The 72,089-nt window shown below is 40.9% G+C and overlaps 4 protein-coding genes across 4 annotated transcripts; 1 reads left to right on the forward strand and 3 right to left on the reverse strand.

Moving 5' to 3' along the window:
• Positions 1 to 8,978: 8,978 nt before the first annotated feature.
• Positions 8,979 to 10,320, reverse strand: LOC122049534 (glycine-rich cell wall structural protein 1-like). The gene has a single exon (XM_042610902.1). It carries the CDS (start codon positions 10,228 to 10,230, stop codon positions 9,178 to 9,180), a length of 1,053 nt encoding a protein of 350 aa, XP_042466836.1. The 5' UTR covers positions 10,231 to 10,320; the 3' UTR covers positions 8,979 to 9,177.
• A 445-nt stretch (positions 10,321 to 10,765) lies between these two features.
• LOC122048688 (probable sodium/metabolite cotransporter BASS1, chloroplastic) lies at positions 10,766 to 11,314 on the reverse strand. Its single transcript, XM_042610223.1, has 3 exons — positions 11,162 to 11,314; positions 11,002 to 11,067; positions 10,766 to 10,900 (listed from the first exon to the last, which is right to left on the reverse strand). Exons 1-3 carry the CDS (start codon positions 11,312 to 11,314, stop codon positions 10,766 to 10,768), a joined length of 354 nt encoding a protein of 117 aa, XP_042466157.1.
• A 10,306-nt stretch (positions 11,315 to 21,620) lies between these two features.
• Positions 21,621 to 23,350, forward strand: LOC122047131 (organic cation/carnitine transporter 2-like). Its single transcript, XM_042608206.1, has one exon. It carries the CDS (start codon positions 21,662 to 21,664, stop codon positions 23,231 to 23,233), a length of 1,572 nt encoding a protein of 523 aa, XP_042464140.1. The 5' UTR covers positions 21,621 to 21,661; the 3' UTR covers positions 23,234 to 23,350.
• LOC122047132 lies at positions 23,309 to 23,906 on the reverse strand. The gene has a single exon (XM_042608207.1). The coding sequence runs from the start codon at positions 23,768 to 23,770 to the stop codon at positions 23,444 to 23,446; it is 327 nt and encodes a 108-aa protein (XP_042464141.1). The 5' UTR covers positions 23,771 to 23,906; the 3' UTR covers positions 23,309 to 23,443.
• Positions 23,907 to 72,089: the final 48,183 nt, after the last annotated feature.

Below are 72,089 nucleotides of genomic sequence, written 5' to 3' on the forward strand. Positions count from 1 at the left end.
GACGCCGTCTAATCTAACTACACGGTGTACTTCACTGGAAATCATTTAACGAGAACACTAGGGACTGACTACTATCAATGTCCAAGAAATATTTATTTGATCGTTGCGATCGGTTAGAAGAGAATTTGAATAGTTTGTCAAAAAAATATATATATAATTTTTTTTAAATTTTCTTAAACTAATATTTACATAAATTAAGAAAGTAATAAATTAAAAATTGAAAAGACGAGGTACACAAAGATTTATTTGATTACAACTGGGGAGGTTGTTAATCCAAGGAAAATGTCGCGCTAGAATATCTCCTTCAGGCGGAGAAGCCTCTTACAGTAATGACAGCGCATAAAGAAAGAAGCTAAACTACAACTGGAAGCGCACAAATATTGGAATTACAATTTCTGAGTTGATGAAAAGCTTCTGGACCAATGCTGTATTTATAGTCTTGGTCAGAGTACCCCGAAAGGGTTCCGGGCGCCCTGGGGGATAAAACTTTATCCCCCAACGTTCAGATCGCGATTGACGCGATCTGGTCAAAAAGTCAACTCTGGACGCCCAGAAGGGTTCCGGGTGCCCCGGTTGGGAAAGTCAACCCCATTGACTTTTTCAACTCGGGTCTTCTGCTCCAGCTCCGTTCGCCTCAGACCGAGTCTTCCGCTCGCTTGGGTGATCTCTGCCATCTGAAATAGGGCTCATCCGAACCCAACTTCCGGTCTTCTCGAGCAGGCTTCCGCTCCGGCTTCTCGTCCCTCAGAATCGCTACGTGATTCTTTCTCGTCCGCCAGCGTACTCATCCGCAGTCTTCGTCCCTCTGTCGCACCCCGTGCCGACCTTCTCGCTAGTTGCGTCTCTTGCTCCTCGAGCAGTCTTCCGCTCCGGCTTCTCATCCCTCAGAACCACCGCACGCTTCATTCTCGTCCGCCGATATACTCTTCCGCAGCGCCTCATCCTTCGGACTCACCGCGTGTCGTCCTTCTCCCTAGTTGCGTCTTCCGCTCGACTACATGTGCTCTTAAGCTCCTGTACACTTAGACACAAAATTAAAAACACACAGGACCTAACTTAACTTGTAGATCACACCAAAACAACCTTAGGGTTCCAACAATCTCTCACTTTTTGATGTGAGTAATCCAAGTTAAGATAGGGAAAATAGACATAAAAAAATAAACTAACTAATTTTGTAATAAAATGCAAAAAAGATAGAAAATTTAAATTTTATTCGACCTCCCCCTAGACTTATACTTTTCCTTCTCACCCTTTGATCACATACAAAATGGGGTTCAGAAAAAATCTAAGGATTAAAAAAAATTTCTAACTTTCTTAACAAAGATTCTAAATTGAATAAATTCTAAGTTAGAAAATTTACAATAATTTTCAGCAAAAATATTCTAAGTTAAAAAAAAAACTTTAAGTAAGAGATTTTTTTTAAAAAAAATTCAGACTTACGAAATTTTCGAAATTTTGTAAAAATATTTTTGAAAAATTTTCTAAGTAAAGATTTAAGCATAAATTTTTAATTTCAAAAAGACTTTTAACTTTTAAGTAAAAGTTTTACGCACAAAGAAAATTTCTAAAAAAATTTGTAAAATTTTAAAAAAAATGTTTAAAATTTTTTTAAAGCATTATTAAATTTCCACCTTAATGCTTTTATCAGAAAGTTAATTAAACATTTTTATTTCAATATTTTGGCTTCGAGGTCGTGGCGAGGCACTAGGCCTTCTTGGTTATTGGAACAACAACCACTTTCTTAGACAAAGTCTTATAAAGAAATTTTAATGTCTAATTTTCTCGCTAAAAACTCTAAATCTAATTAGTTCAAGTTCAAGTCAGACAGGACTTTAAAACCCAATATAGGTTCCAGTCTACTGAATTGACTAGGAATTTCTTAAGGGCATTTTTCTTTGAAATATTTCTAATATGTGCCTTATGATATCGAAAATACCAATTTAAATTGTTCTATTTGCTAAAATATGATTTATTTGAACATGCATGATTTTTTAGACTATCTATTTGCATTTTCAAATTATTATTTTTTGATTTCAATTTTCTATTTTCTAATTTTGATTTGTCTAAGCTTCTAGAGGGCAAGATTTAGCTAATATTACTTTTAAATTTTTATTTTCTTTTTCTAATTTACAACAATCTTTTGTTAATAATTTAACGAATTTAAAGAGTTTATCGGGAGGAAGAGATCGTACCTGACTTACATTATCGATCTCGTTGTCCGTGTCTCCCCCTGAACTACTGTTATCTTCCGACGTGGCTCCCCCTTCATCGATGCTCTCGATGCTCATTTCAGAAGAGCTTGACTCGCAGTCGACATCTTGATGACTCGCCATTAAAGCGAGCCCGGAGAACGCCTCGACTTCCGATTCGGATGATATATCGTCCCACGTCGCCTTTAGAGCCTTACGCTTTTGGATAGGCTTTTTACCTTTATATTTGTCCTTGTTCTTTAGCTTGGGGCAGTTGTCTTTGACGTGCCCTTCTTCATCGCAGTGGTAGTAGCGGATCATCCTTTTCTTTTTATCCTGCGGATGGTTAAAGGTTCTAGATTTACAAAGTTTTTTAAATCGTTTTACCATCATTACCATTTTCTCGTCGTCGAGAGAAGACTCTGACTCAGGTTCGTCTCTCGATGCTTTGAGGGCGACGTTGTTCTTGGGCTCCTTCGTACCTGCACATTTTGATTCGTGCACTTCAAATGTAGAAAAGAATTCTTCTAATGTAATTTTTTCTAAGTCTTTTGAAATATAAATGCATCTACTAGTGACGCACATTTTGAATTTCTAGGAAAGGAATTTAGTGCGTACCTTAGCGAATCTTGGTTACTTACCGTCTCTCCAAAATTTGAAAGTCCGGTGATGATTTCTTTTATCCTTGAGTGCAGATGCGCAACTGTCTCGTCTTCCCCAAGTCGCAGGCTGGTGAGCTGGTTGCGAAGTAAATCACGTTTTGCGAGCTTTGCTTCGGACATTCCTTCGTGCAGTTCAAGGAACTTCTCCCAAAGTTCCTTTGCATAGACGTAGTTGCCGATCCGGTTGACTTCTTATGGCGGAAGAATGCTTAACAGATGGTATTCTGCTTTACCGTTTGCCACATAGTCGGCTTGCTCCTTCTTCGTCCAATGGTATTTCTCCTTACCTTCCGGTGCTGTAAAACCGAACTCCATAATTAATATTAAATCAAAATCAGTTTTAAAGAATGCCTGCATTCGCTTTTTTCAGCTAGCGAATTCCCTTTCGAACTTCGGCGGGTAGATGCTTGGTCCGACCATTATATCGTTGCTTCGTTCGGCGGTTAGTCCTCCTGAAGTGCCTTGGCTCTGATACTACTTGTTGGACCGTTACAGCCGGCTAGAAGGGGGGTTGAATAGTCTGCCAAAAAAAAAGCACAACCTTTCTCGAACTTTCTTAAACTAACACTCGCATAAATTAAGAAAACAATAAATTAAAAACTGAAAAGACGAGGCACACAAAAATTTACTTGGTTACAACCGGGGAAGTTGTTAATCCAAGGAAGATGTCTTACTAGAATATCTCCTTCAGGCGGAGAAGTCTCTTACAGCAATGACAGCGCAAAAAGAAAGAAGCGAAACTACAACTGGAAGCGCACAAGTAGTGGAATTACAATTTCTGAGTTGATGAAAAGCTTCTGAACCAATGCGGTATTTATAGCCTTGGTCGGGGCGCCCCGAAGGGGTTCCGGGCGCCCTGGGGGGATAAAATTTTATCCCCCAACGTTTAGATCGCGATTGACACGATCTGATCAAAAAGTCAACTTCGGGCGCCCAGAAGGGTTCCGGGTGCCCCGGAGGGGTCCGGGCGCCCCGGATAGTTCCGAGTGCCCCGGTTGGGAAAGTCAACCCTGTTGACTTTTTCAGCCCGGGTCATCTTCTCCGGCTCCGTTCGCCTTAGACCGAGTCTTCCTCTCGTTTGGGTGGTCTCTGTCATCCAGAATAGGGCTCACCCGAACCCAACTTCCGGTCTTCTCGAACAGGCTTCCGCTCCGGCTTCTCGTCCCTCGGAATCGTCGCGTGCTTCCTTCTCATCCACCAATGTACTCATCTGTAGTCTTCGTCCCTCGGTCGCACCCCGTGCCGACCTTCTCGCTAGCTGCGTCTCTTGCTCCTCGAGCAGTCTTCCGCTCCAGCTTCTCGTCCCTTGGAACCACCGCACGCTTCCTTCTCATCCGCCGGTGTACTCTGTTGGTCCCTTTGGAGGTCGGCAAGAGGGGAGGGGTGAATTGCCCTACAAAATAAAACTCGAACTTTTCTCAGATTTCAACTATATAATGAACACTTGTAATAAATAAATAAAAGAGACTAAGTAAAGAAAAGCAGACACCAGAGTTTTACTTGGTTTGCAATCAGGGGATTGCTAATCCAAGGAATGTAAGCGCACTATCTGATTCTCCTCTGGGCGGAGTAGCCTCTTTACAACGTTGACAGCACAAATGAAAAGAATAGAATTGAAAGCACAGAAGGAATTGATTACAAGTGAAATTTAAAGATCTGTGCAAACCAGTGCTATATTTATAGCACTGGTCGGGGCACCCCGAAGGGGTTCCGGGCGCCTTGGGGGGATAAAACTTTATCCCCCAACGTTCAGATCGAGTTTGACTCGATCTGGTCAAAAACTTCGGTCCGGGCGCCCCGGACCCCAAAAGTCAACTCTGGTTGACTTTTTCCGTCCGGTCGCTCCGCTTCGGTTCAGCTCGTCTCGGTCCGAGTCTTCTGTTCCGGCTCCACTAGCTTGGGTGATCTCGGCCATCCGGAATAGGGCTCACCCGAACCCATGTTCCGGCCTTCTCCTCGAGCAGCCTTCCTTCCCGGTTTCTCGTCCCTCGAACGCCGCGCACGTTCTTCTCATCCACCGGTGTACTCTTCCGCGGTCACCTCGTCTCTCGGACGCACCGAGCCCGTCGGCTCTCTCCCGTGCCGTCCTTCTTGCTAGCCGCGTCTTCCGCTCGACTTCCTGTGTTCCTAAGCTCTTGCACACTTAGACACAAGGGTTAAACAAACGCAGGACCTAACTTAGCTTGTTTGATCACATCAAAACACCTTGGGGTTCCAACATACTCTTCCACAGCGCCTCGTCCCTCGGACGCACCGCGTGCCATCCTTCTCGCTAGCTGTAAAATACCGAAAAAGGACGAATAACCATAAGGGAATTTTTCAAAATTTTTAGAAATTTTTCGGAGCTCGTATGGCTTAGGTTACGAGGATAAATATTGGGTCACGGAAAGCCTATTTAGGCTACCCCGTTTTAACGAGGAAAAGTCAAATTTTTCCTTTTCTTTTATTTCTTTTTCTTTTTCTATTTTTTTTCTTTCCTCCGTTTTCTCCTCCCGTGTGCCTGTGCCCTAACCTCTTCCCTGCGCCTTCTCCTCTCACACCGATCTCTGCTCTAACCGCACACGGTGGTTTCTCCTTCCCGAGCATACAAAACTGTGCATGATCACTTCTCGCTTCTTATTCTTCTTCTTCTTCTTCTCCCAAACTCCTTCCCCTCTTCTAATCTGCGCGTCGACGCTGACCGCCGTGCCCTAATTTCCTCGTCCCCTTCTCCACACGACGACGCCGACGCCCACAGAAGCCTCGCTCCTCTACCCTAAGGCTCGAGCTACCGTCGGTCGAGATTTCCCTCAGCCGATCCCTTCCCTTCAGCAAGGGTGCCCTCGCGACCTCGAGCCTTTGAGTCGTGCCCTAGACTTGGTCCACCGCCATCCCCGCACGAGTTGGCCTTCAACCAGAGGAGAAGATCGAAGCCCTAGTTGCTTCACCCGTGCCCTAGACCTCACCAACGGGTCTTCCTTCTTCGCCACCAGCCGCCGACAGAGAGGAAACAAGGGGTATCGAGTAGTAAGACTTATTAAGTATTTGGATTTTTATCCTGTGTTGAATTGATGGGCTAATCGTTGTGGTACAGTCACTGTGTGTTCTCCGTAACAGCTATTCATAGTTTTCGGCAATATATTCCGGCAGCGGGTACCTCCGGCTAGCATATTCCGACGGCTGCCATATCTGCTGTGATCAACCGGAGAGGTTTGGCGTTGAGCTAAGATAAGAAATAGAGGAATTGTTTTATTTGTAATAGCCTACACAAGATTGAACTAGGAAAGGTTAAGAATAAATTGTACTTGAATTTAATTAAGTTAGGTTGATAATGCTAGTTGCAAATCTTAATTGGAAGGTGAAATAGTTAAAATTTGTTTAATTCAAGGATTTTAAAATATAAAGGAAGGATAAGATTATTGAATAGGTTTGGAGATTTTTATTTAGCTATATAGCTAAATACATTATGTTTGATATCACAGAACTTTGATTCGAGGCGGTGTCTCGACGAGGGATCTATTTCGGATGCGATCTTCTTATTGGAGGCGGGTACTTTGACTTATCTTTTTAGATATGTCATTTGATATGCATAGTAGTTTTTAACTAGTAGTAATAATTATGTTTCTTATCTGCATCGATTTGTCACTACCAGAGACCTGTTACATGCTTGTTTTGCTTACTTGTTATGCATTCCATGTTAGTACCCACCTGATTTTATATGCCTATAGAGGTAGTGACATAACCATACCTTATTATGTTCAGGACCTAGGTTTTTATACCTTATCTGACCTGTGTACCTAGACCATTGATTTGATCCATTTGTCTTAAATACACATTATGTATAGATGGATAGGTTCAGGATATTTTCATGTTTAGTGTCATGTACCATCTCGCATGATTACATGCTCTGCAATAGTCGGCTCCATTATTGTTAAGCACATAGCTAGTTACATGGATCTGCACACACAATCACTCATGAGTTAGTGGTTTTTATCAGGCAGGGTGTGTTGCAGCAGGTTGCTCTGTCAAGGGCTCCGTTGGTCCACTCATGGGTAGTGTGATGCAGCGTTGTAGCAGGACAGGGATCCCTCCTCTGGACTTGCTCAGGGAGATAAGAGCATTGAGCTCCCTCACTTATGATTTGGGGTAAGGAGGATAGAAGTACTCCGACAGCATCCCGTCCACTCGGCCACTCATCAGGTGCAGTGATGGCAGAGTGCACAGTTGTCATAGTCCTACCCACTCAGTCACACCATCATATGTGAGACGGCTGACTGGCAGTAGGGGTGACCAGGACATGTCATTGGCATCATACGCATTGATGCATTTATTGCTTGTGTTTGCTGCACTTATTTGCTGCATATTTGGTGGATGCATATGTTTGACATACATACAGGATTTATAATACTCTCAGTCTGATGACCTTGTTATCTTTATACTAGGTCCTGGTTAGTACAGTTCTTCTCCTATTTATTTTAGTTTGCATTTATCATTTCTATATCAAGAGACTGTACGCATAATTATTGCTATTGGTTATTTCTTACTATGTATGTCAATAGTTACCCGCTGAGGAGTTGACTCACCCCGTTGTTATTACTAGTTTCAGGTTGAGGTTGTCCGGAGAGTTCCAATCGCTAGTCCCCCTAAAAATCGCAAGGATGTGTGTTTCTATCTTTTGATTTTCTTATTATACTGTACTAGTCTATGTTTTCAGACTTGTTCTAGATTTGGCACTTGGATCTTGTGCGATCCCTTATTTGTCGATGGGTTTTCTTTTTATATATATTTGGATATGTTCTGCTACATGTCTGCTTAGGCGGCAGAAGATGTGAGTTGCTTTTATTTGCATCGATGTGATTTGTGTTTTATGGGTGTAGTTGAGTAGGACATAAGTTTTGAGCTTTATGGGTGTGGTTGAGTAGAATTTTTGATATGGTTTTCCTTATCGTTGCATTAGTTTAGTTTTTTACTATTAAACTGCATGGGTGTTTGCCTTATTTTTTTTATTGTTATTGTTCCGGTCGTGTTGACCGAGGTATATGTCGCCCTGAGGGTATTATAGAAAGTTTCAGATTGTCACCCGTACAGGGGAGATGCTGCCGAAATTTCTTCCGGTAGGGACTACCTGGGGCGTGACACTAGTTGCGTCTTCCGTTCGACTACCTGTACTCCTAAGCTCCTGCACACTTAGACACAAGGTTAAAAACACACAGGACCTAACTTAATTTGTTGATCACACCAAAACAACCTTGGAATTCCAACAGCATTCTATTGGCTATCTGCTATCAACTATCCAAATTCTATCACGGTAGTAAAATATAATTGGTTCATCTTCGACATCTTTGTCAACCTATCTCTAGACTAACACGTATCCAAATTTTATCACATCATTATTGTGGTTGTTTGTGGAGTCTTTATTTTCAAGGCGGAGCCAGATGGCAACATCAATCGACAAGGCCATCCGTCGCTTCAGCAATGACAAAAACGTCGTTGACTTCATCGGTACTAGGGCTATAAATGAACTAAACATTCATAAATAAACTTAGTGTTTGTATTGATAAAAGTTTGTTTATGCTTATTCAATACACATAAGATTGATTAAATAAACAACCTTGAACAATTCGTGAAACTAAACAAACAATATTTAACACATATGTATTCAATTTGTTAATATTCGTAAATAATGTTTACAAACCATATTCATTAATAAAACTCTTATCAATATATTAAATAAATAAATAAAATAAAATAAATAAGTTTGAATTATTAAATTTAATAATCAATTAAATAAGTAAAAAATTTTAAATAATAAAATAAAATAAATAAGTTTGAATTATTAAATTTAATAATCAATTAAATAAGTAAAAATTTTAAATAATCAAATAAATTTGAATTAAGAACTTGATAATATCTAAACAAATCAAGATCAAACTAAATTCCAAATAAATTCAAACTCATTAAAAAATAAATTAAATCAAACAATAATTATTTTAAAGACTTAATTCATCTTAAATTTAGCTGAGTAACTCAGATATCTTATTAAATAAATTAACTTTTATTTGATTGGTTTACCGCCCCTAATTCTACTGTGCATTTGCACTGGTATTAATTGTGAAGCTTTTATTTTATTTTATTTTATTTTATTTTATTTTAGCACAAATACTTATTTTATTGGTATGATAGGAAACGTATTACATGCACAAAACTAAAGAAAATTGAAAATAAATTCATTTTTTAACATCATTTGCGCTTCCATTATTACTTGCATACGTCACCCATTGTCTAACAGAGTGACAGATAGGAGCTGAAGTCGTATTAATTGCACTCTCGCACTGCAGCTTCGGTAGCTAATGGCCGCCGCCTCCGCCGCCGCCAGCTCCGCCGCCGACTCCAACACCAACGCCAACACCAACGCCTACTCCGAAGCCACCACCGATCCCGTGGCCTCCGCCAAGTCCGCCTCCACTTCCACCACCACCACCTAAGCCTCCGCCGCTGCCGAGGCCTCCACCAAGTCCGCCTCCACTTCCACCACCACCACCTAAGCCGCCTCCGCCGCCGAGGCCTCCGCCCTCACCGCCGCCGGCTCCGAACCCGCCCCCGCTGCCTGCTCCACCGCCTGCACCGCCGCCTCCACCGCCACCAAAGCCTCCTCCACCACCGACTCCGCCGGCGCCGCCGCCTCCTACACCCCCACCGGCGCCGAACCCTCCTCCTTGTCCCGAGCCACCGCCGACTCCACCTCCACCTCCGCCGCCGAATCCTCCGCCACCTCCGACGCCGCCTCCTGCGCCGCCGCCCACTCCACCACCGGCTCCGAATCCTCCGCCTTGACCACTCCCGCCGCCGGTGCCACCTCCGCCGCCGCCGCCGAAACCACCACCACCTCCAACTCCCCCACCGGCACCGCCGCCTACGCCGCCACCAGCGCCGAATCCTCCACCGTGGCCGCTCCCGCCTCCAAGACCACCCCCGCCACCTCCTCCGAGCCCTCCACCTCCTCCCACACCGCCGCCACCGCCAGCCCCACCTCCCACACCTCCGCCAGCCCCGAAACCTCCTCCGGAGCCGCTCCCACCGCCGGCACCTCCGCCGCCTCCACCTCCGAATCCTCCGCCACCTCCGACACCACCACCAGCTCCTCCACCGACACCACCCCCACCTCCGAACCCTCCTCCATGACCAGCGCCGCCACCTAGCCCGCCGCCACCTCCTCCGCCAAATCCGCCGCCGCCACCCAACCCTCCACCACGACAGCCACCGAAACGACACCCACGGCCGAAAGGCCCGCGACCGAACCTCCTGGGGCCTCCGAAATCAGCGAGAGTAGCGGAAACGCCGAGAAGAAGAAGAAGAAGCAAGAGCGTGAAGCATTTGGCGGAAAGAACCATGAGTGACATTTTTAACCTCCTACCAGAAACACCTGGACTCTGATCGAGATCGATCCCTGCCTCAAGTCACCACGGCCATTCCCATCCTTTTATAGGAAACCAAGGCAGAGCAGACCGATCGATATCTCATATCTATCCACTTGCGCAGTGCGTTAATGGCGGAAGGTGGAAGAAGCAGCAGCATTGCAATAATGGCGCGCGTAGTCGTAGCCGTGTTGCAGCAGTTGGTTGGGGAGCTGGGCGAAGCTTTAATTTGTCCTGTTGGTCAACTCGAACCATTTCCTTCGCCGACATTCTCGCAGCAGTGCAGAAGCTCGATACTTCTGTACTGTATTTTAAGGTCGAATCGAATAATCAATAAAATTCAAATAATATAAGCAAAGTTTTCGATAATTTTTTCTTATAGTTGCCTTGATATTAATCCATTGTTCTTCCAGTAGTTTACTTGTCCCACAGGAGACTTCAGTTTAGGAACATAATTATTCGAGTGAAATGCAAGTTTCAAGCATTGAGAAGAATCAATCCTTCTATTCGGTCCTGGGGGTCATGCATCGCCAGATCCCAGCCAAGTTACTACTGCCGCAGGCCGCTTGGCACAAACACTAGACACAGCACAAGGGACTGCTGTCAATGGATTGCCAAAATGCTGGCCTGCAAGAACTACTCCGAGCATAGAATTCTACAGATTGCGAAGAGATGTCATTATCTGCAGTTCAAACCTTGAGAAGTTTGCTGCTAAGAAACGGGTAATGATGTTTGAAAAATGAAGAGGTTTATTACCACAGCCGCAACGGTGCTTACTGCTGTCATCAACACAGAGAGGACAACATTTCCCCTGGAACACAACTAAATCGTTTTTCGAAACTATTTTCTACAATCTAAAGATGTAGAATGTGTTCGTGCTCCGTTATCTACCTTGCAAGATAGGTAACAATATTACTTGCGGTGCCTGCATCGATGCAGAGACAGAATTATATAAGCAATGTAAGTGCATGGGAAGATCTCCTGGGCAGCAACCGACTAATATCAAGCCGGCTGCATAATAAGCAGGCAACTCTAACAACTTGCTGACAAAAAAACTGGACAAAGGCATCACCTATAAAAGATCACAAGAAAATACTAGGTTTATAGAGAACAAAACTTAAAACTGAAAAACTCCTTAAAAAGTTTGTATATACAAATCAGGCATCAGAGAGTGGAGCACTTGGAAATCACAGAGTCCCCTGATTTAATTGTATGGAAATATAATTGGATTTTCACAGACACATCAACTATAAAATATATATATGGAAGAAGAAAATGTTGCACATTATAGAAACAAGATGGGCAAATTATCAATACAAAGTTCATCACTTGCGTTGCTTAAACACAAAAAGAAATGAACAAAGACATCCTTATGGGTTCATGGAAGGCATACTTAAGGTACAAAGATTTCAGTTAACTAGGATTAAGATGAAATATATATTTTTAGAGATTCTAAGAGAATGGACTAATTTTAACCTGCCATTACTATCTAATTAGAGTTTGGATCTAACAATGTGTGGCAAAAGAGCTGACCAAATTTTGACTCTGTAATTTACAAAAAAGGTTTTGGCACATCACAATCTTTAGTGTGTACTGATAATAATTAGATAATCCAAGCAAAGTACAGTTTATTCTTGCAAAATCTGAAAGAAAAAATAATCCTACTTATAGTGGGAAAGGATTGTCTCACTGCATGCACCGTGATACTTAGGAATGATCATCATAGACAAGCGCAGAAATTAAAGGAGAGTTTGATACTTATTGTATGGATCCCATATATGAAAAGTTAGAGGATGCCAAAATTACTTTGAAGAATATTAAGATCAAAGTAACATTAGGTTTATGGTATTAATCACAACTTTCCTACAGCCTCAGTATAATGTAATCAGAGACACTTGGTATAATTTGATGTTGATTTCAGGAGGAACCATATTTCTTGATAGTAAATCAACAAAACAATAAGATACATGACAAATTGTGATTTCCTTGTAAATAATTATTTTTAGTAAAAAAAATTCCATTTAGTAAACTTGATGAATATAAAGTTAACTATTGTGTCCGTTAGGAGTTCCTAAAATATGAGGTTCACTATAGAACTCAAATTATTTTCAACAGAAGTCCGATATAATGTTGATTTTTAAACTAAAAACTTCAAAGAGCTAAATGGTAATGGAACAAACGAAGATATGTGATACTCAATAATAATATATGCAATTATCATGGATGAGCCAGTCGGATTGGGACCATAAAAAAATAGAGAGATGAAGCTCGATACGTGGGTTTTGGAATTCGAAGGTGCTCGAGAGTCGGAGTATGAGGTGTCAGGAAATATATTCAGACCCCATCAGATGCTCGGAAAGCATGTTTAAACCTAGAGAATGTTCTGGAAACAGACACAGAGCCGAATAGTACTCTGTAAATGCTTCAGGGGTGATAAAATTAACTGATAATGGTCATTTTGGATGGAGATTTTAGGTGACCATTACTAAATATCAAGATAATAAGTGGTCGGAGACTATTACAAAAGGAGAATATTAATATCATAAAAGACGTTCTTACTTAGCCACAACTATAAAAGAAATATTGTAAATTAAGAGCAGGATATGCTCATTCTCATATAATCTCTTTTTCACTTCACTATTTTCAGTTCTCAAACTCAAAATCTTACTTAAGCTTCGGAGGACCTCGCCGGAGCAAATCTTGGCAATCTAACACGTATTATGATTGCCCAGTTAACTATGTCGTGACAAGAAGAAAGCATCATCGGCAACATCGTATGATGCGACTTATTTTTGCCGAATCAAATATTTAATGACAGGTCAATCTATATCTTATTTAAAACATTAATTGTCCAAATTGTTTTTAAAGAAAAATTGTATAAGACATCAATTAATTATTCTCTGAGAAGCTAACAGTGAGATCTGTTTCTCAATTTAGCGACCAAGCCTAACGTAATGAACTTTTGTATTTTTCAACTAAAGGTGCATTGTTCTAGAAGAGTATATTATATGTCCCAGGACGTAAGGGGTGGCATGGACTCTCTATGTAACAAGAGTTTGAATCAGACTTATGATATATTATATCTAATGAGTTTAAATTATTTGTGATATTAGGTTTTCCATAATGATCTATTTATTCTTCTGGATTTATTCTAGAGGACAGTGAAAAACAATAATATCTTAGTTTCCTTTATTCATGAAAATTGAATCTAATCAATTAAAAAAGGCAGTGGCAACAAAGATGTATGTTGAGGTTGTCAATATGTGTAACTTTTACTCAGGTTAATAGTGAAGAATTTTGCTCATGTAAAGGGTGTTGTACTAGGGTAAAATATTCCTCGTGATTATCTATCTATATCTAATCGGAGGTCAACGATTGAGCAATATCACTTTTTGCTCCAATAGTAAAGAATTTTGGAACAAATCATTGGACAAAGTTGTATGTTAGAGAATAGCATCCTCATTCGAATTGATCAAATGCAACCCTTTTTGGGGGATTGTGTTTAAGTTTAGTCCCCCTAAAAGGGCTTAAACCATGGAAGTGATTTATTCCCGCCATTGATTGAAGTTGCGGAGGGCATCTCATTTTTTTTTCCCATATTTTTTATGTGAGTGGTCAAATGATATTGGACAAATGTTAATCTATTGCATCACAAATAATTTAACAATAGATATTAGTAGAATTCATAGTAGTCACTTAGTCAAACCTTTGAATTAGAGCATCCATCATTGCATTCAGGGAAAACATGTCCTGAAAGATAATAATCAGAACATGATAGACAGGAAAAAAATAGAATTTATTTAACAAAAAGAAAAAATATCTAGAGTGACAAAATTGCTAGTCAACTAATGTTAATTGAAAACAGTCATCAGCAACGACGCCAAAAATTTATTGTCAATCTGTAAGTACACGGAATGTCATCAAGTAATAAAAATATCAACCTCACAAGGATTGTTGATTAAGCACTAGTTGATTTTGCAAAGTAAGTTATCTAGACGATTGAAAGTTGGTTTTGCGAGTGCAAGAGAACTAGAGAGAGGAAAAGAGAGTTGAGAGAGAGAGAGTTAGGAGAGAGAGAGAAAGTAAGCAAGGGTGAATGAATGGTATTGGGAATGAGTTTAGGATTTCAGTTTCACTATAATGCTAGTTAATGTCGGCATGAGTTGTTCATCACCTTACCTCCATGCTTACATTCTTGTAGAGAATCGAAGACCTTTTCCAGATTGACACATGGGCAGACTGTGCCTTGAGGCATAACTATGCCATGCTCTAGGCAAGATTCATGCCCCAGATGTGCCATCACCTCTAGCAAAAAACACAGTAGTGTCGTGCCCAGAGGCACAGTCGTGCCTCACTTCCAGAACCCCACACGACCAGGCTGTGCCTAAAAGGCAAGCCCATGTCTTACTGTTGGTCGTGCCCTGAGGTATGGTCGTGTGACGAGACAGGTAGGGGGCATACCCCTACCTATAAAAGGGGATTTCCTCTCCTTTTTGGGGGAGGAGAGTTTCCCTTTGGGGAGACCCAAGAACTCAAATCCAAGGTTTTTTCCCGTGATCTTCTGACGATCTGTGACAACATTCATCATCCATTCATCTCTGAAGCAAAGATTGGTTTCTAAAAATCATGATCTCCACTCGGCTAAGCTTTCTTTTCCATTCTCTTGGATTTGAGTTATAGCTTGCTTTCATTCATGTCTTTAGGTCTTAATTTTTTGTTTATGGAGTAGATCTTCATTGTTCTATTGAGGGAGTAATTGTGATGTATATTTATTCTAAAATCTATAAATATTTGCTAATCAACTAATGTTAATCGAAAAAGTAATTGTGATGTATATTTAATGTAAAATCTATAAATATTTGCTAATCAACTAATGTTAATCGAAAATAGTCCTCGACAATAGCGTAAAAAAACTTATTTTCAATATGTAAGTATATAGAATGTTAGAGGTTGTTGATTAAGTACTAGATGATTTCATAAAGTAAGTTATCTAGACGATCAAAAGTTGATTTTACGAGCGCAAGATAACTACAGAGAGGGAAAGAGAGTTAAGAGAGAGAGAGAAAGTGAGCAAGGGTGAATGAATGGAATTGGGGATGATTTTAGAATTTCAGTTTCACTATGATGCTAGCTAATATCCCTATGAGTTGTTCATTACCTTACCTTCATGCTTACATTCTTATAAGAAAACTAACCAAATACTAGTACAACCTTGTGCAGATTACACTAGAGAGTTTATACTAATTTCCAACGCCATTAAGTAAAGAAGGAACCATATAAAGTCCGATTAAAGGTATACCCTAGGGCCCCCTATCATACAATTTTTAAAGCTATCTCAATTACTTTCTAACGTTAGATTGATGCTACTAAATAAATAGATAACATAGAAAGTCCAGTTAAAAGAATATCCTTTGCCACTAAGGATCCCCTGGTCATACAATCTAGATTACATAGGTCACTTCCTAACATTAAGTTAGGGAAAATCTATTTAGTCAATCCCTTGTAAAAGGTTGACTTTAATATCAAGGTAATATCCTGGAAAGTCCAGTTAAAGGGATATCTTCTGTCACAGGACTACGGGAACTCCCCAAATTATACAATCTAAAGCATATCCTCTACATGATCATCAATCCTTTACATCTAAATGCATTTACCATACACGCATTTTGTCAAGCATAAATAAGACACATTACAATAGAACAAGTTATAAACATATCATAAAATAGGAAAATGACCAAATATATAGTTCATACATCATCATCATCATCACATCATAATTACTTCTTACATCCTAGATTGGGAGAATCTACTTTATGAAGAAGAGAGACACAACCAATAAATAAAGAAATAACATTCTACAACTCAATACATGAAATAAAGAGAAGAGACATGTTTATTCATGAATTTCGGCATTGTTGGAGGTGTTCTCTTACTCTGAAAGAGGATGGATAGTCAAGAGGATGAAGATATTGGCTCTAAGGTTTCCTCAAAATAAAGGGGAAGCCCCTTCTCTAAAGAAAGGGGAAGAGGCTCGAACCAAAGATATGTCAAAAAGGAAGAAAACCCCTTTTTATAGGCAGGGGACACGACCCCTGCCTGTCAGACTATACGATTATGTCTCAAGGTACGGTCATGGTGTATGTGTTGCAGCCAAGAACAAGCATAGGCATGCCTCATGGCACGACCTACACATGGGTCTCCCTAGAAGATGAGACACAATCGTGCTTTTGGGCACTGCCTAGCCATGGGAGACACTAAAAATAATGGCATGGTTATGCCTCAAGGCACAACCAGACCATGGGGTGTTCTTTAGATGAGGCTAGTCGTGCCTTGGGGTACAACCTACCCTGCTGATCCTTCGATTTTGAAGCACGGTCATGCCTCTTAGCATGACCCTAGCATATTTCTTGCTGGAGCGAGGCACGACCATGCCTCTGGGGCACAACCTACCTGTGTGAAATTCTAGCTCAATCTTTGAAAGACATGACCATGCCAAGGCGTATTGGCATAGCTGCACAACCCTGCTTGCTAATTTTCCTCCAAAGTTACTTTAATATTCGTTTTCACTCTGTTTTTGCTCCAAATCACTTCCTGTCAATGAAAACATATAAAAAGCAGTTCCCCGAACAAAACGAGTAATCATGCTAATAAAATGATAAAATAGAGTGTGAAAACATAAATTATAATCAATAAATACAAGTGAATGTGCATCAAATAATGCATAAATATATATATATATAATCTATGCACATCATGGTTGCAATTTGAGTTAGATCGGATGGTTTTTTTTAAAATGAACTCTGAAGCGATATTTTTGGATTCAGCCCGATCAAAAGAAAAAATAACTAGCATTCATAGTAAAATTACAATGGATCCTTTATGATGTGGAGGTTTTACGTGGTATGACCTTGACTAGGTCAACATAAACTCTATGTGATATATCCTTGACTGAGTCAGCATAGATTTAATGTGACATGGTCTTGACTGGGCCAATATAAATCCGAGTCACTTAGAGTCCCCACTACACCTGAGTTAAGTCGCGTTGGTTCATGTTGATATCAAAAGAGCTCGACAATGCTTATCGGGAGCTCAACAACGCTTATAGGGAGCTCAATAGTATTTGAATATCTTTACCAAGGTTAGCAAAGTTGGGGTCGAGTTGGTAGGGAACTTCACCCAGTAGATTAACTTTGTCGAGTTCAACAAGGTTGGGGTCGAGTCGATAGATGATCTCACCTAAGAGATTAACTCGATTAAATTAAAGTAAATTAAAGGAGGAGGCACATTAGTTGCGAAACATGCATTAGGTCAAGAGGCATGACGACTATCTTGTCAATAGTTATAAATGGCAAATGAAGAGATGCATCGGTTACAACCATAGGAAAGAAGTTGTCGATTACAAATATAGGGAAGAGAGTGTCAATTATAGATGTCGAAGTAATGCAACCACCTGAAATAAAGACGTTGAATAAAAAAGGGGTGCTTCCACTATTGGGAAAATGTCCTTTCTTCTTCTTTGATAATCATTTCAGCAAGCAAGGCATGCACAATTGACTTCAAAACTACTATTTTCGGTTCCTTTTCTTCATTTTTTTTTAAACTTTGGCTTGAGCGTTGAAGGAGCTATGCCAGGGGCTAAACGCTAAACCCTAAACCCTAAACCTTCATTTCAAAATAATATGAGCAAAACAAACATAAAAAAATAATATTCGCAAGTTACATCAATAAAATTATACATACTACTTTAGAAGCAATTTGTAGTTTTTCAAAAGATCAAACTAATCAATTATATATTCCAAATCAATATCACGAGCAATTTCTCTATCAATATACAAAATCATAGCATTATTAAGATATTTTTGCTCCATTTTGTTGTGAAGTTGGGTCTTGAGAAGTTTCATTCCTAGAAATGCCCTCTCTATTTTTGCTATAGAAATCAGAAGAGTTAAGACTAAACTAATCAACCTATCAAATATGAAATAAATCTTTGACTTCTTAGTTTCGATTAGTAATCAATATAATTTAGGAAGAGAATCAATATTTTTAAATTGTGGGTCCTCTAAAACATCAAGCTTGTAATATTCAATTGACTTCTCAGGTGTTCCATGTCATCTTCAAATAAATCATAGGGATAAAACTTCTTGGCCAAAGAACAAATAACACTCTTAGAGAATGACTTGAATCCATCGCTAGTATTCAAGGCATTACACAAAGTATGAAACAAAATCCATTGATTTCTCAGTAAATCTTTGTTCAATTCCATCAAATGTTTGTCAACCACAACATTGAATACATGAAAATAATAATACTCCTCCAATGTGAAATGATTTTTCTACTGACAAAAACGTTTAGTACTTTAGAGGTATGGATCAGAGAAATCAGACACTTCATCATTGTCTTTCCGAAAGAAATAATCGTTGATATTCCTTTTAGACATATCCTTTTTATAATTTTGCCTATCATTACAAACATAAAAAATAATAATTTAAATAATATTAAATAAAAAGTACATATGGTCTAAATCAAATCCTAAGTTCTCCTAATAATATCAAATCAACTATTTATCTTCCCTAATTGAACACAAATCAAAGCAAAACAATTTATCATCCTCAACAAAAAAAAAAAAACACATATACACAAACACACGAACAAAATATCAAGCATCTTGGTCCCTAAATGATAAAATATAAATTCACAATTACATACTTGAAAGATGAAGATTAATTTTCAAGTATAGAAGACCAAAAGCTATTATTGAAAGAAAGAAAAAGCAAAAAACAATATGAAAATATATATCAAAAGGAAAAAAGAAAAGAAAAAGGAAAAGAAATAGAAAAGTAAAAAGGAAAAAATGAAAAGTAGTAATTAAATATGCATAAGGAGTTAAGATTAATTATCTATGTTGATTGGCTTGTTGTATTGATGATGAGTATATCTATATCATGAATATTTACATCATGCTCATCATTGCACTGCATGCTGACAACCAAAGTCTCCCTTGTAGTCGAAAGAGTTGTCAATCATATTTGCTGCTCATTCAGCCACTCAGGATGAGTGGTAGCTTGGAGTTGGGTTCAACATATCCTAGTTATGCCCACTCGGCAACTCTAAGCAGTTGTAAGTGGAGTCGTTTAGATAGTGACTCTCCTTGTTATGTATCTGGATGACTACTTTGCATCATGTCTGTCTCAGCCACATTGATGTAATAGTAGCTTGGAGACACAAGCATTTGTCACAGTCCTGCACACTTGGCCACATTGATGTAGTGGTAGCTTGGAGTGGAGTCTAGGAGTGACGCATATATGTGCATATGCATATGATGTGCGGTGCATCTTTCAGAGATATATTTGTATTTGCTTGTGATTATTGTATTTATTTGAGATATGATTGTTGCATATGGATGTCATGATTCATATATGTTTATTTATCATACATGTATATGTTGTCATTTATATTGCTCAGGTCTTACAAGCAGATCTGTTGTTGATCCCTAATGAGTTTACCGATTACTATACTGTGTGTGTTAGATCCAGATTGGTATGTGCATTCATCATTTCAGTTATTATATCCGATATGATCATGTTCTTATTTCCCTATAAAGACTATATGCTTTAATCTTCATGTTTTATATTAATATATCATACACTCTCTTGTCTATTACCCGCTCAGTCACCCGGACTCACCATCCCTATTTGTACATTTATGTTCCTCAGGTACATGTAGATGATGCTAAGTTGCTTGGTGTGCCCTGACTGCCAGTCTCACATCACATCTTGGGACAATTTTTAGTTCTGTGTTCTACTTTACTTGTATTTTGGATTTTATGAACTTGGCATTGTAATAATTCAACTTGGACTTATTGTTTGGTCTTATGGCTCCTTTTGTGATTGTTTTGGTGGTCATTGTGTAAGTCGAGCCAGCTCGTAGTCAGTCGTTTTGCGCTTTACGTTATTTATCTTATTGTCTTCCGCTGTATTTCTATTTCATCCGTGTGAGATGTAGGTTACTATACTTGTATAGTCGTATGACTATGTATCCAGGTTTCATATATTGTCATAAAGGGGAAGATGTTGTCCGTTTGTCGAGCAGGGACTCCTCCGAGAAGTGACAATCATGTCATGAACTTCGGCTAAGATGATATTTGACTTCAACCTATTAAGTTGAAGTCCTACAGTGTAGCATCTTTCTTCTCCATCAAAGGGCGCACTTCTTCGTAACGGATGCCATTATAACTATTGTGTCGCATCTAAACTCAGGAACGGTTTGATTTGAATCTGGTCTTGGGTTTGGCTATTTGGACTTAACTCGGATGTGACTTGGCTGACTTACCTGAGTCCAACCATGAGTCGGATGATTTGAATCAACTTATATTCTAGGTAAGTTCCTTGAAGTATCAATTAATAGAGAAATAAATATCTAATTCATTTTTACTAGGATTTTTTTTTTGTTTTTTTTGAGATCTAGGCAATGGTGTCAATGATGATGTTCTTTCCAATGCATTTGCACACTTCAACATGGCTAGAGTGAGTGTTTTTTTTCCTCAGCAAAATATATTTAGAGTTCAGTCGATTGATATTGTAAAATACTTTATCTAAATAATATAGATTGTTTGAAGTTTCTTCTTATCCTCCCCTTATAGATAAATATGTGGGGAACCGCCCTTCGCGCTAAACACATGTTCAGTAACATGCGAGCTGTCATCTGCACACTTTGCTCATTGGCCTAAATACTCCATTATGATTTTCTTTCTATAGATCTTCTAAATTTGTTCTTGTAAAATAATCATCTGTCGTGAGCTGCTGCACGAGCAGGGTGGCTTCTTGGAGAATGAGACGAGTTAGTAGTGGTCCGAGTACATAGCAAAATTTGACTTTGGCGCCTCTCCATTGGCATCGTCTCAAAACTAATTTGTAACCCCAAATAGGTTTCACAAACGGACAAGGTGAAAAAGGGGGACAAGGTGAAAAGGTGAGACAAGGCGAAGAAACTCCAAGTTTTGGCATCATACCTGACATTAATCCCATGGTAAAATGCACTGTAAGCTGATAGCTCTCTCCATCAGCATGTGTATATACATATATATATATATGTTCATCCCTTATCTACCTACGTGTCATCATTCAGATACACCCCGACTGATGTTACTAGTCCCACAATTCACTACTTCCATCAATACATTCATTATGTTAATTGATTAGGAGGCACCTACTTGTCTGATACTCATCAGACTAGAGTAGATAACATCGTCCATCACATAGTGACCTGTATAATGACTTGGAAACCGATATTGTAGCAGTTTGGAGACCGGGAGACTGCCAGCTAGATTTGAGATATATCTTAAACGCTTCAAACCCGTCCATCCATTATCTGAAACACTTCAAATACAAACCCTTCGGAATCACGCTACTACTCTCCGATGGCCGACGGAGCTCCTCTTCTCCCTTGCTATAACTCCTCTGAGAGCCTACATGGCCTTGGAAATAGGCCGCCCGCGGCGTCGACAATGGTCGATGATGACACTCTCGAGAGCTACGTCGACCACAATTGCAGGTCCTCCCAACTCCTCCAAGCCATCTTCGTGTCCTTAGCGTGGGCCTTCGACGCCCAGCAGACCTTCATCAGCGTCTTCACCGACGCAGAGCCCGCGTGGCACTGCACCGCCGCCACGTGCTCTTCTTCCGGCTCCACCCCTTGCGGCCTCCCTCCTGGCTCGTGGGCTTGGGACTCCCCAGCCCACGCTTCGGTGGTGTCGGAGTGGAGCCTCCAGTGCGCGGGCTCAGCCGTCGTCGGCCTCCCCGCCTCCGCCTACTTCGCCGGCTGCCTCATCGGCGGTCTCCTGCTGTCGACGCTGGCGGACACCGTTCTCGGCCGGAAGACCATGCTCTTTTTCTCCTGCTTCATGATGTCGCTCTCCGCCGCCCTCACGGCGGTGTCCCCAAACCTGTGGGCCTACGCCGCCATGAGGTTCCTATGCGGTTGCGGGCGTGCCACCGTCGGTACCTCCTCGCTGGTGCTCTCGACGGAGATGGTCGGGAAGAGATGGCGGGAGAAGGTCAGCATCAGTTCCTTTTTCTGCTTCACGCTAGGCTTCCTCTCCCTGCCCGCCGTGGCCTACCTCAACCGCGGGGCGTCGTGGAGAACGCTCTATCTGTGGACTTCGATGCCCTGTTTCTTCTACTCTGTTTTGATATATTTCTGGATCAATGAATCCCCGCGATGGCTTCTCGTGCGCGGTCGCCGCGACGAGGCCATCCAAGCGCTCAAGAGAATGGCAGCGGCTGGCGATCGCAATAATGCGATCACCTCCAGCTTCTCGAAATTGATAGTGGAAGAGAACGCCAGTGACGTCAACGTCGACGTCTTCTCCGCCATGAAAATGCTCTGTGAAAAACGATGGGCGCTTCGCCGTCTACTCGCCACCATGAGCGCCGGCTTCGGCCTCGGACTTTTATACTACGGGATGCCGCTCAACGTGGGCAACCTCGACTCTGATCTCTACCTCAGCGTCACCTTCAACGCGTTGGCCGAGCTTCCCTCGTCGTTGATCACCCTGTTTCTCATCGGCAGAGTGAACCGGAAGAGCTCCACGGTGGCGTTCGCCACCGCAAGCGGGGCGTTCAGCTTCGCGTGCGTGGCGGTGACGGCGGAGCCGTGGCAAATGGCGGCGGAGGTAGTTTCCTTCTTCTCCGCCTGCACGGCCTTCAACTTCCTGCTCATCTACTGCATCGAGCTGTTCCCGACGTGCGTGAGGAACTCGGCCATCGCGATGCTGAGGCAGGCGGTGGTGCTGGGTGGGGTATTGGCGCCGATGCTGGTGGCGGAGGGAAGGAAGCGGAGCTTCATGTCGTTCGGCGTGTTCGGAGTCGTGGTTTGTTCCTGCGGGATGTTCGTGGCGTGCCTGCCGGAGACGAGAGGGAGGAGTATGTGCGATACCATGGAGGAAGAAGAGTCCAAGCAGATGAAGAACGCTTCCTCAAACACTCCATGAGAGTGAAAGCCAAGGGAAATTATGAGTGTGATCGTACATTTAGGTTTTTACTTCCTAAGCCAATCAAGAAGCCTCTGGTCACAAAGTTCTATGAATAAAAAAGTTATGTTTGAGCAATTATTGATTGGATCAGACAATTCTTAGCTTGCTATTCAGATAAATTAGATCGAAGATGTAAACGATCGAAGATCTACTTCAGACTTTGCGAAATTAAGAAGAATATTCATTTCCTGGCTTCTTTCTCGGCTTTTCTTCTAGCTCTGCGCTCTCTGGAGCTCGCCGAGGACCTGAACCCCCCGCCGCCGCCGCTTCCTTTCTCCTCTGCTTCGTCCAAGTCCCTGAACGACTTCTGCAAAACAGTCCGTGAACAAAATCATCCATGTCCGATAATTCAAGGGAGTCGAGAGTGAGAAAATTTGGGATGGAGATGTCAATTATGACCTCGCGAAGCTCCGTGAAGCTGACAGCGTAGAAGGTGGCAGCGGCCACGGCGACGACTCCGATGAGAGGAAGAACCAACGAAGCGGCTCCTTCCATCCCCCAGCTCTCCTACTTCTTTCTCCGTTTGGTTGTCGAGTGGCTTCTTAATATTGGCCACATACTTGAACATTGCTGAGCTCCTTCCTTATCGGGTTGGATCTCTATGATTATCAAGTAAAGATATGTTTCAAAGTACGCCATACGTTCTATCTAACTCGAGTCAGATTGATCGAAAGGAGATTGTGACCGAGTGTTGAGTTCAGAGTGCTCGAGTGCCAACCAATCTGAAATTTGGGCTTAGCGTGTGAGCATGGCCCGAACTGACTCAGGCCGAGCTGGACCGTCTGTAGTTTAATTACTCAAGGTTGCAGTCAATTAGTAAATCTGGCTGAAATGGTAAGTTGTAACCTTTCTGTTTCTTCATTGCTTGTGCTCAAGGGCGGGTCCAGAATTTCTACTTCTTTCTCAGCAATCTATTGTAAGTTGTAACCTTTCTGTTTCTTGTTGCAATTTTAGCTTCCGTGTTTGGATGCATCCCAAAGATTCATTGCAACTTTCTAGATTTTCTTAATCTCTTCTTCAACAGACAAAAGTTCTTGGTAATTATTGCTCTCAACAGAAAGTTCAGACTTAAGACAATGTCGGTGGCTGCGTTTCTGAAACAATCGCTCCTATTGCCAGCTGCAGCCTGGCCTCAGACATCAAGAATGCCATGGTGGCCTTCCGCACCTACGCCAACTTCCCCCTCTCTCCCTGTACTTCTTGCCCGCTATTAACACTGGGGTCTCATGGGGTTATCTGGAGCGGTTAGTGCATAGAAATTTGTCATTTGAGAACGTGAGTTCGAACCATGGGGTAGTCAGGGCGTAATTCTCTGATCCCTGTGTACCTCTTCCCACTGCGCACTAACTTCTCCAGCTACCGTGATTTACCTCCCTCGTGAAGACCTTGAGCGTGGTGCGACGGGGGCGCTGGGGGCAAGCGATATCGCCTTTTTGCCACTATTAACACTGGGGGTAGTACGTGAACTAGGGGGCGTGGCCCACCCCGCCCCTTGTAAATCGGTCCTGCTAGTACTCGAATCACTTGGATTGTATCTGATATTAGGAGAGGAAATAACTCAAGCCGTCTGTGAGTCATTCAAAATTTGATTCGATAAAAATTTATTTGAACTCGTTTAATAAGATTCGTTAAGATAAATAAATCAAATTCAATCTTCATAATACTTAGCTCATAAACATATTCGTTAAGTTCATTGAATCAATTTTTAAATAAAAAAATAATAATTTTGATATTTAATCTATAGATCTTACCCTCTACTTATTAAAAATATAGATAAATTTATTAAATTTATTTATTAGAATAAAATTATAATTTTTTAATAAGAATATTATAATTTTCTTTAAATATATAATTATTAAGCTCGTTTAGGTTCGATAAAATCTCGAATAAGCTCGTGAGGCATGAATATATGCGTTAAATAAAACTCGAGCTCGGTTCGATTATAAACGAGTCAAACTCAAACATTCAAGAGTTTGACTCGGTTCGACTCGATTACACTCCTACCTGATATCGAGAAGTATTCTCTTCGATTACAAATGTATCAATTATATATATATATATATATAGGCAGCCTGGCCGGATGAAATGATGGTTGGGCTCTAAATACTCAAACCTTCTAAAACCTCTTTATACTCGATCAGTCAAACATAAGGCTTTCTGTGTATGCCCGACCGAGCAAAGACCTGGTTGGCTTAGAGACATTTAGCCTCACAAAGCTATTAATATATGATCGGTCAAATAAAGGTCGATCAAATATAAGACTCTCTATGTACGCCCGAATGAGCTTAAGAACACCTAACCTCACAAAGCTGTTAATATATAATCGATCAAATAAAGACAGGTCAAACATAAGACTCTCTGTGTATGCCCAGCCTGGCAAAGACCGGGCGGGCTTAAAGACACTTAGCCTCACAAAATTGTTAATATATGATCGGTTAAATAAAGGTCGGTCAAACATAAGGCTCTCTGTGTATGCTCGGTCGAGCAAAGACGAGGCAAGCTTACAAACACTTAGCATCACAAAGCTATTAATATATGATCGGTCAAATAAAAGTCAATCAAACATAAGGCTCTTTGTGTACGTCCGGCCGGGCAAAGACCGAATGGGCTTGAAGACACTTAGTCTCACAAAGTTGTCAATATATGATCGATCAAATAATGGTCGATCAAACATAAAGCTCTCTGTGTGCGCCCGACCGGGCAAAGACTGGGCGGGCTTAAAAATACTTAGCCTCACAAAGCTTTTAATATATGATCGGTCAGATAAAGGTCGGTCAAACATAAAGCTCTTTGTGTACGCTTGGCCAAGTAAAGACCAGGCAGGCTTAAAGACACTTAGCCTCACAAAGCTGTTAATATATGATCGATCACATAAAGGTCAGTAAATATAAGGCTCTCTGTGTACGTCCGACCGGGTAAAGACCAAGCGGGTTTAAAGACACTTAGTCTTACAAAGCTATTAATATATGATCGGTCAGATAAAGGCTGGTCAAACATAAGGCACTTTGTGTACGCTCGGCCGGGTAAAGATCAGGTGGGCTTAAAGACACCTAGCCTCACAAAGCTGTCAATATATGATCGGTCAGATAAAGGCCGATAAATATAAAGCTCTCTGTGTACGTCCGGCCGGGCAAAGACCGGGCGGGTTTAAAGACACATAATCTCACAAAGATGTTAATATATGATCGGTTAGATAAAGGCCCGTCAAACATAAGACTCTTTGTGTACACCCGGTCGAGTAAAGATCAGGCGGGCTTAAAGATACTTAACCTCACAAAGCTGTTAATATATGATCGGTCAAATAAAGGCCGGTCAAAAATAAGGCTCTCTATGTACAATGACTGGGCAAAGATCGAGCGAGCTTAAAAACACTTGTCCTCACAAAACTGTTAATATATGATCGATCAAATAAAGGTCGGTCAAGCATAAGCCTTTCTGTGTACGCCTGGCCGGGCAAAGGTCGGCCGAGCTTAGCGCCTTTAGCCTTATAAAACTCTTAATATACGATCGGTCAGATAAAAGTTGGTCGAACATAAGGTTTTCTGTGTACACCTGGCCGGGCAATGATCGGTTGGTCTTAACGTCCTTAGCCTCGTAAAGTTCGCAATATACGCTTAGGCGGGGAAAGGCCAACCGGGTTTAAAGGCACCTATCCTTTGGAGGCTTGACATGAACGGTCGGCCAAGTAAAAGTTGGCCAGATTTAAGATTATCCGATATCTTATCATCTCTTCAATGTTGCTTTAATTTACAATTGAGCATATGACTCCTTAAATGGATTTTTGGTATACTACGAGCACCATATCGGTATCTGAATAGATTTTTATAGTATTTGATGTACGACGGAGCAGATTAATACAAAGGCAAGTATAAATATGGCTGGCCTTATGGACCTACAGAGATATCCTCAGCAGATAACTTCTGATAACATTATAACAACTTACCAGAACTTGTCAGGGAATATTCCTTTGAAGTCTTTTTCGAAGGTTATTATGTCTCTCATAAGCCAACTAATCACAAGAGTATATTCCTTTAACCACTATAATAATGGCGTGAAACATAAATGACAAAAGAGGTACATCTGTGGGTAGAAACAATTCCTCGAACTATCATTGTGAAACACATAGACTGTGTTTTTTTCATCACCTAACAAACTCTGATGCAAGGGGTCACCTCACGATCACGAAAGTTGTGAGAGGTGGTATATAAAGGGGAATCCTCTCCATTGGCAAGGCATGCAATTAGCATAATCTAAAAGTTACTCTCGCGTGTATCCCCTGCTATTCTTCTTCATCCACTTGCCGAAAACGTATTGACTTGAGCGTCGGAGGGTCTTGCTAGGGACCCCTTCTCTGGTCTTTGGCCACCAACACTTTGTTGGATCATCGGATTGTGTGTAGGATCGTTGAGGAGCTTCATCGCCGGTTAAAGAAGTCTTCTACTGATCAGTAGACCATCTACCTGAGTCAGCATGCCATCTCCCTAATCTTCGTATAGGTGTATATATATATATATATATATATATATATATATATATATATAAATTAGGGATCGGGGATGAAAGGAAGATCAATGGATTAATGAATTTGTTACTACACATAGGGAGGCTTTATGTAATACTTTTAAGATGATTAATGGACTAACAACGTAAGAATCAGAGTAGAAAGAAAATTATCGCTAGCTGAGAGTTTGGTAAACCTAACTTCATTATTCAAAGGGCATGTTGTTAGAACCTGCAAAAACAAAGATAATTATAGCAGCTATATTTATCAAGATTCAGTATTAAAGTGAAATAAAACTTTGAAAGTACCAACTATAGATGCCAAATCTTCTGTTGGATATGTTTGAATGGAGAAAATGTGGAGAGGAAAGAGGATCCTCGGTTCGCTCAGCGCACTCGCTCGACCGATTTCTAGGCTTCGCCCACCCGAACACTTAGCCCGCCCGATCGCTTCAGTCGTCTGGCAAAAGCTCGTTCAGCCTCTTTGCTCGCCAAACCGGCTAAAAGCTCGCTCGCCCTCTTAGCTCGCTCAGCCACTATGCAGTCTGCATGCAGCATATAGCAGAAACCAAATAGCTGCTATAGCGTTGTAACAATCAACATTCCAAGTAGCTGCTACAACGTTGTAGCTGTTATCTTTCCAAGAAGTTGCTACAACATTGTAGCAGCTAACATTCCAAGTAATTGCTACAATGCTATAACATCTACCTTGATAGTTTGCTGCTACAATGTTGTAGCAGTTAATCGTCGAGTTAGTTGCTATAGTGTTGTAGCAGCTATCATTCCACGTAGCTGCTACAATATTGTAGCAGCTAACCATAGAGTTAGCTGCTACAGAGTTGTAGAAGCTATCATTCCAAGTAGTTGCTACACCGTTGTAACAACTATCATTCTGAGTAGTTGCTACAGTGTTGTAGCAACTACTGTGGAATTAATTAATCGTTTACCACCCAAGACGTCCTATAAAGATATTCATAGATAAACAGTATATAATATGAATAGAGGAGAGGAAATTACAATTTAAAATAAAACGACTTAAGTAAGAGCTGCTATAACGTTGTAGCAGCTGCTTGGACAGTTAGCTGCTACACGTTATAGTAGCTACATGGACAGTTAGTTGCTACAAGGTGTGTCGAAGTAGCTACTACAACGTGTAGCTAACCATCGAGTTAGCTACTATAGTATTGTAGCAGCTATCATTCCAAGTAACTACTACAATGTTGTAGCAGCTAATATTCCAAGTAATTGCTACAATGCTGTAGCAGCTATCATTCTAAATAATTGTTACAATGTTTTGAAAAATGAAACGACTTACCAAGTAGCTGCTACAAAGCGAAATATTTTCTTTTGATAATACAAAAAACTATATAAGCAAGGTACCTACCAAGTTACCTACAAATTATATAAGAAAAAAACTGGTAGCATAGCAGCTAGGGCTTGTGCTTAGTAGGATATATATATATGGTACAAAAAAAGAAATTATACAGAGCTGAAAAATAAACAGTGGAGGGGAAAGACTTACGATCGAGAATGGAGAAAGGGGGACTTTTACGCCAGGGTTGCCTTTGTGTTTGACGCGCAGTTTGGGGAGCTTCAGTCAGCTACGACGGAAGACGACAGTGACAGAGAAGGAAAGAGCGAGAGAGAGAGAGAGCGGCGAGGGAAATTTAGAAATTGAGAAATTTTGCTCAGTGATGTTTTGAAAAGAAGGCCGAAGGGAAGAGAGAATAAATGGAATATTTTTTTATAAAGAAATCAAGCTAGCAACGCCACGTCTGTGCGTCGCTCACGATCGCACACAAAGCGTCGTTTAGCATATCCAATCTCATATTTATTCTCTCTCCCCTTCGGCCTTCTTTTCAAAACATCACCGAGCGAAAATTTCCAATTTCTAAATTTCTCTCGTCGCTTTCTCTCTCTCTCTCACGCGCCTTCCTTCTTCGTCGTCCGTCGGACCTCGCGCTCCTACTGGAGAAGTAAAGCAAAGGCGCTGCAAGCTACTTGGCTCGTCGCTCTCTCTCTCGCTCTCGTCTCTTCCTTCACTAGCAACGCCATGTCTGACAGCTGTTGTTGTACTTACCACCTCTCTTCATTCTCGATCGTAAGGACGACGTCTTTAATTCCTTCCATTTCATACCCAATGGTAATTCATTTCATTTTAATTTGTTATTCCCCACCGTGATTTGAACATATATTAGAAGAAGTAATGTTATAACGTGCAAAGACGACGCCTACTACAAACGCCTGCAGGCTGCAACCACTTGGAAAGGTAGCTGCTACACATTGTAGCTGCTACTTCGACAGTTAACTGCTACACCTTGTAGCGGTTAACTGTCCATGTAGCTGCTACAATGTGTAGCAGCCACTTGGTAAGTCATTTTGTAGCAGCTACATTTTCTAGCAGATATTACCCTTAAAAATATTTAGTTGATGTATATCAACTTGGTAAAAAACATTATTTGAAATTATTTTTGCTGATGCAGTGCCTTTACTTTGCTGCTAAACGTTGCAGTAATTACTTTGTAGGTCACTGTCCATATAGCTGCTACAACTTGTAGCAGCTAACTTGGAATGGTGAAATTGTCCATAGAAGGAAGGAAGGATTTATGCTACGACGTGCAAGGCTGACACCTACTACAAATGCCTGTAGCCACTTGGACATCAAATGTTGCTACAAGTTGTAGCTATTTCGATAGCTAACTGCTATAACTTGTAGCAGCTAACTATCCATATAGCTACTACAACGTATAGCAGCCACTTGGTAAGTCGTTTGTTTATAAGGTGAAATTCAGCATTACTGTTGACCATAAATTCATCGCGCTACTTTCTGGTCCAGAGGTGTTCTTCGAGTTCTTCTCCATTCATGTTCTTTGGTGCTTCAAAATCATATTTCATTATTAATAAAATATTAAAGTCTGTATTAAAGAATACATCCATTCGTCATTTCCAAAACGTGAACTCCCCCTCGAACACTGGTGGGTGGATGCTAGCTTCGACCATCGTCTTTGTACTTCAGACGGCGATTAGTCCTTCTTAAGCGGTTGGGCTTTGATACCACTTGTTGGTGTAGCGGGGCTGGCAAGAGGAGTGGGTGAATTGCCTGTTAAGAATAAAACGAACATTTCTCGTCTTTTTAACTTAGATTAGTAACACAATTAAATTAACAAAATTGAACAACTATAAAATTAAAAGAGGCGAAATAATTACTTGGTTACAACCTAAGTAGTTGTTAATCCAAGGAAAATAAAAGCACTAATAAAATCTCCTTTGTTGAAGGCGGAAAAGTCTCTTACACTCTTTGAACGCCCAGAAATAAACTAGGAAATGAATATTGGAGTAGTTGAATATTTCCTAACTCCAGAGGCCTTTTTATAGCTCTTGGAAAATCCTATCTGCAGTTTGAAGGTGTCTCCAACATGGTCCAAGGCGCCTTCCATCGGATAAGTTTTATCTGCTGAACATAAAACTCTATATGTGGCTAATGGTTATCAGAAGGTACCTTCGTATTGCTCATCGAAGGCGCTTTCCATCCATGGAAGGCGTCTTCCATAAGGCAGATCAACTCTCTTAATTATGCTGATATCTTCTTCGGTGGTACTCCGGCTAACCGAGGTTGAACTCATCCAAAGCCAACTCCGACCTTCTCCTCAAGCAGCATTTCTCCTCGGCTTCTTGTCCCTCGGATGTTGCGCATGTCCTTATTGTCCACCAGTGTACTCTTCCGTAGCACCTCATCCCTCGGATGCACCGAGCTTGTTGGCTCTTTTCCTGTGTCATCCTTCCCGCTAGTTGTGTCTTTCGCTCGACTTCTCCTACACACTTAGACATAAGGATCAAACACACATAAGACCTAACTTAACTTGGTTGACCACATTAAAACTACCACAGGTACTTATAATAAGTTCTCCTAAGAAGTGCCTCTAGAGTTCATGATTACAAACCTAATGAATATGCATTAAAGACGGTTGCCACACTTGCGTTATGTTTACCCGTCACTAAGTATGTATAGTTTTTTTTTTTCTTTTTGCTTCTTTTTTTTTGTGTGTAAATAATTTCAAGTTGCATGTTCCTTCTAGTTTCGCTCTTGTTCAGTTTTTCTTAGCTATATTGAGGTTCCTTTACCGTGTATGTAATACCATGCTTGATATGGTTAGAATTCATTAATTATATATATATATATATATATATATATATATATATATATATATATATATATATATATATATATATATACTCGAGAAATAATGATCAAAATAACAAACAAATAAAATAAATGTAGACAAATATTTAAAATTTTCTTAGATTTTTTTTTGAATTTAAAACAAATTTATAATATTTTAAGGGATAATTTAGGTTTATTACGAGCAGTTGATTGGACAAGAAAATAAAAACCTAAGTTCCATCCAGCCTACACTCGCGTGTAGACGGTGCCACCGCTACCTCTTATTTGCTTTTCCTCTCCACATGCGTTGTAATGCGGCCAGCCACTACCGCCCTTGCCCTCACGGCCTCCATCATCGCCGGACACGACCTCGTGCCCCGTTGTAGCCAGCGACCCCTTCGATCGGGATCCTCGTGCGCGGTCGACCGGACCAGCGGATCTCGGCACTGACGTCGCTGTGGTTGCAGGTTCCTTCAACTCGGAGTCCGTCAAGAGTCAACAGGAGCACCATGTCCCCCAACGTCCATCGGCTCGATTCTCGGACATGATCAAATTTGGCGCAATCTGTGAGAATGCACCTATATCCGAGCTGAGAAGATGGAAGAAGCTGGACGACCTCACACCGTGACGCTCACTCAAGAGGAGCTCGATATGCTCGTGCAAGCTCGGGCAGCCAAAATAGTTGAGCAGCAACAGCAAAAGGTGCTAGCCGATCGGCTAGCACAACAAGCAACATCGGCGTCCAGGGGCCTAGCGATGCTAGAGGATCGGCCAGAGCAACTCTCCATCAGGGAGTAAAATAGAGGGGCGATTGGCACGCAAGGAGAAGCACCCCCCGTGCCAATACCGTTCCATCGGGCTCTGTTCCAGACGCCCTCGGAAATCACACAAGCGAATCAAGAGCGAGGATTTTCTTCGGACGAAGCGCCCGTTCGGGATGCCCAGAATGGCAAAGCATCGAGAGCAAACGCATCCCCCGAGCGGATCAACCGCCAGTTCTCTGAAGAGATACTACAGGATATCCTCTGCCCAGACACTACACTCCACTGGCTATTGGAGAATACAATGGGCCGATCGATCCAGACGACCATTTGGGCAAGTTCGACAATGCGGCCACCCTTCGCCAATACACAGATGGGGTGAAGTGCTGGGTCTTCCTTACCACGCTCTCCGGCTCGACACAACGATGGTTCAGGAGATTGCTGGACGGATCAATACAAAGCTTCAAGGATTTCCGAACGGCCTTCCTACATCATTTTGCAAGCAGCCGACGCTACCAGAAGAAGAGCGTCAGCTTATTCTCTTTGAAGCAAGGACCGAGAGAAGCCCTCCGGGCGTACATCTAGCGATTTAATTATGTAGCTATGGATATCCCTGCTATCTCATCTGAGACCATGATGAATACCTTCACCCAAGGGCTCGTAGAGGGAGACTTCTTCCGGTCACTCATCAGGAAGTCACCCCGTGACTACGACCATATGCTCAAGAAGGCTAATGAGAATATAAACGTGGAGGAGGCTCAGGCAGCTAGAAGGAAGGAGACACCAATCAAACCCTCGGTGCCAACCGAATGGCGACTGCCGAGCAGCCACCAACCGCCAAGGGGGCCAAGAGCTGAAGGTCGACCTCACCAAGAAACAAGGGTACAGGTCGTGCAGCATGCGGCTTTCGATCGGCCGAATGTACCAAAGGGCAAGGTATGAACACCTATGTTCTGTTCCTTCCACCAGTTGGTGTCGCACAACACAAGTGATTGTCGTGGTCTAACACCGATCGCCAGACCGACCCCAAGGGGCTATCGTCGACGATCTCCCTCTCCTGAACGACGACATAGGCATCAATCCATCGGGCAGCGGGAAGATGCAAGAAGATCTCCCGAGCGACTGCAGCATCATCTCAAAGGAATTCTTCTCGAGCCTCACACGAGCGAATCAAGCCATCCACTCGGGAGGAGGAGAACAGAAATAATGTCGTGGGGGAAATAAACATCATCGTCGGGGAACCCCATCCTAGCTCGGCACTAACGCCGTGGTTGCAGGTTCCTTCAACTCGGAGTCCGTCAAGAGTCAACAGGAGTGCCACGTCCCCTAATCTCCATCGCCTCGATTCTCAGACAGGATCAAATACCGTCATGGTCTAATTAATTAGTTAATCAATATAAAATGAAAACATAGTGTTCAGCAAGGCGCAGTGATGACGGCACTGACCGACGGAGGGGAGAGGCAAAAGAATCGGAGGCAGCGGCTAACGCAGGAAGAACACGACTACTCAGGGAGAGCGACGGCCGATGGTGGCCCGCAATGGCAGCGGTGCGTGATGCCAGTAGCCGGTAGGAAGCAAATCGCTGCTGCTGCCTACCTCGTCGGGGATCCAGATCAAGGCGGTCGCCAGTTGCAACTAGAGTCAAAGTCGTCTCTAGCGGTGGCTATGGCAAGGAAGCACGGTAGCGAAGCTGCGGTGGGTGAGCGACGACAGTAGGCTGCGACTAGCAATAGCCGATAGCTTGGGCAGAGGAGAGGACGCGTGAGTGTGCGGCGATGAGCAGTAGCCGACCGCTCGGGCAGAGGGAGATGGTTGCGACAATGTCGGGAGAGAAGAGGGGAGGGCCGGTGAGGTGCATGATGAAGGAGGCAGTCGGCTGCTGCGGCTGCTTGAATTGGCGACGGTCAACGCTGGTGTCGAGGAACGAGAGGGTGCCAGGTAGGGAGGAGAGGGAGAGCTACTGGCCTTGACTGCTCACTTGGATGGAGGGGCTGGTGTGGCTACGGATAGCCGTCGGTGCTCACAGGGAGGTAGGGTTGCTGGTCGGAGGAGGGGTTCCCCGACGGATGACATGAAGCGCAGCGGCGGTGAGCGCACAGCGCAGCGGCGGTGAGCGCACTCACCATGTTCTAAGTGAGCAAAGCCCTCGTGCTAAAGTGTCAAAGACTCACATATTGTTCGGTCGTGTTATAAGTGAGCAAAACCCTTGCATTAAGTATCAAAGACTCACATGTCGTTCGGCCGTGTTATAAGCGAGCAAAGCCCTCGCGCGTAAGCGTTAAAGACTCACGTGTCATTCGACCGTGTTATAATCGAGCAAATCCCTCGCGCCTAAGCATCAAAGACTCACATGTCGTTTGGCTATATTATAAGCGAGCAAATCCCTCGCGCCTAAGTGTCAACAACTCACGAGTTGTTCGGCCATGTTATAAACAAGAGAAGCCCTCGTGCCTAAATATCAAAGACTCATTTGCTTCTTGGCCTTGATATAAGCAAGCTAGGCATTCGTGCTAAGTACTCAAGGGCCACGAGCCGCTCGGCAAAGCTGCAGTTTCGTTCGGCATACTACACTGATAAATATAAAGTATCATGTATACTATACTAAGGATAAGCTAAGGGATCACGATGCTCCATAACAAAAAAATTAAAGGCGCCGAACAAGAACGCGTGGATTCATACTTAGAAAGATTTTTACAAAGTTCGCTTGATAGATACAAAGAACTACTGATGAACTTCTAAAAGAAACTAGGCGAGGTAGTTAAGCACGTCGTCGGGGAGAGATTCTGAGATCTTCTCTCTTTTTATAATTTTGCTCGACAGGTCGGGGGAGAGATAGTCATCGTCCTTCAGTTGTTGGAGAGTTTCATCAATACCATAGTCAAAAAAGCGGAGAGTCTGGTCGGTGAACATTTTGTTGAATTTCGAGGAACGAAGGTACTTCACTCGGAAAGATTTCTACCGAACGGGCTCCTCCTCCTTGAACTTGTCAAATGCAGCTTTGGACGCCTCCAACCCAGCCTTCAACGCCTCTAGCTCGACAACTTCCTTATCTATTGTTTGTTTATGCTCCCCGAGCTAGAGCTCACCAGTCGTTTGCTCCGCCATCCAGCTAACATGCTCGGCTGTTAGCGTGGCTTCTGCTTCTTCAAGTTTCTTAGCCAAGACCCGAGCCTCCTTATTTGTCTCCAGATCTTTGATGGTTCAAAGTTTCCTAGCGTTGGCATAATTCATTTTGGGCTCAAAGTGGTAAGCTTGTTTGGTCAGTCGATCGAGCTGGGTGGCTTGGTTGTGGTTTTATTTTTCTCCAATGTGAGTGCCGGCTCGGATCCCAAAATCTGCTCGGAGCTCGTGTCTAAATCTTTTTTGAGTTGGGTCAGCTCCGCAATTAGCTGCTCGAGTCAAGCCCATGAGGTATCCAGCTGCCCGGCTGACGCTCGAAGTTGTTGGTTCTCATGTTCTAGGATGGTCAGCCGCTAGGACATAGTCAAACTCTCCACCCAGAATTACAAGCCAAATGAACATAGTCAGCGCATATCGAGAAAGGTAAAAAAATACTTCGTTAAACTTGCCCCCAATTGATTTCTGGGTGAAATCGTTTGCAAGCTCCTCATGCAGGATGGTCATCGCGCGGGTCTTAGCATCCGCCCAGACTTGTGCTAGAGGACCTTGGATTGTTATTTAATGCTGGGGGAGTACGACTCGGTGTCATCTGAATGGCGTCATTCATCGGTCGATAGGCCAAGGATTGCCTTGATGTGCTTGCGGCCGCTTGGATCAGAGGGCTCGGAGGTGGCGCGACCCTTGAACTTGGACATGGGGGAGGAGAGGATGATGGAAGTAGTGGCTTCCGCGATGACTAGTGGAGCGGGAAGGTAAGCAATCGACAGAGCAACAAGCATCCTGGCTAATAGCGCAGACAGAGACGAAGTTCGATCAAAAGATGGAGGAGTAGGTAACCCAGTATCTCCCCCGGGAAGCGTGGAGGAAGAAGTCTCACCCCGCTCGGAAGAAGATCGAGAAGTCGTTGCTTCATCACAGGCCTGCAAGGTCGAGGTCGCCGAGTGAGAAGAAGACTTCGCTTAATGCCACTTCCGGCGTTGGATCAGCGACTCATTGGAGGTTGCCGACTCGAACAGGACAACGACAGGCACCATGGATGGGCATTCAGGCAGCAGCTCACTAATTTGAGAGGCTACCTCACTAACTGTTGATGTGGGAAGCATCCGACGATCGAACTCGTGTTTTGATAATGGCAAAGGATTCAAAGTTAAGGTGTTTTGTAATCTAACAAGTCTGCTTGAGTATTTCAGGAAAGTCCTAGCTGCGGTTAGGCAAAGGGAAAACCCTAGGGGGTGGTAACCCTAGGTCATAGAGGGTGGTAATCCTATGCGGAAAGTCTTGGCAGGTCGATGGCTTCAGGAAAAATTCCTAGGGGGTGGTAACCCTAGGTGGAAAGTCCTGGTGTCGCGAACCAGGTGAAAGACTGGACTAGCCGGGAAGCGGATGTCCAGCAGAAAGTCCGGAAGCGTCGAGTGCTGAGCAAAAGTCCAGTCGATCTAGAGGATCGTACTGGCAACAGGTAAATCTCCTGAGTGGAGTAGGTGAGGACGCGTTCCCCGTAGAGGGAACAGTAGGCGTCGAGTCGACCTAGGGTTTCCAGACGGAAATCCGAAGTCAGACCCGGACAGTCCGGAGACTATCATAATATTCTTTATCATATTCATGCTGCTGTTTATGCTAACTTGTGTTGCAGGATATTGTTTGGGACTAACATGTCTTGCAGATACAAAATAATGAAGTTTTCCCTCGGATGAACAGTGTCCGAGGCGCCTCCATGGAGCTTGGAGGCGCCTCGGGTGCAAAGCTGGAGCTGGCTGCGAAGCACCCATGGAGGCGCCTTGAAGGAGGTATAAGGCGCCTTGGAAGGCGCCTTGGATAGGGCATAAGGCGCCTTATGCAGATGAACTTCGACCAGTTGAAGCTTGATCCACGCAGAGGACTCGGCAGCATGGAGGCGCCTTGAACAGCCTTCAAGGTACCCTGAACACCCTTTATAAGGGGGTTTCGAGCAGCACCTTAATTAATCAAGTTCCAGGCTTTCTGTCTTCAACGTGCTGCTAACAAGCTCATTCCAAAGTGCTGCTGCAACATTCCGACGACCCGGAGCTCCGTAACTTGTGATTTCAATACTGTTGTCGGTATAATCGTATTTCTTTCTACTGTACTTATTTGCAATACTTGTACTCTATTCGAAACTATAGTTGTTGCCCACGGAAAGCGATCAAGGATCGCGCGCCTTCGAGTAGGAGTCGCCTTAGGCTCCGAACGAAGTAATTCCTTGTGTCTCTGTGTTTGATTATTTTTATTCCGCTGCTTATTACTCTGTTAGTTTCTCGTACGATTTACGGATTCCAAAAATGAAATAGTCGTGAGCGCTATTCACCCCCCCTCTAGCACGTCTCGATCCAACAATTGGTATCAGAGTGGGGTTGTTTTGAATTGGTGCAACCACCATTCAAAATATTTTTTTCGTAGTATTTTTTGTTTTTCTTTCGGAGTCAATTAGAAATTAGCTAAGTAGCTAAAATTCTAATTCTTTTCAAAATTGGTGTTGCTCAAAGTTGGTCAAAACCACTTGAGCTTGTTTTTTTTTCTATTCTTCCCACATTACTAATCCAAGACTCAGTCTTGGAACAGATCTTCTTGTTTTTGTTTTTGCAAGATTTATATGGCCCAACAAGAAGGATATAGCACTGTTCGTCCCCCACTATTTTCTGGAGAAGACTTCGGATATTGGAAGGGGCGAATGGAGATATATCTGAAGATCTAGTTCGACACCTGGATGATAGTCAAGACGGGACTACGACTACCAACTGATGCAGACGGCAAGCCTACATCCTGCGAGAACTGGGAGCCAGACCTTATCAAAAAGGTGGAAGCCGACGCCAAAGCCACTTGCACCCTCCAGTGCGGACTTACCAAGGAGGAGCTCAACAAAGTCGGTCCGTTCTCCTCCGCAAAGGAGCTGTGGGAGAAACTGATCGAACTCCACGAGGGCACTTCCGACACTAAGGTAAGTAAAAGGGATTTTTTACTTAATAAATTGTATAACTTAAAAATGCAGGAAAATGAGACGGCGAGCCAGTTACACGCTCGAATTCAAGATATCCTTAACTCCCTTCATGGAATCGGGCAGAAGGTAGAAAATAGGGATATAATAAGGTATGCTCTTAATTCGTTTCCAAGGAGTACATTGTGGGCATCAATGGTAGATGCCTACAAAGTCTCCAAGGATTTGTCTTCTTTAAAGTTAGATGAATTATTTAGTGAATTTGAACTTCATGAACAAACTAATGCACAGCCATCCGAGAAAGGTGCAGCTTTGCTTGCAGGTACCAGTAGAACGCACGAACCGAGATCCCGGCGAAAAATCGAACCGAAATCAGAAGACGAACCTGACTCAGAAGATGAACTGACCAGCGAAATCGTGAACCTCGTGAAGAAGCTCTACAAGAAGAAGAAGGGCTTCAACAAGAAAGACCTGAAGAAGGCAGTTCAATCCAAGGAGACCCAACCGAGTCCGAAATTAAAGTTTGAAGTTACCTGCTACGGGTGCAACCAGAAGGGGCGTATCAAAGCCAACTGCCCCAACCAGAAGGAAGCCAAAAAGCAAAGAAGAAAGAAGGCCCTGAAGGCAACCTGGGATGAATCTTCTTCGGAAGACGACGACGATGAACTCGATCAGACGAGTTTACTCGCATTGATGGCCCGGGACCAGATCGTCGAATCCGAGAGCGAGTCAGAGGCCGAGTCCGAGCGAAGCCACGGATCCGCATCCGTTTCAGAAGGGCTAGACTCCACTGTAAGTATTCCTAGACTTAATAATTTAAATTATTTATTACGCAAGTTAGCTAAGTCAAATCTTAAGATTAAGTCACTTCTAAAGGAAGTAGTTGTCCTTAAAGAAGTGACTGACACTAAATTCTTACCTGATCAAGTTCAGACTGGAAATTCAACTCAAGTTCAAAAACTTGAGGAAGAAAATTCTAGTTTGAAAATTCAGGTCAATGATTTAAAAAATACCTTAGAACGGTTTTCTTTGGGCTCCAAGAATCTTGACCTAATTCTTGAGACACAAATAGCCGTTTACAATAGAACTGGGCTAGGATATAAATCGAAAAAGAAATATAAATCTTATTTATCCTTAATAAACAAACCAAATAGTAAATCAGTCCAAGCATGGGTCCCCAAGTCCAAATTGGTCAATCAAGTTGGACTTGGTCAATACTGGGTCCCGAAGGATCAAATACACTACCTCAATAGACCATATCGAGGCTATGATCCAGGGGGAGCAAAAAGAAAAACGATCTTAATAAAACAAAATTCAAAAATCAAATAAATTAAAATTTGAAATTTAAATTCAAAATTCAAAAATCAGAAATCAAAACTCGAATTTAAATTCAAAATTCAAAAATCAAATAAATCAAAATTCGAAAATAAATTCAAAAAACAACAATCAAATTAAAAATTCAAAATTAAAATCAAATAAAAGATAGATGGAGGATCCAGAATAGCTGGTACTCCCAACTAAACTACCCGACAGGGTAACTGAACTTAATCTATCCGAAATTGGTAAAACAAGAGTAGATTACCCGGCAGGGTAATTAAGGTTAGATTAAAACGGGCCAGGTTTAACTTGACCCACAGTACTGGTGAAATTTTTGGATGATAGTACGTTAGGGAAGCTTGGGCATCGCATGTCTAGGAAGATATGACTTCGACCTGGTACATTTGGCCAAGTGGAACTGACCGAAGCTATCCTTAAATGGATCCTAACTAGTTAGACCAAGGTTTAGTATTAAGTTCAATGGGTAGGACTATTTGAAAAGCCTCGAAGGCATGATTACTTTAATGAGTTCCTTGTGACTCACCATAACCCAGAAGTTTATCCAAAGAATGCTTACTTGTTGAACCCAAAGCTAAACCTGAATCTAACACAAAGTTAAACCAGACCTTTAAATTCAACCATAATTTATCTCACAACAATTATTGGGTTCCCTGATTGAAAAGTTAGATCGGGTGAGATACTAAGAAATTAAAACTAAAATTATTTTCAAAAATTAATTAACTCTAAAATTCTTTTCAAAATTAATTAACTTTAAAATTCTTTTCAAAATTAATTAACTTTAAAATTATTTTCAAAAATAACTTTAAAACTATTTTCAATATTAATTAACTTTAAAACTATTTTCAAAAATTAATTAACTTTAAAACTATTTTCAATATTAATTAACTTTAAAATTCTTTAAAAATTAATTAACTTTAAAATTATTTTCAAATATTAATTAACTCTAAAATTCTTCAAAATTAATTAACTTTAAAACTATTTTCAATATTAATTAACTTTAAAATTATTTTAAAAATAATTAACTTTAAAACTATTTTCAAAAATTAATTAACGTTAAAATTATTTTCAAAAAATAATTAACTTTAAAACTATTTTCAAAAATTAATTAACTTTAAAATTATTTTCAAAAATTAATTAACTTTAAAATTATTTTCAAAAATTAATTAACTTAAAATTATTTTAAAACTCAAAACTTAATTATTTTAAAATTCAATTTCAAAATTATTTTAGAACTCAATTTCAAAATTATTTTAAAATTTAATTTCAAAATTATTTTAGAACTTAATTTCAAATTTTCAAAATGATTCTAAAACTTAATTTCAAACCTATTTCAAAATTATTTTAAAACTTATTAATTAACTTATTTTTTCAAAATTAATTTAATTAAAATTATTCTTCACAAATTAACTTAAAATTTTTTCAAAACTTAATTAACCTAAATTATGTAAAATATGTTGACTTAAAACTAATTCAACCAAAAAAAAACTCGTGGTACTTGAATGAAGGCGCCCTCAATAGCGGTGGGAAATTTCCCGCCGCCTACTTAAGGCGCTTTAAGGAACCCCTTAAAGCGCCTCCAAAGGCGCCCTAAAAAGCCCTTAAGGTGCCTTAACCATTTCCTTTTGCCATGAACAGAAGCATTTCCTTCTGTTCGTGTTCGTGTTCTTGTTCTACCGAAAGCCAACTTCATCCGATTCTTCCCAACCAAGGCGCCTTCTACCTATCTCTTCCCCCTTCAATCCTAGCTATGCCTCCAAGGTATAATCTAAACTCATCTTAATCATTTATTTCCTAAATTCTTTGCTAGTTTTGCTATTTTGTCAACAATAGGAAGCGTCGTATTGTGGATACCACACAAGCTAGGGTCCCTTCCACGGATCCTAGATTCCCCTCGGAACAGCATAGGATAGATTTCGCTAGATTCACCTTTGAGTCAATTAAACCTAGATATATTGGTCGGGAATTTTTGTCCCAATACTGTCAACTCACTATCCAGATGATAAACCACTATCATCTAGATAAACTGGTTGACTGTACCACTACAGTCAACCAAGATCTGTGTGCCCAGTTCTATCACAACCTTGAAAAGGTTGATGATAAAACCTATTCCACCAGAGTTGGTGGTACTGATCTTCAGCTTACACCCTCCCTACTTCGCACCAGCCTAGAGCTTAGGGAGTCCCAGTGTACATTCTTATGTTACCCGAGTAGGAACCTACCCTTTGGTGATCCCTATTCCCACATTACCTTAGACGATATCTATATGCACTTCTTTGGGGAAGAGAGACCCCTTGGCCTGACCGAGTTCAGATCCACTCTTCTTCATGTTCAGGATTATACTATGTACAGAGTCCTGACAGCTTACATACTACCCATCTCATCTCGAGACGTCTCGAAGATGCGATCGTCCCACTCGTTCTTTCTGTATGCCCTCAGTCAGCGCCTAGATATAGACATAGCCCTCCATTTGTTTCATAACATTGTTCTTGCATCTAGTACAGTTACATCTGGAGTGATTCATATGCCTTACTGCCATATCCTGACCCAGATATTCTCCAGCTCTAGGATAGACATCACCAGAGGGGTACTCATCCCGCTTACCATTTATGATGAGTTCGGTCAGCGTAGCCTTAGATTAGCGGGGGCAGAGGTCACTGCCGAGGGGATTCTGGCCTGGAAGGGCCGACCACCACCAGTTACTGCCCCTGATGCTCCTGAGGCTGAGGACGCACCAGATGCGGATGAGGAGTGGCCTGATTTCCTGGCAGAGGACTTTTTCACAGATCCTTCCATCTCTGCCAGACCCTCCACCTCAGCCGGACCTTCATCTTCAGCACCACTCTCTGTCGAGGACAGACTCACTTGACTCAAGATCCAGACCACTCAGACGCGACGAGCTGTGCTAGATAGCCATCGCTTCCTTCGATCTATGCGATCCGAGATGGCTGCTAGTTTCGCATCTCTCTGAGGCGAGATTCGGCGTCAGGGACAGCCTCAGCCGCCACCAGAGCAGCCTCTAGCCGATCCTCCAGTTGACGATCCACCTGCTTGATTCTATCCTTCAGACTGTCTGGACATGTCATTCACTTCTTGGATCTGCCTATCTTACTCATCTTTTGGAGTATCTTTTTGGATTATATCTTGGAGTTGGTCATCTGATGTTTAGCTGTCTTATATTTAATTGTGAACTTATGTGTTTTTTTTATAATTTCAAAATAACTTTTAAATTGGTTTAAAAAGAAAATATATATGAATGTGTTGGGTAGAGTAGGTGTCTCATTTTGTTAATTTTTTAAAAATCTAGGAAAAATAGCTTTCAAAATTCTAATTTATTAGATTTTTCAAAAGTTGGACTTAGCCTAAGCTTTCCCCCTAGAAATCATGTTCCCCTATACTTAAGCCAGAGCATCTCACAAACACCTAGGTATACCTTGATTGTGTTTGAACGACATAGAACGGTGTGAGATGCATAGGGTACAACCTGGACTCAAGAATGCTTATATCTGTGCATCAATATGAGTCTGGGCGTTAAACACGTAATATACATCAATCAAGTCAAGTTTTCCAGCTCTAGTCAAAAACTAACTGGATCAAATAGACTTAACTTGACTAACCATGTGAAAGCTGTTGCCCTGTAGGCAATCAACAAGTAGCTAAAGGTTAGACAGTTGGTAAAGAATACTCAATTTTCTAGTTAAGCATGTTTGATCTTTAGGGCTCGGATACCTCTTAAAGTCAATCTATTGAACATGACTCATGCTTGGACTTAAGGACCAACTGACTTTAAATGAATAACCTAAACCAAATTTTTAGCTACATTACTCTCTCCTTGTCCTAAAATTTAAGTATTGTTTAAACTTAAGCTAAGTTTATTGTTAACCTAAGCTAAGTTTTCAAAATTCAATACTTGTAAAGAGCTAAGCTAAGTTCCATTCTTAATTTTCAAAACCTGTCAAACTTAGCTCACTTTGAAATCTAACTTTGTAAATTCTTGCACAGTGTTGCAAAACTTAACTCATTGGCTTCAAAAATTAAAAAGCGACTTTAAAATTTTTCTCCTAAATAAAAATTATATTTTTACTAGTTTTTTAAACTATCAAAAAGATCCATTTTCTAACAGTTTTATAATTTTAACTAAGTTTCCAAAGAGCTAACATCATCTTTTCACTTAGCTAAAAATAAGAAATGACAATTATAAAACTGTTAAGTGGTCTCAAAATCTAGTTAATCAATTAACTATTCTTGCTTATTTTTGACATATGGCAAAGGGGGAAAGTAGCAATTTCAAATTTCAAATTTCAAATTAATTGTAAAATTCAAATTTAAAATAATGAATATTAAAGGGGGAGTAACAGTTAAGGGGGAGCCTATACTTGGCGCTATACTTTAAATTCATAGGGTTTACTTTAGCAAATTTGCTTGTGTTAAATGTGTTCATCTATTCTTAGCAAATTTGCTTGTGTTAAATGTGTTCATCTATTCTTAGCAAATTTGCTTGTGTTAAATGTGTTCATCTATTTGTTTTTGATATCTGCTTACTTAACTTTGAATTTGAGTTGCCATAATCAAAAAGGGGGAGATTGTTGATGCGGGAAGCATCCGACGATCGAACTCGTGTTTTGATAATGGCAAAGGATTCAAAGTTAAGGTGTTTTGTAATCTAACAAGTCTGCTTGAGTATTTCAGGAAAGTCCTAGCTGCGGTTAGGCAAAGGGAAAACCCTAGGGGGTGGTAACCCTAGGTCATAGGGGGTGGTAACCCTATGCGGAAAGTCTTGGCAGGTCGATGGCTTCAGGCAAAAGTCCTAGGGGGTGGTAACCCTAGGTGGAAAGTCCTGGTATCACGAACCAGGTGAAAGACTGGACTAGCCGGGAATCGGATGTCCAGCAGAAAGTCCAGAAGCGTCGAGTGCTGAGCAAAAGTCAAGTCGATCTGGAAGATCGTATTGGCAACAGGTAAATCTCCTGAGTGGAGTAGGTGAGGACGCGCTCCCCATAGAGGGAACAGTAGGCGTCGGGTCGACCTAGGGTTTCCGGACGGAAATCCGAAGTCAGACCCGGACAGTCCGGAGACTGTCATAATATTCTTTATCATATTCATGCTGTTGTTTATGCTAACTTGTGTTGCAGGATATTGTTTGGGACTAACATGTCTTGCAGGTACAAAATAATGAAGTTTTCCCTCGGATGAACAGTATCCAAGGCGCCTCCATGGAGCTTGGAGGCGCCTCGGGTGCAAAGCTGGAGCTGGCTGCGAAGCACCCATGGAGGCGCCTTGAAGGAGGTATAAGGCACCTTGGAAGGCGCCTTGGATAGGGCATAAGGCGCCTTATGCAGATGAACTTCGACCAGTTCAAGCTTGATCTACGCAGAGGACTCGGCAGCATGGAGGCGCCTTGAACACCCTTTATAAGGGGTTTCGAGCAGCACCTTAATTAATCAAGTTCCAAGCGCTTTCTTTGCAACAAGCTCATTCCAAAGTGCTGCTGCAACATTCCGACGACCCGGAGCTCCGTAACTTGTGATTTCAATACTGTTGTCGGTATAATCGTATTTCTTTCTACTGTACTTATTTGCAATACTTGTACTCTATTCGAAACTATAGTTGTTGCCCACGGAAAGCGATCAAGGATCGCGGGCCTTCGAGTAAGAGTCGCCTTAGGCTCCGAACGAAGTAATTCCTTGTGTCTCTGTGTTTGATTGTTTTTATTCCGCTGCTTATTACTCTATTAGTTTCTCTTATGATTTACGGATTCGAAAAATGAAATAGCCGCGAGCGCTATTCACCCCCCCTCTAGCGCGTCTTGATCCAACACTAACCGCCGTCTGGCTTCCACCTACTTTGTCAGTCAGCTCATCAGAGTGCTCAACTGGCAATAGGCCACGACTCTCTAGCTCGGCCACACCCTTGGCGTTAATGTCCGCATCGGAAAGCCTACACTTGCCGCTCAGCAATGCTTGGTTCATGATTCGATCTGCAAAAAAGAGATAAATCAGTTAGATTCAAAGACAACAAATAGAAAAAGGGGCATACCTAGAGGGACGGGCAGCAGTGTGAGGATCGATCGAACTTAGCCCGAACACATACAAAACACCCTCCAAGAGAAGCTGGTATATATGATACTTCTGACTTGCCAAACTTGAAGCTACTTGGAGGTAGGCTGCCGAGCCACAGTACCTTCCGAGTGGATGAGGTTTTGACAGTTCGATCTGCCAACTGGTCGGAAAGGCAGTCCAAGCGAGCAAATGAACATAGAAATAGTGTTCCTTCTAGTGCTTATTCGAGGAGGGAATTTTATCAAAACATACAGTGCCCACTCGAGCTTGGAAGAGGAAGGTACTTGGCTCAGAGAGCTTCAGGTACTAGAAGTAATGAAAAACACGAGACACAAGAGGAATTCCATATAGACGGAATAATGCCACAACCCCGCAGAGCAGTCTGAAGGAATTTGGTACTAACTTATATAGGGGAATATGAAAATATCTATAAATTTTAGAAAAAAAAAAAGATGGACAGGAAAGCGAATGCTAACATAAAATTGGTCTTTAAAGAAGGGCAAAAAGTCATCTGGAGGCAGGTGGGGGTTGTCATAAGCAGAGGGAATGACCATTTGATAGCCCTCAGGAAAGTGATAGGTGAGTTTCATTTAGTCAGCCTCATTGCCATTAAATTTAGACTCAGTTGAGATGTACCATAGCCTGGGGACAGCCGGTGGGGAAGGAGAGACAACCATCAAACAAATGATGGAAATCAAAGAGTGAAAGGAGGAAAGAAGAAGGAACTTACTGGAACAGGAGAGATCGTCGGGGATGAATAGAGAAAGAAGAGCAAGGAGACGAAGAAGACGAAGACGAGGAATGCAATGAGACTAAGGAAAGAGTTGAGGGTTTAAAAACCCTATGGGCGATCAACCCGGGCCGATCGATTAAGGGTTTTGGAAAATGGGGCATCATTGTGACCTATGAATTTGAAAAGGTAGTCGTCACATCAAACCCAAACAGTCATCTGTCACATCACGCATGTGGCGGCATGCAAAGGTGACACATGACATTCGGTTATAGGTGACATTAATGAGGAAGCAGAGAGCATGATTATATTACAGGGCGTGGCCAGACATACTTTGCATTAATGGTTGGGGATTTGAATGACTTTCGAGAAATTATGGTGATATTAGTAGTAATTAAAAGGCACTACATGGGTTGAGCGGTTGGAGCAAAAATCATAATGAAGCCAGAAAATGGCTAAGTGTTGGCCATGACACTGCCGAGCGGCGGCTATAAACTCTTGTGCAGGGAGCATCATTGCTGAGCTGTGGCTTCAAACTACAGGGCACCAAAGCCGAGCTGCAACTCTAAACCTTGGCACACTCGGTCGGGCAAGAGAAGTTCCAGAGCATACTAATTGTCCAGTCAGTCGGACTTGTAGCCTCCTTCAAGTAGACTTAGGAGAAAGGCTTGCAATACAGTAATGAAGAAGGGCCCCACCAAAGATGAGTCAAAGCAAGGAAGACCAGCTGACGTGGAGGTCAAAGTCAAGCGAGGTCGAACGGGCTAGTTACGGTCGAACGGATCGGTTATGGTCGAGCCGGCTGGTCATGTCCAATCAGGCAAGCAAGGCCGAGCAGATATCATAAAGCTAAGAGACAAATGGAAAGTATAGCTCCCAGTCGTCGTCCCGTCCGAGCAGACGGCGTGTCCGTTCGGGAGAGAGACAACCCTTTGACTACAAAAAGGTTAAGTGAAGGAAGATAGTGTTGTTCAACACGACTGAGCGGGCGTCCTGGCCGAGCGAACACCGGTCGGCCTATAACGAGACCCACTAGCGTATCTCCTTATACTCTTTTGGAAGTTTATGTCACTGACAATGGAGCATGTTCCGCAAGTAAATCATGCTTTATAACCTTCCAACCTATCACATCAGAAATATGCATGCTCACTTAAAGAAATGTATTAGAGACACTTTCTTACTTGTCTTTTCATAGGACGCTTGGGAAAGCATACGCACGCTTTGAGATGCGTATATAGACACTACAGTGACACTATAAAAAGGGATTCCCATGTACAAGCAGAGGTATACACAACTTCATTATTCTACACAGTTTTACTACAATTTTCTACTATTGTCCACATCGTTGGAAACTGGTCTGAACGTCAGAGGACCAACGCTAAAAATTCCTTCCCGATTCGACACTGACACTTTTGTATTACAAAAATATATGGAGTCTTTTCATCGTTAACCTTCCAACCATATCCCTAAATCATCGTCTTCTTTGCTTTCAGACCAGAACAAACATGTTTCAACGATTTAATTTATTTTAAACATGACTTAATTTGACTAATTACGAATAACCATCTGTATATGCTAGAAGTTTAGCTATAATAGTCTCAGATTCAATAAATATGCATGATATATGATAAAAGGAAAACGTGGATATATACTAATTTAGCAACTAACTTTTACAGCGAAAAAAAAGTAAAAAGTAATTGTCGTAAATAGATAACGAAATTTGTGATAAAAATCATTTTGCCCCTAAATTAGTAATATAAATATTTCGTTGTCAAAATCGTTCATAAAAAAAATCATAGTTTGTTGTAAATCTACAACTAATTTTAAATTCGTCCCTAATTTGACGACATGGAAAGGCACTAAATTATCTCATTTGGTGACTTGAATCCGAAGCTCATCGCTGATTTAGGGATGAATCCGAAGTTTATGGCCAAATTGAATAGTCTTAAGCGACGACGTATTCGTCACCAATATGAATAGCCCTAAGTTATCTCATTTGTTCGTTGATCATTAACCATTTTTCGTCTATTTGCTTGGAAGGAGCTAACTAACATTTCGTGCTCCGGTTGCCTTCGCACTTGCTTCATTAGCGGAATTCTGAGGCCGCTTTATCATTATTTGTGTCAACTTTTGCAGAAAAGATTTCTGTCTTTCTACTCTTGTCATGTTTTTAGATTTCAGTTGCTTATTTTGTTTATATTAAAAAAAGGAAGAAAAATTTCTGGCGATTATGCGTTCACTGACATATACGGATTATTCATGGTATTAATAAAACCATGAATAACTATTAGGGAGGTGATTCAATGATATATACCAGTATTTCAGTATCTATCAAAGAACAAGAACTCTGTCAAAACCAATTTAAAGTATATCCCTTCCGTTTATGTATCAAATTAAAATAAATATATAATTAATTTTTTTTCCATTTCAACCTACATTCAATTAGGAATCGAGTAAATAAGTGGAAATAAAAAGAATTTTTAAGAAAAAAATATAGAAATCATATCCAGCATACACTTAATTATGTAAAGACGGAAAGAAAAAGTCACCTTGCATCATCAATGAAAATTGGAGCAAGATCTCTAATTTCTGAGCAATCAATTATGGTAAAAGATAAATACGTTATGTTAAATCAAACTTATAAATTTGGAGTCTGTGATACATGTGTGGGAGGCAGGAGGCTCTATATGAAAATATATGTAGATTATTCATTTATTAACTATTCTTTTTTTTAATCTATTTCATATAATTTTATTATTTCTAATAATATTTTTTTAACCAAAGAATGAGGAAGGAGCTAACATTCACCTACACAGTTTATAAGACTTGCAGTGAGGATAGAACTAAAGTAATTAAATTTTGATTAATTTTTTATCTTAGTTTAAGACTTAAATTCTATTAATTATATACTTGTTCTCTCTATATCTAATTAAAATTATATGTGTTTTTTAAATATTATTATTTTATTTTTTATTACAATATAGGATAAATAAGATGAACTAGATCTATCACTGATGAATTCAATAGATCTAAGCCCTCTATTGATAATAATATGAATTTATGGTTAGAGATGAGTGGGGGAGTGAAAGAGGAAAAAATATTGGTAGTTGCTAGTACATCTCCTTCCACCCTACTAGTAATAAAGGCTTAAATAAATAACTTGACAGGTTACCAATTTGAAGGAGAAAATATTGTAAAGGGGTGAAGAAACCAATTTGAAGGGGATAATATTGCAAAGGGGTGAAGAAATACAATTGATAATGGCGGGTATTATTTGCAATGTTAATGGTTCGACATTTGGCACGCGCAGATCGTGTCCGCACAAGAGTCAATATGATTCAGTACAATCCAAGTCTTGGATTTGCACCCTCTGTGCACCCATGCGTAAAAGAAAGTCTCTTCTCATGTATTTGTTCACATCCTCAATGCATGTGAATCAATATAAACTAACCAATATGCAAAAAAAACTCTCAATATGGGACTAAAATCTCATTCACAATGGAGCTTCTATTCTCTTCCACCTCTTCTCTATTCACACATATTCAACATAAACAAGTTTGAATTTTATGTACATGCTAAAATGCAAAAATAGATGGGTTTTGAGAAAAAATACTACATTTTGGAATGAATTTGGTGAAGAAAAATTTTCGTCGCCAACCTATCGTATTCCATTGTGTATCGTAAATTTACCACGAATCTCATTTTCATCGTAGATTTACAATAAAAATGGATTTGTTGCAAATTTGGTGACGAATTCCATTTTCGTCACCAAATCTACGACGAATTCACAATTTCGTCTCCAAATTTGGTTGGTGAATTCTATGACAAATTTTGTTTTCGTTGTAAATTTATTACGAATTTGGCGATGAAAATAAAATCCATCGCAGAATTTATGATGAATATAATTTATATAGGGATGTAAACGAGCCAAACCGAGCCGAATAGTATTAGGCTCGAGCTCGGCTCGTTTAGGTTATATTCACGCTCGAGCTCGGCTCGAGCTTGAATCGAACTTTTAGTACAAGGCTCGAGTTTGGCTCATTTTGGAATTATCAAGCTCGCGAACAGTTCGAGCTCGGCTCGTTATTAGCTCGATTATCATAGTTAACGAGCCTAATTCGTTAAACGAGCTCGGGCTCATTTTCAGGCTCATTTTAGAGCTCATTTTTTTGACTGGTTTTAAATCTCGTTTTAATGTTCATTTTAGCACTCGTTTTTTGACTCGTTTTAGAGCTCGTTTTTTGGTTCGATTTAAGATTCGTTTTTTGGCTCGTGAGCCTATAAACGAACATGTTCACGAGCTCACAAGCCGAATATCCTTAAGCTCGAGCTCGGCTTGATAAAACTGTCGAGCTCGAGCTCAGCTCGATAAGATAAACGAATAAATTCTAACGAGTTTTTTATCGAACCGAGCTCCGAATAATTAACTCGTGAACCGTTTGGTTCATTTACATCCCAAAATTTATATGTCTTCGTTATAGAATTTGACGATGAGTTATTTGTGATTAAAAATTATTCATCACATAGTTCGTCTGCAAAATTTTTTGCAATAATTTTTTTTTTGAAAAATTAGTCACAAATGTCTATTTTTTTAATGGGATAAATCCTTTTTCATCAGAAAATATAATATTAACAAACAAAATTAATGCCATTAAATAATACGACCTTGTAATAACTGACACCCCTTTGTTGCATCAATTAAAATACTAAATGCCTCATTCCATAATAATTAGCATTTAATGTAGTAAAAAGCCATTATATTTTACCAGTTATATCTTTATTCTTGCTGAGCTATAAGTTAATATAAGTGTTAAATCTGGGCCCGGTTTAGTTAGTTGGTTAGGCATTGATTGGCAATCAATTTAAGCAGCCATTTGATGTTATTTATTACGGTTCGGTCGATCTAAAATTGTCGATTCGCATGCAATGCACTAGCCATAAAACTTCAGTCTAACGATGGATCCAAACAATGGTTGTCCTGGGCTCTAATCAAAGCTTGCTTAAATGCTCGATTGTACTATTTTTAAAAAGTATAATTATACAGATATAATCATCTATGTAAATTTTTTATTTAGTATATTAAAACTCAGTTTTTCACACCTAAAGTTATCTTTAATGGTATGAAAATGAAAGGTAGGATAGCAATTCAAACTCGTGTTGTTCAAGGCTTCCGTGAAGGATTGTTCTTATCTCTTCCAACTCGACTAACCAGCACCATCAACTCGTTATTGTCTTTTCTTTAAGGATCTAGAAGTTTAGGAATAACATAATGTGTTTGAACATTGTTTGATTGTGGATGAGATGGCCATGCTAATTAATGAACAACTCATGTCGGCTATAAATCCAACATTAAACTAAAATCATGCCTCCGTGTTTTTCTATTTCCACCGTCACCAATCACATCAATTTGGTTCTCTTTTAGAAATATATATATTTTAAAGTATCTCCTTACTTTCCTCACCTTGTCCTCATTTTTTAAAGTAAAAAAAAATCTTTTATTTCTCTCATATTTTATCATTTTGGCTTAGAATTTTAAAATCATAGTATTTGATGCTGAGGTATGAAATAGGAGAGATTTTTTCATCTTTTCCTTATTTTTTTTCCCCTTGCAGGGTTGGAATTAGGCAAGGAAAAGAGGATCCTTTTGCTTGTCTCACATATGCATCCCAACACCACCATCGGCAAGCTTTTTCTCTAGTCCTACGTTGCGATCCTTGCAACGGAAGACGTTGGCTCCCTCGCCACCAATGGCACGCCGCTATGGGAGGCCCTTCACCCCCTGGCCACCCCCTCTCGCTACGATCTCCGAGCCGCCCAGTGAGGATTAGTCAGCCCCCTATCCCTCTGATCTCCAACGCTGCCCGGGGAGGAAGCTACCCAAGGAGGAGGATGCCCCCTCTCCCTCTTATCCCAGACACCGCCAAAGGAGGTTGCTACCTTCGCCTCCCATGCCGACGTGAAGGCCCTCTATCTATTGGCTTGAGGGACTTACGTGCATGGAACCTCGCTCTATTGACAAAGGTTTTATGAAGTGTACAGGACAAGCAAGACACAGTATGAATACAATGGGTGCACCATACATACTTACAATATGTGGAGACATGGGGGTGGCAGGTCAAACACACAGACTCCCCACTTATCAAGCAGCTGGTGCAGATTAGAGACAGTATTCTTGGTATGGCAAATAATCCAAAGGTTACAGGACATATCCTTTCCTCCTAGTTCAGCCAGAGGAAGGAAAGGGTCAGGAGGGCCTATGATCATTTTAGAGGCTTTAGTGCCAAGAAGCCTTGGGCGGCGACGGTGTGACAGAAATACCTCCAACCAAGCCATGCTTTCACGTTATGGCTCTTGGCTCATGGGAGGCTTTCAGTGCGAGCTAGACAGGATTACCTGGAGGACAGACGATGCACCATCTGTCAGCATGAGGAGAAGACAATGGATCATGTCTTCTTCATATGTGAGTTGATCAGACAGCTATGGGGGCGGATCAAAGTGTGGCTACAACTGCAACCGCAAATGGCCACGGACCAGCGCATGTTGTGGATATTCAGACAATAGTATCGAGGGACTTCCACCTTAACTAGGGCTTGCCACCTTGTCATGTCAGCTATGATACATCACATTTGGATGACAAGGAATCACAGCAAGTTTGAGGGGATGTGGTTTGATGGTGAGCTAGTGTTCAGAAAAATACACGTGCATGTCTTCAGGTCGATTGGCATACTCTCAGATCAGGTACTTCGGCACAGGTGATACTCTTGGGTCATGCTATTTTTGGGGATAGTGGTACACTGTACACATTTAACATACACACTCACTCATAGATAGAACATACATTATAGCATCCATGTAGCCTAGCATAGTGAGGACATGCATTTTGTTATCATTTGAGTGTAGGGAGCAGTGGAACACTTCACGAGAGCATACATTTTGAGGTCATAGTGATCATACATGTAGATAGGTCGCCAGCAAACCCATTGAGCAGTAGCGAGATGTCATCCTGCATTTGCATGGGGTTTGTAGAGAGGTCTCTCTAGCCACATGTTCATGTTGGGTATTTTGGTACAGCACATTAAGGTTTACGGGTCATACATATGCATTTCTCTAATGTAGTTTATAGAAGTGGGGTGCTACTCTAGCTGACATCTTATCAAGCCAAAGTATGACCTTAGTAAAAAAATCAAAAAAAAAAAATTAGCATCTAGTACCTAATTTGGAATTGATGGCAACATAAGGCTACACATAGAAGGACACATGCATTGACATCTCACTACACTAACATGGCGGATGGATGTATCCTTATTAGATATACCTAGATGCAGATGCTTCAGGTACAGAGACACATCTACAAAGTTGACTAGAGAGGATATGCAAATGGACTACTAGAGCATGATACTAGATGGGATGCAGGACACATGGAGGAGAATCATGGATCCAGAGTTGGTAGTGACAGGAGACTGCACATGGAGGGGCATATGCATTGACATCTCACTATGCTACCATGATGGATGGATACCTCCTTATTAGATACACCTAGATGCATATGCTTCGGATATAGAGACACATCTTTAGAGCTGATTGGAGTGGATATGTAGATGGACTTCTAGGGTAGGATGCTAGATGGGATGCAGGGCACATGGAGGAGCACTGCAACTTATGGATGGAGTTTATCTGATGGCATTCATGAGAGAGTGTATTATGAGCAGTGAGGAGAGCTAAGAGGGGAGGCCACATTGGAGGGAGTCATGTTGTAGGGTATAAGGATTATATGTGGGAAGGACTGTATGAGATGATGGTGATGTATAGATGAATAGATTCATCTTGGAATGATCTATCTACTCCACAACAAATGGCTCGCAGTAAAGACACGTTAAATCCGTTTATGGCTGGGGTTTTACCAAAAAAACCTGTGAGGGTAAATAGACTCATCAGAAAGGTCTATCTAGTATGCAGCAAATGACTCGCGGTAAAGATACATTGTTAGACCCCTGGCAGCCGGCTAGAGGGGTGAATAGCCCTGTAAATAAAAATGAACCTTCCTTGAACTTTACAGCTTTATTAAAACCAACAATTGCATAAAAAGAAATAGTAAGTAAACTAAAGACAGAGACACAAAAGGAATTACTTGATTTGCAATCAGAGGATTGCTAATCCAAGGTAATTAGAGCTCACTATCAAAGTCTCCTTCAGGCGGAGAAGCCTCTTACAATGTTAGCAGCTCAAATAGTAGTAGAATAGACAAATGAATTGTTTACAAGTGTTGTTTTTCAACTACTGAGATCAGTGTTGTATTTATAGCCTTGATTGAGACACCTGGAAGGGTTCTAGGCACCTGGACATGGATAAAATTTTATCCTCATAGCAACGAAATGTGTCATATCACGTTATGATAAAGTTTCTAGTCTAGGTGCTCGGAAGGGTTTTGGGCGCCCGGACTGGGTTGACATAGGGGCGCCTGGACTTAGTCCAGGTGCCCAGACCCAAAAGATAACCTCTTGTTGACTTTTTGGTCTGGGTCTTCCATTCTAGTTCTGCTCACTTGGGTCCGGGTCTTCCGCTCTGGCTCCACTTGCTTGGATGATTTCGTCCATCTAGAATAGGGCTCACCCGAATTCATTTTCCAATCTTCTCGAGCAACCTTCTGCTTTGGCTTCTCGTCCCTCGGAAATGTCGTGCGCCTCCTTCTCATTTGCTAGTGTACTCTTCCGCAGCACCTCATCCCTCGGATGCATCGAGCCCGTTGAGTCTCTCCCGTGCCGTCCTTCTTGCTAGCTATGTCTTTCGCTCAACCTCTTGTGCTCCTAAGTTCCTGCACACTTAAACACATGACATCAAAATATAACATGACCTAACTTGACTTAGTTGATCAGATCAAAACTACCTCAGGGTTAGATAAATCAAGAAACAAATAATATGAGTTTTGCAAATAATCAAGAAACAGTTTTAAGTTAGGATAAATCAAGAAACAAATAATAGTAAGGTAATAAATTTTACAAGTACAAAATGTAAAAATTAGATAAATTACCAGATAAATTACCCTACCCCTAGACTTAATCTCCACTTTTCCCCCTTTGATCATATTAAAAATAGGAGTTTTTCATGAAAATAACTTGAAATAAAAATAAAGTCTAAGGGTTTGAAAAAAAACTAACGATCATCCAGAAAAGATCAGATAGGTAAGTTTTGAAAATCTGGATTTTTCAATTTATAAACTTTTTTTGAAAAATTAAATTAAAAAAATTTAGACTTGAAAAATTCTGAAAAAAATTTTATAACAGTTGAACAGTCATATATAAAGCAGATATAAAAATTTCAAAAATATATATATTATTTTAAGTAGAAATAAAAAAATTTCTATATAAAGACATATTTTCAAAAAAAATGCTTAAAAATTGTTATTACCCTTGAAAAATCTTGAAATATTTTCTGAGAATGCATTATAGCAAATAACTTGGTAGAAAAAATAAATTTTCAAAAGTTAAATTTTCTAGAATTTTTAATATAAAAAAAAATATGATTTTATAAAAAAACATAGAAAATTAAAACAATGGTAAAAAAAAAATTTTTAAAAAATTTGAACAGAGAGTATGTTAATTTTCACAGAAAAATAAAGTTTGAAGCAATAACTCTGCGAATTAATTTTAAATGGGAAAATATGATTTTTGTTAAATAATCTATATAAAAAATAATTTAATTGTTAGAAAAATTTAAAATTTTTCTTATAGATAAGTGATGTAATTCTTTTTTAAAAAAATTAACTTCTGATTAATTTCTAATAGAAATTGTGCAAAACAATTTATTTGAGATCATTAGATAAAACAAATAAGGTATAAAAGAAATTTTAATCTAATCATGATTTTAGAACCCAAAATATATCCCTTCCTACCGGATTAATTAAAAATTTTCTAGAAATATATTTATGTGATATTCTTCTAATTTGGCTCTTATGGTATCTAAAATGTCAATTTAGTCCATTATATTTTCTAACTTATTGAACATGTGAGTATGCATAATTTTTTAATTTCTTCTTTCAATTTTTTATTTTCTATTTTTATCTTGTTGAAATCCTCTAGTCGATAAGATGTTGCTAAGGTTAATTTTAACTCTTCATTTTTTTAATAATTTTTTATTTTCTATTTCTAATTTGCAAGAACTCTTCTATAGTATTTTTATAAATTTAAATAATTGGTTAGGAGGTAGAGACTGTACCTGACTTACCTTGTCGATTTTTTATGCTCCCCTTATAGTGCTACTTTCCTCTGACGATGCTCCTCTTTTATCGATGCTCATTGAGGATGAGTTTGCTTCATCTTCTTCTTCTTGGTGACTTGCTACTAGCGCAAGTCCGGTGAGGGCTTTGATCTCTGACTCAGACAACGTTTTGTCCCACGTTGCCTGATTTCGATGCTTTGTCTGGACTGGTCATTTGTCCTTGCTCTTGTGTTGTCCTTGTCCTTGCTCTTCAATTTAGGGCAGTTATCTTTCACGTGTCATTCTTTATTGCAGTGGTAGAATCTTACTTTTCTTCTTCTTCTTTTATCCTGCACTTGATTAAATTTATTAGTTTTGAATAACCTTTTAAATTTTCTTACCATGAATGTCGTTTCATCATCATCTAGAGAAATTTCAGATTCTAATTCATCTATTTTTACCTTTAAGGCAATGTTGTGCTTGGGCTCATTCTTCAGATTTTCACATCTTGTTTCATGAACTTCAAATATCGAAAATAACTCTTCTAAAGTACTTACCTCTAGATCCTTAAAGATATAATAAGCATCTACTAAGGATACCCATTCAGAAGTCCTAGAAAAGACGTTAAGTGCGTACCTTAGCGAATCTCGGTTGGTTACCTTTTCTCCAAGATTCGTGAGTCCGGTGATAAGTTCCTTGATACTTGAGTGAAGGTATGCAACGGTTTCGCCTTCTTCTGATCGGAGGTTGCTGATCTGGTTTTGGAGTAGATCCCGTCTCGCTAGTTTTGCCTCCGAGGTCCTTCGTGTAGTTCGAGGAATTTCTCCCAGAGCTCCTTGGCTGACTCATAGGCTCTGATTCAGTTGACTTCTTGAGGTGGTAAAACGCTAAGCAGGTGAAACTCTACTTTGTCGTTTGCCACGAAGTCGGCTTGCTCCTTTTTCGTCCATTGGTATTCTTCTTTGCCTTCTGGTGCTACAAAATTAAATTTCATAATTAGTAATAAATCAAAATCTATATTTAAAATACCTCCATCTTTTTCTTTCAGTTCGTGAATTCCCCCTCGAACTTCGGTGGGTTGATACTCGATCCGACCATCTCTTGTGCTTCGATCGACGATTAGTTCTCTTGAAGCAACCTGGCTCTCATACCATTGTTGGACTCTTAGCGGCCGGCTAGAGGGGGTGAATAGCTCTACAAATAAAAATGAACCTTTCTCAAACTTTACAGCTTTATTAAAACTGACACTTGCATAAAAAAGAAATAGTAAATAAACTCAAGACAGAGGCACAAAAGGAATTACTTGGTTTATAATCAGAGGATTGCTAATCCAAGGCAATTAGAACTCACTATCAAAGTCGCCTTCAGGCGGAGAAGCCTCTTACAACGTTAATAGCTCAAACAATAGTAGAACAGACAAAGGAATTGTTTACAAGTATTGTTTTTCAACTACTATGATTAGAGTTGTATTTATAGCCCTAGACGTGGATAGAATTTTATCTTCATTGCAACGGAACGTGCCACGTCGCATTTTGATAAAGTTTCTGGTCCGGGCGCTCGAAGGGGTTCCGGGCACCTGGACCGAGTCGACACAGGGGCACCTGGACTTGGTCCAGGCACCCAGACCCAAAAGTCAACCTCTTGTTGACTTTTTAATCCGGGTATTCCGTTCCCGTTCAGCTCACTTGGGTCTGGGTCTTCCGCTCCAACTCTGATCGCTTGGGTGATTTTAGCCATTCGGAATAGCGTTTCACCTGAACTCATTTTCCAGCCTTCTCGAGTAACTTTTCACTCCGGCTTCTCGTCCCTCAGAAACGTTGTGTGCCTCCTTCTCGTCCGCCAACATACTCTTCCAAAGACCTTGTCCCTCAGACACACCATGCCCGTCGACTCTCTCCAATGTCGTTCTTCTCGCTAGCTACGTCTTTCATTCGACATCTTGTACTCCTAAGTTGCTACACACTTAGACACTGGCATCAAAATATAACAAAACCTAACTTGACTTGGTTGATCACATTAAAACTACCTCGGAGTACTGACATACATAAAATCCATTGATAGCTGGTTACTTGTTAAAAGTAACTTTGTGAGACTTAGAGATGACATTGGATGATCCTAGCCTCACAGACATAAGAGGAGGTTTGGCAAAGACCATACGAAGCCATCTGAGGCTTGTGGGCACAAGATGGAGTTTCGATAGGGAGGATGCAGAGCCAGTTGTGGCTTAAGGACACAGGATGGAGTTGAGGCAGTGATGATGTCATGACATGCACAATATGGATTGAGATGGATCATATGATGATGGATGATGCTGATCGATACCTCATCTTTGATATCTCATATGGAGGATGAGTAGGCGGCTAGCACACATTACACACAAAGAGATGGTACTCGAGTGAGTACATGTACACTACCATGGTTTCCTTGCCAAATCTGACAGTTCATTAGACATGACATAAGAGGATCTATAGTTACTTTTGTATGGTTGTGCGTATTTTGATGAAATATATTTACCTTTTTATCAAAAAAGTGAAGGCTCTTTTTCTTTGGCGACCTACTAATCCTCTCCCATAGTCCTTTCCATCTCTTCCTAACACTGTCACTATTGTTGCCACCTTCGGCCAAGAAGGGAAAAGAGGAACAACACTTGTCCCTCATGCAATCGTCGCCAGCCAATCCTGGTGTCATCTCCTACCCTCCATCCCAAGCGCTTCCTCGCCATTTCAGTCAGACATCTCCTCCCTAGTTGCTAGATCTCTCCTCCCTCTCTCACAAGATCTCCATCTCCTTCCTTGCGCTTGGCCACCAGTTGCCTCCCATAGGACCCTCACATCTCTCCTAGCCATCACCCCACTCATTCTCTCTCTCCCTCTCACGATTTCTCTCCCTCAACCTCTCTCTCTCTCTCTCTCTTTCTCTCTCTTTTTGAGGCTCACTCCCTCTCATCAAGTGGCCCCTCTCCCCGTCTAAGAGGGGCATCGCCAACTAAGCCCCCAGGGGGCATTGATCATGTCGCCTAATGTTGCTAACCACGTCACCTGATGTTGCTGATCACGCTGCCTGATGTCTTAGATGATGCCACCACCGCTGTCTTCAGACTCGTCGCCCTCCACTATTATCACTGAACTTGACGCCCTCGCTAAGCATCCCTACATCTTCTAGCGACCACACATCGACCGCCTCCCTTCCGTCGTCGCCTCCGACCATAGACCTCAACACTATTGTGCGTCATGCGTTGTTGTGCTCCGCCTCCCAAAACCCTCCGGCCATCGAGCCAACGCCGACATACATCCCTATTATGCTCTGCCTCCCGGAGCCCTCTAGCCTCCAAACCCTCGCCGCCGCGCACCCTGACTGTGCTATACTTTCTAGAGCCCTCCAGCTTCCGAGCCCTCGTCATCGTACTTTTGCCCCACTGACTCGACACTCCAGTTCACCCCCACTCCGTGTTATAGAAAGTTGCGCCCCCATAGGCCAAGGTACACATACATATTTGTATGCATCTATTTCTATTAGCTTACTACTGTGCATATTCTTCATGTCCTTGTCGGAGATTGATTTGAGCATTGAGACAGGGTACCCTCGGTTGTCATTCTAACTCTCTCCTGTGCTCCTCTACTCTCCATAGGCTCTTCAGAAGATTTAGTTATCCCTGTGATGCACGGTCATGCCCTTCTATGGCTCTGTAGGCATTTCTGATGGCCTCACCTTCCTCTAGCTCATAGTGACTTGGTCAACATAGAGGACAATTCAGCCCCATCTTCCCCAAGTCATGACGACTTAGTCAACCTCGATGCCCATTCATTGACGAGTTGTTCATCGACATTCTCAAGCAGAATTAAATTGACGTCATCTATGGGAACACTGAGTTAAAACCCTAAACTAAGGCGTTAAGATGAATAACATCGAAAAATCTATTACCCTTATCATGACCCCGAAGAATTTCAACATATTTATTATCGCCCCTTTAAGAGAGTAGTGAGATCGGGTTATTTTCTCAGTAGGGTTAAGCTATTATCTCTCTTGGCGAGATCGATATTACTCTTCTATCCTTGACTCCACGGATACTTGAGAGTCGAGGGATTGTGATATTATTTCCAGGACAGGGGCACATTAAAGTTGTGCATCGAGTTTGAGTATATTTAGTTTTATACTTTGAATATAAATTACATCTCGTCCTTACATCTTTATTTGAAGCTACTTCATGGTCGGCGACTATTTCTCCTAGTCTCGGACCAGCAATCGCCATCAACAAATGTCATTTTCATAGCCCAAACTTTCTTGACTTAGATATAGGTGGGGTTAAGATTTTTCTAGTTGCGATAGCGGACTCTCCTTTGAATAAGAGTTGAGAGAGTACCGTATTGTCTTGCTCTTTTAAGGGCCTACACTCTCCTAACTTGGACATAATCATGGTCGAGATCCTTCAGGTTATGGTAGCAGACTCCCTTTCGTACAAGAGTCAAGCAAGTACTATATCGTCTTATCCTTTTCAGGACTTATACTCTTCCGACTCAGATATAGTCAGGGTCGGGATCCTCCAGACTGTGGTAGTGGACTCCCCTTAATAAAAGGAAGTACCGTATCACCTTATACTTTCAGGGCCCAAACTCACCCGACTCGAATGTAGTCGGGGTCGAGATCCTCTATTTGTGGTAGCAGACTCCCTTTCGTATAAGGGTCAATAGAGTATTGTATTATCTTATCCTTTTCAAGGCTCAGATTCCCTTGACTCGAACATAGTGGAGGTCGAGATCCTCTATATACTACGATAGCAAACTTCATTCCGTACAAGGGTCGAGTGAGTATTATATTACCTTGTCCTTTTCAAGACCCAGACTCCCCCGACTCGGACATAGTTGTTGGAGCAATTGGTGTGACCATAGGTTTTAATGTTTGGACAAAGGTTTAAGTTAGGTTTATTGTTGTATTTCATATATGTTTATGAGTATGCATGATACAAGTACTGTAGGGGATCGGTGGTCGGCTTAAATGGGGGTTGGATAGACGACACCCCCAAATTGATTGCTTCCTTTACTCATTAGTATGCGTAGCGGAAATACAAACTAACTACAAATATGAAAGCTAAACACTAAAGGAAAGAAAAGCAAGCAAACTGCTAACACATTCGTTTAACGTGGTTCGAAGATTAGGGCTCCTACTCCACGGTGTGTCCTTGAGGTGGACGATCCTGATCCGTCGGTGGATTAGCCCAAGGCAAACACCGGCTATCTCAAGTAGCTCCTTGTGGGTGGAGAAACTGTTGGACCCCGTGGTTATTTTGATATGATCAACCAAAGTTAGTTATGTCCTCTGTGTTTTTGATCCCTTTGTTTAAGTGTGCAGGAGCTTAGGAGCGCAGGAAGTCGAGCGGAAGACGTAGCTAGCGAGAAGGATGGAACGGAAAGGGAGCCGACGAGCTCGATGCGTCTGAAGGACGAGAGAGCTACGGAAGAGTACACCGGTAGGCGAGAAGAACATGCGCGATGTTCGAGGAACGTAAAGCCAGGACGGAAGACTGCTCGAGGAGAAGGTCGGGAATTGGGTTCGGGTGAGCCCTATTCCGGTTGGCCGCAATCACCTAAAAGATCGGAGCATCGGAAGTTAAAACAAAGGAGAAAGGATGCTGGAAATGCAGCTCAAGGCGCCTTCATCAGGTATTGGAGGCGCCTCAATCACCATTGGAGGCGCCTTCAATCTTGTTTGAGGCGCCTCAGCCCGAGTCAATTCGACCGTTTGAGCGCGGATAGAGTTGTATCCGCTTGACTTGGTTGGAGGCGCCTTGGACCTTGTTGGAGGCGCCTTGGACCTTCAAGATAGGATTTTCAAGAGCTATTTAAAGGCCCCTGGAGCTAGGAAATAATCATTCATTCAAGCAATTAATTCCTAGCAACTTGTGAGCTCTTTTAAGTGTGTAAAAAGGCTTCTCCGCCTACAGTGAATGAGACATTCTAGTGGAGTTGTTCAACCGCCTTGGATTAACAACCGTCTTGGTTGTAACCAAGTTAATTTCTGGTCTCCTTGTTATTTCTGCTTATTTTATTTGCTTAGTGTTGCATTTTTGAGTTGAAAGTCTTGAGGAGGGTATACTTTGATTTTTCAGGCAATTCAACTCCCTCTTACCGGCCCCGCTGCACTAACAAGTGGTATCAGAGTTCGACCGTCTCAGAAGGACTAACCGCCAACTGAAGCACAAAGATCAGGACGATGGCCAGAGCGAACATTCATCCCCCGAAGTTCGACGGAGACTTCGCTAAGTGGAAACGCAAAACGGAGGTATTTTTTAAGACCGAATTCGATATTCTTTTAATAATGAAATATAGATATACAGCGCCAAAAGACAAAGAAGAATGCGACTGGACGAAGAAGGAGCAGGCCGATTGCGTGGCTAACGGAAAGGTGGAATTTCACCTGCTTAGTGTTCTGCCGCCCCAGGAGGTAAGTCGGATCGGAAGCTACGACTCCGCCAAAGGCCTCTGGGATAAATTCCTGGAGCTCCACGAGGGCACCTCAGAAGCGAAGCTAGCAAGGCGCGACGTCCTCCGGACACAACTAACAAATCTCCGGATGAACAATGGCGAGAAGGTTGCGCAACTCCAAGCGAGGATCAAGGAGTTGATAATGCAACTGACAAATCTTGGCGAAACAGTAACAAACCGAGATTTCATCCGGTATGCACTAAACGCCTTCCCAAGGACTCCAGAGTAGGCGTCCTTAGTAGATGTTTACTACATCTCTAAGGACTTTGAGGTAAGTAGTTTAGAAAGCTTATTTTCTACCTTCAAACTTCACGAGTTTCGACTTGCAGAGCCTAAACAAGTAGAAAAGTCGAACCTCAACATTGCCCTACAAGCCGAAAAGGACGATCCCGACTCCGAAGTGTCAATCGACGAAACCGAAGTGGCGCTACTGGTAGGATGTTTCAATAAATTTCTTAAAACTAATAAATTTAAATCGCAGTCGAGGAAGCATCAGCGCAACAAAAGGATAGTTCGGTGCTACAACTGTAACGAGGAAGGACACATCAAGGATGGCTATCCCAAATTAAAGAAAAAGGACAACGAAAAGTCTCGAAGACCGACGTCCTCGAAGCGCAAGAGTCTGAAGGTTACATGGGATGAATCATCATCCTTAGAATCTGAAGATGAAGCCTTCTCGGGACTAGCACTGATGGACAACCATCTGCCAGAAGAAGAATCAAGCTAAGAAATGAGCATAGATGAAGGGGGAGGAACAACAGAAGAGGAAAGCTATGATGAAGGGGGAGCACCACAAAGTAAGGTAAGTGAGGTACGTGCTCTGAACCCTAAATAGTCATTTCAATTTATTAAAGCTCTTTCTAAAGACTTAGCTGAATCAGTAAAAGAAATTGCTAACTTAAATAAAATGTTAGATAATTTCAAATCTAAAAATGATAAATTGAAACTCCAAATTGAAAAGTTAAAATCTGATGCATGTTCAAATACTAATGTTTTTCAAAAATCAAAAATTAAGGTTTATGAAAAATTAAATTGGTATATAAGAAAGCATCAAGGTCAACTTAGAAGAATACCTAAAGGCTATATACCCCTAAATTTTTAACTAACCTTGTAGCAAGGAATCTATACTAGGTTCCAAAATCTTTACTGGATTAAAATCTCTTTAAGATAAGACTTTTAGAAGAAAATTAAACATTAAAATTTCTTTATGAGACTTTGACTAAGGAAATGATTGTTGCTCCAATAACCAAGAAGGCCTAGTGCCTCGCCACAACATGGAAGCCAAAATATTGAAAATAAAATGTTTAATTAACTTTTTGATAAAAATATTAATATAGATAATACTTTGAAAAGTTTTTAAACATTCTTTTGGAAATTCTTCAAAAAACATTTCTTTCTAGAAAAATGTCTCTTAGAAAAATTCTCAATAAGAATTTCTTTTCTAAAATTATCTTAACTAAATTTTTCAGAAAAAAGATTTGTTATTACTTGGCAAATGTTTTAAATTTTTTTACTTAAATATTTTAGTCTGATCTTGTACTTAAAAAACTTGAATTTTTCTCTTACTTAGAAAATTTTTTTAATTTAGAAATTTTTTACTTTGTTCCCCACTCTTTTTTGCCGTGATCAAATGGGGAGATAGTTAAGTACAAGTTTGAGTTTAGGGGGAGTTAGGATAATTATAATTTTTCTATTCTAACTTGTGTTGCAAATTCTATTATTGTAATTTTTGTACTTAAAATGTTAGTTTAGTAATTTTCTTAAATTACTATTTGGTTGATTTTACCCTAACTTGAACTTGAGTTGATGCACATCAAAAAGGGGGAGATTGTTAGACCCCGTGGTTATTTTGATGTGATCAACCAAATTTATTTAGGCCCTGTGTATTTTTGATCCCTATGTCTAAGTGTGCAGAAGCTTAGGAGCGCAGGAAGTCGAGCGGAAGACGCAGCTAGCGAGAAGGACAGCACGGGAAGGGAGCCGACGGGCTCGGTGCGTCCGAAGGATGAGAGAGCTGTGGAAGAGTACACCGGTGGGCGAGAAGAACGTGTGCGACGTTCGAGGGATGTAAAGACAGGACGGAAGACTGCTCGAGGAGAAGGTCGGGAATTGCGTTCGAGTGAGCCCTATTCCGGTTGGCCGCAATCACCCAAAAGATCGGAGCATCGGAAGTTAAAACAAAGGAGAAAGGATGCTGGAAATGCAGCTTAGCTTAGGGCACCTTCATCAGGTATTGGAGGCGTCTCAATCAGCATTGGAGGCGCCTCCACACTGGAGGTGCCTTCAATCTTGTTTGAGGCGCCTCAGCCCAGGTCAATTCGACCGTTTGAGTGCGGATAGAGTTTTATCCGCTTGACTTGGTTGGAGGCACCTTGGACCTTGTTGGAGGCACCTTGGACCTTCAAGATAGGATTTCCAAGAGTTATTTAAAGGCCCCTTGATCTAGGAAATAATCATTCATTCAAGCAATTAATTCCTAGCAACTTGTGAGCTCTTTTAAGTGTGTAAAAAGGCTTCTCCGCCTACAGTGAAGGAAACATTCTAATGGAGTTGTTCAACCGTCTTAGATTAACAACCGTCTTGTTGGTTACTACTCGGAAAACCTAATGGTTCCACTGTACAAAAATTTTGTATAAAGGTCTGAACCTTTTCCTAGCTACCATGTGTTCTTTTAAATTAAACTTGGATTGCCTGCAGAACTTAACACGTTTGATCCAAAGTTTAATCTATTTGTTCTTTTAGGTTTTGACTTGGATCTCCTGCGGAACTTAACACGTTTGATCCAAATCACCTAGGTTATTAATTTCATTAAATATTAGTTTCTAAAATTGGCTCCCAGTACTGACGTGGCGAGGCACATGGCCTTCTTGGATATGGGAACAACCACCACCGACTAGACAAAGCCTTTTAAGGAAAGTTAATATTTAATTTCCTTAAATAACTTTAGGTCAACTGAAAAGAACAATCAAATCACAAGGAAAAGAAAAAACAAAAAAAAACACAACATCGAAAACAAATTCGAAATACTAGAATCGTATGCCTCTTGTATTTAGTATTATTTCCTAAAATAACTAGTATGATGCGGAAAGGAAAAATAATAGTTATACCTTTTAGAAAGACCTCTTGATCTTCTACCGTATTCCTCTTCTAACCTCGGATGTTGTGTGGGCAACGATCTTCCGAGATGAGAAACCACCAAAGCACCTTCTTCTCCTTTCTTCAAGTTTCGGCCAAGCACAATGCTTCCAAAAGATGAAGATCTTTTTCCACCAACCAAGCTCCAAGGGATGTAAGCTTTCTCTCCTTCTTCTCCAAGATAAAATCCGGCCACCACTTGATCTCCAAGGAGGAAGAGAGGTTCGGCCACAAGGATGGAGAGAAGAGAAGGGGAAGGGCCGGCCACACCAAGGAAGAAAAGAGGGAGAAAAATAATAGAGTCGTTCACCCTTGAAGGCACCTCTACCCCCTCTTTTATAATCCTTGGTCTTGGCAAATAAGGAAATTAAAATAAAAATTTCCTTAATTCTTTTGCCATGAAAAGGAAAATTTATTTAATTAAAAATAATTTTTCTCTTCTCAATTTACAATGGCCGGTCATATACAAATCTCCAAGCAAATAAAATTTTAAACACAAATTAAAACTTCCTTATTTGCTTCCGGAAATTTATAAAATTTTTCCAATAATTGTTATCCCTTCATGATTGGTTAATAAAAAGGAAATTTTATAAATTAAAATCTTTCTTTTAAACATGTGGATAATTTCCAAAAAGGAAAGTTATCTCTAAAAATTAAATCTCTTTTCAATCTACAAATAAGGAAAGATATCAAATCTTTTCTTAATCTTTTGTAGAAACTAATAAAAGAGAATTTTTTAATTTTTAAACTTTCTTTTAAATCATAAACATGATTAAAAAGGAAAATTTTTACCAAAATTAAAATCAACCTTTTAATCTACAAATAAGGAAAGAGATTTAGCTCTTCTCTTAATCTTTTGTAGAATCTTATAAAAGGAAAGATTTAAATTTTTAAACTCTCTTTTAAATCATATTATCCACATAAGAAAATTTTTAAAATAAAAATCCTTTTATTTTAATTTGAGCCGGCCACACCAAGCTTGAACCCAAGCTAGGGCCGGCCACCTTGAAGCACCCATGAACCACACTTTGGCCGGCCCTAGCTTGGTCTCCAAGCTAGCTTGGCCGACCCCTATGGGATGGGTAAGAAGGTGGGTATATGTGGGTATAGTACTCTATAATTAAGAGACTACGATAGGGACCGAGAGGAGGAATTGGTTTTGGTCTCCCAATAAAATTAAGCATCCCGTGTTCGCCCTGAACACACAACTTAATTTTATCAATAATAATTCATTCCACTATAGAACTATTATTGAACTACCGCACCAATCCCAAATTACATTTTTTTTGGGCTCCTTCTTATTATGAGTGTGTTAGTCTCCCTGTGTTTAAGATGTCGAATGTCCACTAATTAAGTGAGTTACTGATAACTCATTTAATTAATATCTTAATCCAAGAATAGTACCACTCAACCTTATCGTCATGTCGGACTAAGTCCACCTGCAGGGTTTAACATGACAATCCTTATGAGCTCATCTTGGGGACATTATCAACCTAGATTACTAGGACACAGTTTCCTTCTATAATCAACAACACACACTATAAGTGATATCATTTCCCAACTTATCAGGCTTATTGATTTATCGAACTAAATCTCACCCATTGATAAATTAAATAAATAAATATCAAATATATGTGCTTGTTATTATATTAGGATTAAGAGCACACACTTCCATAATAACTGAGGTATTTGTTTCTTTATAAAATCAGTATAAAAGAAACAACTTCAAATGGTCCTACTCAATACACTCTAAGTGTACTAGTGTAATTATATAGTTAAGATAAACTAATTCCTAATTACACTACAACCTTCCAATGGTTTGTTCCTTTCCATTTTGGTCATGAGCTGCTGTTTATAATTTATAAGGTACTGATACTATCATCTTCTGTATGTGACACCACATACTATGTTATCTACAATATAAATTAATTGAACAACTACAAACCAATGTAGATATTTTGACCAAATGTGATTCTTTATTCAAAATAAATGTTTACAAAAGCTTAGGCTTTCAGTATACACTCTAACAATCTCCCACTTATACTAATAACTAAGCTGCCATATCTTCTGCCATACATCTGATTCCCATTCCCTCCACATGCCGATCGAAAGCTTTTACCGGAAGGGCCTTAGTGAAAGGATCTGCCAGGTTATCTGCTGATGCAATCTTGGCGATGACAACTTCTCCTCGCTTCACGATATCTCGTATCAGGTGGTACTTGCGCTCTATATGTTTACTTGCCTTATGGGCTCGTGGTTCCTTCGAGTTTGCAACTGCACCGCTATTATCACAATAAATTGTGATGATTTTGGGCAAACCAGGAATCACATCTAAGTCCATTAGAAAGTTCCTGAGCCATACTGCTTCTTTAGCCGCCTCAGAGGCTGCTACATACTCTGCTTCCATGGTTGAGTCCGAAACACATTTATGCTTAACACTCCTCCATGCAATGGCTCCACCTCCTAAAGTAAACACATAGTCTGATGTAGACTTACTGTTGTCCCTATCTGATTGGAAATCTGAATCCGTGTAACCCACAGGGAGCAAATCGTCTGCTTGGTAAACTAGCATATAATCTCTAGTCATTCTCAGGTACTTTAATATATGCTTTACCGCAGTCCAATGCCCTTGTCCAGGATTACTCTGATATCTGCTAACCATGCCCACGGCAAAACAGATATCAGGTCTCGTACATAGTATTGCATACATTAAGCTTCCTATAACCAAAGCATAAGGAACTGCTTTCATGTCCTCTATCTCCTTTGATGTCTTCGGAGACATCTCTTTAGATAGAGCTACTCTATGCCTAAAAGGTAAGAAACCTTTCTTGCAATCCTACATGCTAAAACGAGCAAGGATTGTATCTATATATGAAGCTTGGGACAGACACAACATTCTTTTCTTGCGATCCCTTATAACTTTGATCCCAAGAATGTGTGCACAATCTCCTAAGTCCTTCATATCAAATTGTTTGGACAACCATACCCTTACGTCCGATAATACCTTGACATTGTTGCCAATTAACAAAATATCATCTATGTATAGTACAAGAAATACCACCACGTTTCCGTTACACTTCTTGTATACACAAGACTCATCCGGACACTGAATAAATCAATATGACTGGATTACTTCATTAAACCGGATGTTCCAAGACCTTGAAGCTTGCTTCAGTCCATAAATGGACCGATTAAGCTTGCACACTAGATGCTCTTTGCTTTTTTCAATGAACCCTTCTAGTTTTCATATGGATGTTCTCTTCAAGACTTCCATTAAGGAAAGCTGTCTTGACATACATTTGTCAAATCTCATAATCCATATGAGCAGCAATGGATAAGAGTATCCGGATAGACTTAAGCATGTCTACTGGTGAAAAGGTCTCCTCATAATCGATTCCCTCTTTCTGAGTGTACCCTTTCGCAACAAGCCTAGCTTTGAAGGTTTCTACCTTCCCGTCTGTCCCTCTTTTCCTTTTGTAGATCCACTTGCATCCAACGACTTTTACACCATCAGGTAGTTCTACGAGCTCCCAGACCTTATTAGAGTACATAGACTCTATTTCAGAATTCATTGCCTTTTGCCAAGATACTGCATCTATATCTTGGAGTGCTTAGTCATATGTTCGGGGATCAGGTTCATGTTTACCCGAGATCAAGTCCGAAGATTCTCCCAAAAATACGAATCTATCAGGCTGCCTAACAACCCTCCCACTACGACGAGGCACAGTCTGTGGTTGTGTATCATGTGTGACACGTGTTGCAGTCTCTTGTGGTACTTCATCTTGTACTGTTGGTACTAAGGTAGACGTGTCCTCTCTAAGTTCTTCTAAAACAACTTTGTTACTGGGCTTGTGATCCATTATATAGTCTTCTTCTAAAAACTGGGCATTGGTGCTAACAATGACCTTCTGGTCTTTAGGATTATAAAATAAACCACCTTTCGTTCCTCTGGGATACCCCACAAACACGTGAACTTCTGTACGAGATTCTAACTTATCAGCATCTGGTTTCAGCACATGTGCTGGACTACCCCAAATCCGAATATGTCTTAGACTGGGCTTTCGCCCATTCCACAATTCTGTGGGAGTAGAAGAAACTGATTTAGAAGGTACTAAGTTCAGAATGTACACTGCTGTTTCCAGAGCGTATCCCCAAAACGAATTTGGTAATTCTGAATAACTCATCATCGATCTAACCATCTCCATAAGAGTCCTATTCCTTCGTTCTGCCACACCATTTTGTTGGGGTGTACCAGGTGCGAACAGTTGGGATTGAATCCCGACCTCTGATAAGTAATTCCTAAACTCTCCGAAGAGGTATTCGCCACCACGATCAGACCGTAGTGTCTTGATACTTTTACCTAGTCGTTTCTCCACATCAGCCTTGTATTCTTTGAACTTATCAAAACATTCGGACTTGTGGCGCATTAGGTAAATGTATCCATATCTTGAATAATCATCTATAAAAGATACAAAATATTCAAAATCTCCTCTTGCCTGGACAGACATAGGACCACACAAATCAGAATGAACCAATTCTAACACTTCTTTGGCTCTATACCCCTTGGCCTTAAAAGGTCTCTTGGTCATTTTACCTTCCAAGCAAGATTCACAAGTTGGAAAATTTTCCAACTCTAATGAACCCAAAAGTCCATCGGCTATAAGCCTTTGAATCCTACGTAAGTTAATATGACCAAGCCTTAGATGCCAAAAATATACTTGGTTCATTTCCGAAGGTTCTTTTCTCTTATTAGAGTTAGAAGATGAGTTATAAATTTCCATGTTTTGCTTTGTGGGAGAAATTGGATTTAAAATATACAAATTGCCAACTAATGCACCAGAACAGATAATCACTTTATTTCTCTTAATAACTACATCGTTACTAAAGGAAACTGAATATCCATCCAAAAACAGTTTAGAAACTGAAATTAAATTATTTCTAAAACTAGGTACATAAAGACAATTTCTTAAAACCAAATTTCTATTTCTATTAAAAGATAAGTAGACATCTCCCACTACAGCAGCCGCCACCTTAATAGCATTGCCCATGTAGACGGTAATCTCTCCTTCAGATAGTCGTCGGGTTTCCTGGAACCCCTGCAAGGTATTGCAGACATGATCAGTGGCTCCCGTATCTACACACCAAGTGCTGGTAGATAACACTGCTAAACATGTTTCAACAACTAGAGCATGAGATATACCTTTGTTGCTTTGATTCCTACGAGGACAGTCCGCCTTCCAATGCCCCGACTGCTTGCAGATGAAGCACTTGCCCTTCGGCCCGTACTCTGAGATTTATTCACTTTCTTTGCGGAACCAACTTGTTTCTTCTTCTTCTTTCCTTTCGATTTAGAAGTAGAACCATTTTCAATATAATGAATATGAGAAT

This window comes from Zingiber officinale, chromosome 2B (genome assembly GCF_018446385.1).
Source record: "Zingiber officinale cultivar Zhangliang chromosome 2B, Zo_v1.1, whole genome shotgun sequence".
Classification (NCBI taxonomy): Eukaryota; Viridiplantae; Streptophyta; class Magnoliopsida; order Zingiberales; family Zingiberaceae; genus Zingiber; species Zingiber officinale.

Excerpts from the sequence above, each read along its gene's own strand:
- LOC122048688 (XM_042610223.1), bottom strand. The coding sequence starts at position 11,314 with ATGCCTTTGTCCAGTTTTTTTGTCAGCAAGTTGTTAGAGTTGCCTGCT. Across the intron at positions 11,068-11,161 it reads CATCGATGCAGGCACCGCAA|TTGTGTTCCAGGGGAAATGT; the intron begins GTAATATTGTTA and ends AAAACGATTTAG. Across the intron at positions 10,901-11,001 it reads TAAGCACCGTTGCGGCTGTG|AATTCTATGCTCGGAGTAGT; the intron begins GTAATAAACCTC and ends CGCAATCTGTAG.
- LOC122049534 (XM_042610902.1), bottom strand. The coding sequence starts at position 10,230 with ATGTCACTCATGGTTCTTTCCGCCAAATGCTTCACGCTCTTGCTTCTT.
- LOC122047131 (XM_042608206.1), top strand. The coding sequence starts at position 21,662 with ATGGCCGACGGAGCTCCTCTTCTCCCTTGCTATAACTCCTCTGAGAGC.
- LOC122047132 (XM_042608207.1), bottom strand. The coding sequence starts at position 23,770 with ATGGAAGGAGCCGCTTCGTTGGTTCTTCCTCTCATCGGAGTCGTCGCC.